The sequence below is a fragment of the Mesoplodon bidens genome, assembly GCF_964165515.1.
Source record: "Mesoplodon bidens genome assembly, chromosome: 3".
NCBI classification, from domain to species: domain Eukaryota; kingdom Metazoa; phylum Chordata; class Mammalia; order Artiodactyla; family Ziphiidae; genus Mesoplodon; species Mesoplodon bidens.
In genome coordinates this window covers 10,031,245-10,092,192 of record NC_138178.1, presented here as the reverse complement: position 1 = coordinate 10,092,192, position 60,948 = coordinate 10,031,245, and the positions used below count along the sequence as shown (strand labels likewise).

Here is a 60,948-nt window from a genome sequence, read left to right as displayed (position 1 = left end):
GAAACAAAGGAGAGAGAGGAAGAGAGACAGAATGGGGACCAGGTAGACTTAGAGGAGGAAGGGCAAAGTGATGAAGGAGGGGGAGGGGACAGGCAGCCAGAAGATGCTGTGGGAGCAAAAGGAAAGGCTGAGGGCGGGAACCCAGAGGAGCAGACCCTGAGATGCACCACCAGCCACTCCCATGCGGAATTCTTTATATTTTTAAACCATTTTCATGCCTATGATCTCACTTTGCATGTCACAGCCACTCTGTCTAGGTAAAAGGCACATTTTTTTTTTCTACTTCACTGATGAGAAAACTGAGGCATGAAAAGCCCTAGTGATTTGCTCAAGGTCTCAACATTCTAATTCAATCCCCATGCAGAATAGGCTATTTATATCATACAGCAAAATTCAGTCATTGCTTTCCTGGTCTTTCCATTTTTAAGCCAATAACCTGAACGGTCTATCAGGAAGTGAAGATATTTTCCTTTATTTTATACTTGAACCCTTGAAACAAGTACTTCAAAATTTTAATGTGACTACAGTCTCTCTAAATTTCACTGTTCGTGTCAAAGCGTTTGACTAAAATATAGCAAAACTACTTTTCCTTTCAAGGGGGTCAAAATGTTTTCTGTGGGTGGAAACGTGTCCTGTGCACGAAGATGAAAGCATCTTTGTTGTACTCTTCCTTGGGGACTCTTTCTAGGGTTATTACTAAAGTCAAGAATAGATCAGAAATGGAGAAAAGGTAGGATATCAAGAATAGCTTTCATGGAAAATTGAAATCATTCCTTTTAAAGTTCACAAATTCCAGTCTGAGGATAGACCCCCAGCCTTGCAGGATGGGCTCTTCCCAGATAGAAAGGTGGCAGCCACGAGAGGATTTTGATACAACTGTGATTGATGTCAGCAGGTCCAGATGGTGATATTTTATGACAAATTTAATGGACATTTGTTAAGCTGATTCAATGGCACCAGCCCTGGGCTCAGTGGGGCCGGGAGATACAAAAGGAGGACATCATCTATGAAGGTCTTTGGGGCCAGCTAGGGATGGAAATGCCACTGATTCGAGTTTTGCACACCCTCTGCATGCTAGGTGCTCTTAACACCATCATTTCATGTCTGTCTCCCACAAACCCCACTGCAAGGCAAGGCTGTCGGGAGATTCAGTGACTCCTGGTGACCGGGTGGCTGCCCCCAGTTTTGCATCCAGGTCCTTTGTCTCTGAGTGAAGGGCTCTCGTCACTAAGCCAGACAGGAGGCAGCTACGGAATGACTGTGTCACAGCCTAACGCTGGGGCACGCATCCCAGGTGGAGATTCCTGCTGGCGCCCGTGGTATAGGAATTCAGAGTTGAGGACAAGATCCTCTGGGGCTCGAGTTATAGGGGGTTACGCTTCATAGAAGAGATGAAATATGGACATTTTAGTGCTTCTTTCAGCAGTGAAGAAGTGGGTGTGGAAATGTTTTCAAGGAGGAAACGCCTTTTCAATAGAGACTTGGCTGGTTAACAGAACTTTTCTTTCTTGGGATGAACGTCATTGCTTCTCTTATATCCTGAAGCATCAGCTCTCCTGGTGGAGACACGTGAGCACTGCCTAGGGCCTGGAATGTCCCAAGAGGGTAAGAATAGCCACGATGAGAGACGGCTGCTTCTGGCGTCTGGTCACTGCAGTTGTCAGGAAGGCTTTGCCTCACACAGCTCGGGACCGTCTCCACTGGAGACAGAAGAACGACGTTGTGCTCCTGGGCTTGAATCTTCCCTTTTGTATCTCCAGCTCTCACCTGGGAGTCTTTTGTAGCTAAGATACATTTTTTCCTGCAAAGATTTCCCACCTCCTTGGAGAACACAGGCTCTGGAAGTCTCTAGCCACCTTGAGTCTGTGACCCCCTGAAAGCATGGGCCAGCTGGACCTGCTGGGGTTCCTTGTCATCACCCTAAACTGCAACGTGACCATGGTGGGTGAGTAGCGCCAAGCCCTGCAGAACACTGGTTCTGCCTTGGGTCACTTTTCCTGGCCCTCCCCCATGAGTAAGGCCTGCATATCCCTGGAGGACAGGGAGCCAGGGCTCAAGCTTTCCTCTAATTCTCCATTATTTAAGGAGGCTCCCCCATCCTTTAAGGATGTCTTGGGAGTGAGCGATGTTTCTCTCAAGGGGAGTCTTTTTGTTGACATTCGGGGGCTGAGCAGATGGGAGGGGTATTTTTGTGTAACTCTTCTCTGGCTACGTTACCAGGAAAAGGAACAATACAGTCAAAGTTAGAGAAACTCATGCCTTGAGTAAGCTTTCTTGTTCATCTTTTTAGGGTTTATCCTTGAAGCTCCATTTGTAAAGATTAGTAAGTTCTCTGTGCACTTTAAACCAAATCCCAATTTTAGTTAATTTTTATTTTTTTGACAAAGAAAGTAATACATTTTCTGATTTTGGTGCAGCCAAGTTAACTTTTCAGAGAGGTATGGGTATCCTAGTAAAGGGGGTTGAGAAAAGGATTAAAATATGTCTGTGAAGTGGTTGATATTTTTCTTCCTCATTGCTTTTTAGACGAAGCCAACTTGGTTTTAAAAGTTTGAGTTAGTGACTTTATCACGTAATGGTCACACAGTCCTTGAGTTGAACTGCCTTCATTTATATGAGAGTTTAGTTTTTCTGATGTCAGGTGATGATTTCTGTATCTCATCACAAAACAGAATATTCACAAATTATTTTGACTGGGTCTTCAACACACTCCAAAATAGTTGACTCATGAAATGAAAATAGGACTTGGAAGTTTATTTTGATTTCTATGTTAGCCTCATTCATTCATGATAAATTGAAGAAAGACAAACTTCAATTCATAATAGCTGGAATAGGGGGGAAGGAGTTCTGAATTATTGAAGAGTCTAAAAAACTGAATGTTCTTCAAGCAATTCGATTTCAAGGGCTACAGAGCAACATGAAAGGGCTACAGAGCCCACAATTACATTAAGATCGTGTGGACTCTTACCACAGAGAAAACTCACTGAAATTAGTAGCTTGTATTTGCTATACACAGTTATAGGAATGCACTAACATCCTTGAAAAAGTTCACTCTTTTTACGAGGAAGACTTTATTTACATCCACCCAATTTTCTTTCTAGAACTTTCAGCCCAAACTCTGAACTAGCCGACCTAGATTAAACATTTTAGTATCCATGCTTCTTTAAATCTGCCGATTTCAAAGCATTTTACAAACACGTACAGGCATACCTCGTTTTATGGTGCTTCTCAGATACTGCATTTTTTTTTTTTTAACAGTTGAAGGTTTGTGGCAACCCTGCCTCAAGCAAGTGTATTGGCGCCATTTTTCCTACAGCATTGGCTCACTTCATGTCTGTGTGTCACATTTTGGTAATTCTCACAATATTTCCAACTTTTTCATTGTTATTACGTTTATTCTGATGAGCTGTGATCGGTGATTTTTGATGTTACTACCACCAGTGGCTGAAGGCTCAGAGGATGGTTAGCAATTTTTAGCAGCGAAGTATTTTTTACTTAAGGTATGTGCATTGTTTTTTATCATGCTATTGCACGCTTAATAGACCAAGGTATAGTGGACACATAGCTTTTATATGCACTGGGAAACCAAAAGATCCGTGTGACTCGCTTTTTGGGGGGTGGTCTGGACCTGAACCCGCCGTATCTCCGAGGTGTGCCTCGTTGAACACACTGTCCGACACCTTGTAAGTGCTCATTAGACATTCGTCCAATGAGCTAACAGGCTGATACTGTTGCTGTGACTAAAACACATGCGTACACACTTCGTTCTCCAGGCTCAGCACCAGTAAAGGTTTAAAACTGTTGCTGGGAGGAGATGTGTTTGTATGGCTGTGATGGTGCCCTTCCGGTTTCCTCTTTCCAGGGAAGATCTGGCTTATCTTCATGGTGCTGCTGAGGATGGGGGTGCTCATCCTGGCCGGGTCGCCGGTCTACCAGGATGAGCAGGAGAGGTTCGTGTGCAATACTCTGCAGCCCGGATGCGCCAACGTTTGCTACGACATCTTCGCCCCCGTGTCCCACCTGCGGTTCTGGCTGATCCAGAGTGTGTCTGTTCTCCTTCCATCCGCGGTCTTCAGTGTCTACGTGCTGCACAAAGGAGCCGAGCTGGCGGCACGTGGATCCCGCTGGCTGGATGATGACTCGGAGGACCACGACGGCCCTGAACGGACCCCGGGGGCCAGGCGCTGCCTGCCGGTGCCAGACTTCTCCTCAGGCTACGTGGTCCACCTCTGCCTCCGGACCCTGACGGAGGCAGCTTTCGGTGCCCTGCATTACCTCCTCTTCGGATTCTTGGTCCCCAAGAGATTCTCGTGCACGCACCCTCCTTGCACCAGTGTGGTGGACTGTTACGTCTCTCGGCCCACGGAGAAGTCCATCCTGATGCTTTTCGTCTGGGCGGTCTGCGCGCTGTCCTTGTTGCTCAGTGTCGCCGACCTGGTCTGCAGCGTGCGCTGGGAGACGCGCAGGCGACACGGCGGGGCCCGGAGGAGGCCATGTCAAGGGGCGGGGAGTGCGGCGCGGGAGGGACACGGGGCGCACGAGGGACGTGGGGCGCGCGCTCGCCGGGGCCTGCGGACTGGAGGGCAGGGCGCGTACAGCCCCGCAGCGGAGCCCACCGAGCCGGGGCACCCGGACGAGAGCGACGCGCTGTCCTCAGCCAGCGACCAGCCGCGCGGGGCTGGGCCGGGAGCAGCGGCCCCGGGGTGGGAGGAGCGCCCCTGCGCGTCAAGCGCCGCGCTCCCGGGCCCCAGCAAGTCCGAGTGGGTGTGAGCGGCCGGCGTCCCGCCCCGGGAGCGCGGCGACCAGGACCGAGAACATCGACCCACAGAAAGGTGAGCTGGCGGGACAGACCGACTTCCCGAGAGGCTCCGGTGCAGCGCAGCAGGGATTTAATGTAGATGAAGCCTTCTGGGGAACCCTGCACTTGGCGTTCAAATGCGGATGGAAGCTCCAAGGATTAACCGGCGAGCCTCAGGTCCATGAGTTTGTCGCACTCTAGTTCTATTGTCTTATTTTACCGCAGTATGGGCTTGAAAAGCACGTTGTTCGGATTTACAGAGCTCATGAATATTTTAATGTTTTCGGGTGAATTATTTTGACGGTTTGTTGTTGTTTGTTTTGGTTTGTTTTTCTGCTTATTCAAAAAGGGCATCTGTTACGCACGTCATCCATAGAGGGATATTAGTTTAACTTCTCCAAACCCCTTTAATAAAATTAATGCTGATTGCGTTGCCATATCACACTTCCTACTTTACTGTGTTAAAGGAGAAACCACAAATGCAGGAAATATGACTAAACACTTTGGGGTCTTTTGGGGGGCATCTTGGGTTGTTATTGCATGTGGGTGTGAGGTGCACAGGATGAAGGGTGGCCGCTGGCTTGCTTTACTGTCGCTGGGCTGTTGGCTGGGTGGCTGTCCTCACTGAGCAGAGCGGGGCACTCTGGCTGCTGCTGACAGGCCTAGAGTTGCCACATGGGTTCCAGTCCCGGCTCTGTGTCCTTGAGACAGTCATACAGTGCGGGCTGCCCTGAGGGGGGAGCTTCATGTCCCAGGGGAGCAGATGTGGAATGCTGCGGGTGTTCCAGCCTTGTGGTCTGTGCTGATGCTGGGGGGGGCACCCTAGAGACACAACAGTCTCACCTCTCAGGGGAGCCCCTCTGATCTCCTCCGCTCGCCCTGGTTTCGGTCCGGGTGCTGTCCAGTTGGAGCGTGAGTCTGTTAGAGCTTCCGTGCTGCCTTCAGCTGCCATGCGGAAGACACAGTGCAGCAGAAAGACGGGGTAAGCCTGCTCCTCTTCCGGCGAGGAAGAGCCACTGGGTGTCCCCCCAGAACGGATGGAGAACCTCTGGTCCCCAAACCCCCAGCGCCGAGGAAGAGGAACTGCCCTCCATGCCAGCAAGTAGTAAAAAAAAAAAAAGTGAACCAAGGCACCCAGGGAACCAGTGGGCACTTTTAACTGTTCTAAAGATGACTTTGACAGTGAAATATCAGCTGGGATGGGGAATGACATCCTCCTTGATCTATCTACAGAGTGTCAAAGCATTGGTTAAAACTTTAAAAAAAATCATCCAAAATTGGTTTTGGCATAAAGCTCTTTGAATGAATGATCTTCCAGGACCAGGGAACGAACCCGTGTCCCCTGCATTGGCAGGCTCTCAACCACTGCGCCACCAGGGAAGCCCAAATGTACCTGCTTTTAACCCCTGCAGTAAATCTCTCTCCCACTCTCTGTCTCTGTCTCTCTCTCAGTTGCTCCTTGATCCATCGATAACTGCGAACCATGACTCAGACCCCTTCCTTCAGTATTTGGGTTGACGTCTGGCCCATAGCAAGTGCTCAGTAAGTGTGATTTTTGTGCCTGATATTCCTGAAGTATTCAGGGCCAAATCTGGTTCTTGTCCCTTGCAGCATGCAGTTCTGGTGGACTTCCAAGGTTGGCCACAGTCTTAAAGACATAAGAATTCTCTAGGGGCTTCATTGCTATTTTAAAAATAAGTTCCATAGGCCCCTCAATACCCCGATGTGAGCCTTGATAATGTTGAGTGAAGAAAGGAAATGAAATTAACAAATATTGGTAGGTGTGCCCACGCAGGGCTCCCAGATGACAGCTAGGAAAGGAAGGTGATGAGGCCTGAGCGGCGACTCCCTCCCAGCCATGGCCCCAGAGAAAACTGGGCCCTGTTCTCCTATGAGTCTTATGAGTCCATGATTGGGTTTGGGTTTACAGATGGTGCCTGTGTTTGGGTGGCACTGGGAAGGGCTGCTTTGGCCTCTCTGCTGATGTCCCAAATCCCACTCTCAGAGAATCAGAGCCTTGAAGTTTTTTCCATGGAAAACTGTAAAATCCATTCAGAGTGATGGAGGCCAAGAGAGGGGGAGAGGTGTGGAGTCAAGGATAAGACACGTGGGTTCTGCCCCCATGTGCATCATTTCTTGGCAGGTCACTCCCTTCCTTTGGGCCTCAGTTTCCTTCTCTAAGGGATGAGGGCCCGGACTAGATGATTCCTTAGTGTTCTTACATGGATAGGAATCCACCAGTGATGGGTGTCCTTTTAACCTCAGTAGGGGCTGGTTTATCAGGCCTGTCCATCCTCTACCTGCCTGAGCACAGGTTTCCATAAATGAAAATGGTCAGAGCCGGAGAGACCTGCTTGTCCCGGGGAGAGCTGCCATGGAAGAGAGATGCGGACCTCATGAAAGGGGGCGATGAGGATGACTCACCAGCTCCCCACTCTGCTGAGAGATGGCAGAGGCTGCGTGGACAGACGTGGGGTCATCTGCTGTGACCCCTCGCTGTGAGAGCAAGGTTGCAGAAGAGGCTTCAAGCATTCTGGAGCGTGGTTGGCTGTGTCAGCATGACGGTGGCCACCTTGTCAGAACACGCACAGGGGGTGACCCTCCTCTTCTCTTTGCTCTCACGGGCCACTGTACTTCTCCCCTGGTTCAGAACTTAGGTTTTGAAGCCTTTGAAGATCTTTTCTTTCTTTTTTCAAAAAAATCATTTATTTATTCATTTTTGGCTGCGTTGGGTCTTTCTTGCCGCGCATGGGACTTTGTCTAGTTGTGGAGAGTGGGGGCTACTCTTCGTTGCGGTGCGTGGGCTTCTCACTGTGGTGGCTTCTCTTGTTGCGGAGCACGGGCTCTAGGTGTGGGAGCTTCAGTAGTTGTGGCGCATGGGCTTAGTTGCTCCGTGGCATGTGGGATCTTCCCAGCCCAGGGCTCGAACCCGTGTCCCCTGCATTGGCGGGCAGGTTCTTAACCACTGCGCCACCGGGGAAGTCCTGACGATCTTTTCTGGTCATCTAAGGGGAGGGGAAAAAAATCTCAGACTGTATCCAAAAGGTAAAAAACGGTGAAAATCGTGTGGCTATCATCCTCCTTTCCAAGATTTTGGTCTGCCTCTCTGCACCTTTGGCACGCTGGGTGAATGCAGGATGGCTCACGGGCTTGTGTTCCTCCCACAGAGTGTTTCTGAGTCACCCAGTGCCCAAGGTAGAGGCAGCAGGAGGTAAGGTAATTGTAGCTGCTGCAACAGGTCACCCCAATCTTAAACATTTAACACAGAAGTTTCATAAAGTACGGAGCCAAGTTATCTGATTGATGGGCAGCTTTCCTCTGTGTGGTGACTCAGGGATCCTTCCATCCCAGGCTCTACCATCTTCCATCTGCTGTGGAAGAGACCAGACTGGTTCCAAGGCCAGGTCTGGAGAGGGCACAGGGCACACTTGGCTAGAACTCGGTCCTGACTGCTTGGAAGGCTGTGAAGGGTGGCCTAGGTATACGGCTGGTCCTCTGCATCCGTGGATGGATTGAATTCAACCAACCATGGATCTAAGAATTAAAGAAAAAAAATTCCAGAAAGTTCCAAAAAGCAACACTTGAATTTGCTGCATGCGGACAACTATTTACATAGCATTTACATTGTATTTACAATTATTTACATAGCACTTATATCGTATTAGGAGTTATAAGTCACCTAGAGATGGTTTAAAGCGTAAGGGAGGATGTGCTTAGGTTACATGCGAATACTAGGCCATTTCATATATGAGACTGGAGCACCTTCGGATTTTGGAACCAGTTCCCAGCGGATAGTGAGAGATGACTGTCAGGGAAGAAGGAGGAAAAGTTGGGGCCAACAGCTGTCCAGTATTTGCCTCAGGCGGCACCCATGCCCTGGGTACCTGCCCCGTGGGAGGGATTTAATGCATTCTCAGTGGCCAGCGAACCAGTCTCAGGAGGGGAGCTAAGCGAGGTTGTTGGCTCCGGTCCCTGCACAGGATGCACTGGGCCCGCAGAGAGGAGAAAGCAGGTGACGAGGATGACAAGAGCTCTTGGAAAAGGGCCTGGAACCCAAGTCTCTTGTACTGGGAACGGCCGTCTCAGATATGTGCGTTTCAGACGAGAAAGGATCTTAGTGGGTGTAAGTGCACATCGATGGTCTTTGCTCAGTATGAATGGCTCCTTAGATGCTGTCTAAGCCTAGCTTTCTAGGTTAGCTTTCCAGAGATCTTCCCGGTTGGTGTCCTGGCCGTGGTGGGCACCAGCTGGTGGAGGCCAGGTCTGAACCACCACGCCCGACCCTGGCTGCCCCTGAGACAGATGCGCAAGAGAGAGTGTGAGGGTCAGTGAGATGATGCTCGCCCTCGGCCGAGAGAGGGATTATTTACGGAATGAGTCAACACGGCTCTTTTTTCGTAGGATGCTAAAATCCACTGAGAGGACCACTGCGAATTTTCTGAGTGTGAATCTGGTTTCTGGCAGGAAGTGAGGAGGAGGCCGGTGTTTTGCAGTGAAGGCTTGTCCGGGGTCGCCCCCTGCTGTGGAGATGCCGCCACCACTAATTCGGCATCCCAACTTCAGGACCCGGCTGGCAGCCGAGCCCCTGAGCCCTGCCAGCTGTGTTTTGGTTGTTCTGTGGGAGAAATGTTTCCTAGAAAGGAAACAGATGTCTCTCCCCCACCCCCACCCCGCACATTGGAAATAGATGAATGTATATTTTTCCTCCCTCTTGTCCATCATAGGGTGATGGACGGCTTTCCTCAGGCAGCTTTCTCCTCTGCGCTGTGACCCAAGAGAGAGGTGAGTGGCAGAAAATCGAGCCGAAAGAAGTGACTAAGTTTTCTCAGAAGCTAACTCGGATGAAATGCATTTCATGGAGAATTCAGGAAATTCAAAATCAAATGCAAAAACTAGATTTTAGTGAGTCTCCTCCTTCCCCAGACAGGTGGAGCACAGAAGTACGTGACCCGTGTAAAGGATGCAGTGATTGTGTAGCATGTGCCTCTGGCCGACTGGCGTCCACATCCCAGGCTCCCAGCCAATCGCCCTGCCCAGAGGTTGCTGGGGAGGCTTCTTCTCCCTACAGCCCTCCCTCCCTCCTCTGGCAGGTGCTTCCTGCTTTCCACAGAGCACCTGTGTGTGCTTTATCAATAGGCTGAGAAATGAGATTTCAAATCAATGGAGCTACGTTGATTAACCAGTATTTATTGAGCATCAGCTCTGCACCCAGCATTTAATCTCTTGGTTTCGTTTCTTTCTATGAGGCTAAGAGAAAAAAGAAAATCAGCTTATCACCTGAGAGGCCAGGAAACCGATGGGAAGAGTTCTAGCTAAAGGCCATTGTTCCAGTTCAAATAACTCCTCCAATTCCTGTGAACTTTGATTTTCTCCTCCCTGAAAGGAGCATGTAAGGACTGCCTTTGTGGGCTTGTTGGGAAGTTCAGATGAGATCGTGGAAGTGTATGCCCCCCGGCAAGAGAACAGAGCCGTGTGTGAGGTGTGTCCGGGGCGGTGGGTTCACCCGTGCTTGACAGATGACTCTAAACAGGTCTCTCCAGGAATTTGTGCTGATATGACATTTGCATGAGGAGGAAGATGTCCGCAGACTCAGGGATGCTCCCAACCTCCTCCCCACATCCTTTCTGACCAGCAGAGGCCTCTCTTGGACCATATTTAGGATGTAATATTTCTAAGCACCAAAATGGTAATTTATTTCTGGTGGTGGTCTCTTGACCATTTTCACTCTGTTCTGTTCTTGCTTATCCCCGCCCAGAAAGAGCAGGATTTCAGAAATCTCAGCAGCAGATCTGGGAATTGTATTAGGTTAACTTTGGAAAACAGGGGGTGAGAAATTGGGGCTAATGGAGAAATTGTGGGCACTCTGGCTTCCTGGGAAAGAGAGAATTTAACAAGACAATGATTCATCCTCTTGGGGTTGAGAGGCAGCCCTTTATTTCTAATTTACTTTATTTTTGCCTATGGTGTCTGATTGCCCACTTCCCTGGGTTTCACGTGATCAGGCTGCAAACTGCAAACGTTTGGCCTGAGATGTGGATTTGTAATAAAAGATGACAGCTGAGACCCTCAGAGGTGGAGTTCAGAGTGGATCCTGCAAACCTTGCAGTGTGACTACCCAGGAAGCTGTGTAGTGGACGTGCCAACAGATGCAAATATCTCTCTTCATTTACTATTCTTCCTTCCAGCTGCTTGCTAAACAGCCACAAAAATTCCCTTGCGGCTGTAACTTGTCAAATAAGGTATCTGCAAAGGTGCCTGAGGTTTTTTTCCCCCTGGGTTTATGAAATGATGTGTTATTTTGTGTTTAAGAATTTGTTTTCCTTTTCTTGTGCTTTAGAAGGTTAAAGTGTTTTTGACCTCAGAAATAGTATTTGAGAGGCAATTAAATGTCTATAAATTGGTCTTCTTCACCTGGGATATTTGATCCGAAAAAAGCCTCACGCATTATTAAAGTTTACACTGAGCACATCTAGGGCCATTTCCTTCAGAAATAAAAATTCAGTCATTTCATAGACGTGGTTTGCGGGACTGGCCATTAGAGGGAAATAAAGTCTTATGCTAAAGCAGGTTCATCAGATTTTGTTCTGTGCCTGGAGTCGTTTTTCAGAGAGCAGTTGAGAACATCGTGAAGCCTGTACTCCAGGGACAAGGAAATGTTTCCATTCTCCCACCAGCTGAGGGCTCTGGGAACAGTAGCTTTTTTTGTTTGTCTTTGTTTCCTCATCTATTAAAAAAAAGTGTCACCTTTCAGAAGAAAGATAAATGTAAATATGGAAGATGACTTGTTATGTCCATGTATTTATCGAGCATCTTTAATATGTCTGGTACTTGTACAAGGCAAGAGATGAGTTACAAGAGAAAGATAAGGAAAGACCATCCTTGATTTGGAGGATGTCTTTTGATGAGACAATTGGGGAATAAATGCAGGCAACATATGCTTAAAAATTACATGTCATGGTTCAGACTTGGATATTTCATTATAAAATTTCTGTTGTTTATAAATAAACCACCATTGAGCTGAATAGCAAAACTTCTCAAAGTAGAGGAATTGGGCCACCTCCGTTACGCACGTGGTGGCTGAGCCTCGGGTGCCAAGCTACCGCACCTTCCTGGGCCCTTCGGGTGCCCCTCCCTCAGGTGCTTACCTGCTCACTGCCCTGCTGGCCGCGGCTCCTCCCCTAGACTGCACCCGCAGGAGGCCTCCCAAGCCCATTCCCTCCAACACCTATCTCATCATCTTGGAATCTTCCATCTGCCAGGGGCCTTAGTGACTCAAACTTAATGAGCTAATTTTACACCTGGGTAAATGAAGGTCCAGGAAGGTGAGGTCACTTATCTAATAAAATCTGGCCAGCTGGTGGCCAAGCCTTCCCACTCCCAGCTGGTTTGGGTCCTTCCATCTCTCCGGGATGCCTTCCTGAAGGCAGTCAGACAGAAGGGGTTGTTGTTCACAAAGCTGAACGTTGACAATAGTGTAGGCTTTCTAGGAGGTTAACAAATGAACAGAGGGTGCACGGTCCCCATAGAGTGAGTCCTACATATATATATTCACACACACATACGTATATACATATTCTTTTTCATATTTTCCATTATAGTTTATTACAAGATGTTGAATATAGTTCCCTGTGCTCCCCAGTAAGACCTTGTTGGTTTTGAATAAGTCTTGAATAGTGGTATTTGAGGCCGTATGAGAGGTCTACAGTAGAAGAATGCAATTGTTCTCTTATTACAAGTTAGAGCGGCAGACATTTCTTGAAGTTAAAACAGTTATAATGGAAATATAAGAACATAGAAGTTTTGTAATAATGCCCCTAGCCTCCCTCTATAACACAACATCATCATCTTTTTGTAGTCTTAGCTTCTTAGGTGTTAAAATTTATAACTGCACTTGTAATACTTTTATTCTGCTTTCCCCCTTGCTCACCAATCATACACATTGTTTATGATTCTCTGATCTTTATCAGCCGTTTGAATGGATGCGGAATAATCCACCAAGTGACGATGCTGGTCATCAACCCCAGCCTCTGCTATGGAATATTCCGATTGCTGTTGAATAAAGTGCTTCTAGGTTTTTGATATTAGACAATAAAATAGCATGGGCACACAGCCCTTTTCTCTTATTAGATTATTTCTTTACGATAAATTTCCAGGAAACTTACTAAAGTTTGCATACATTCTCAACTATTAAACCACTTTTGACTCCAGGCAGACCATTTGTGATGCTTCCATAATTTCGTGGGTTGAATTTAAAATGCTAACCCTGAAGATGCCATTTCTCTGTCATGCTTTGTCTAGAACTTGGGGGAGTTCCCTCCAGGTAGATGGCATATCTGAGTTCCCCACTAAGTCTGTCAGTGAAGTTGACCTTGGGCATGGAACTGAGTCACAGTGACACATGTTAGTTACATTTTAGTAATTAACCAGTTAGTAAAATAGTCATCCTTACCTATTAGAGAATTTAAATCCAGTAAGATTTATAAGTTGGGCCAACTTTTCAAAGAACTTGATCAGCTAGGTGTGTTTCCGTGCATTCCAGGTTGTAATTATTTAAATCACGATTTTCCCTCATGCTTGAGGAAATTGCCTCTCCAGAATAAATTTCAGTCCACGTTAAACTCAAAAACACAATTCTGTGTTTTTCAGCTTGTGGCTCCCAGCTGTCCTGATTAAGAGCTAGTCTTGCCCTGTTCCTGGGCTCTTCTGCCACTCTACTTTATTTCAACTTGGCAGCCCCCAGGCCCAGGTACACCTGGAAGTAAGGATGCTGCCGAGCTGTCGAGCTGTCGAGAGGCAGTGGAATCTGCACCGCTCCGATTGGTGGGGTTGGGGAATGAGGATGAGGGGTGAGATCCTGGGTACTTGGTAACTCTCGCCAAAGAGGAAACCCTGGTGGAAGATGGATGCTGATGGTTTCTGGTTTGGAAGTGCCGAGGTTGCGTTGTCTGTGGAGCGTTCAGGAGGTGCCCAGCTGGAACTCGGTCTTACTGCACCAGAGCTCAGAGGTGTTTGGCGGGAGACAGATTTGGGAGTAATCAATGTAGACCCCCTATCAGATCCTCGGGCACGCGTGCCCACGCTCTGTCCTCTGCTTCTGGCAACCCCTAAGGGACAGGAAGAGAGCCAACGGTGTCAGCGAGACCACCAGGATCCCTGTGGTCACTTCTGAGGGAGTGAGTCCCTTGTGTCCTCATAACAACCAGACCTCCTAGCAAAGCAGCCCCGATTATTCACCCTGAGCAGAGACTGAGTCGGTGGGACAAACAGCGGATCCGCAGTATTCCAGAAGTTGTCAGATATCCGTTATATATTCCTTTAAAACTCTAAACTCGTTCCTTCTGTGTCCTCCTTTCTGACACCACCTGGGTCTCCACCCAAAGCCTCTGATGGGATGTATCATATTTACTACACCCCAGGGGGGCCCAATGTGCGCCGTGTCCCCCATTCCTTATATTTCTGTGTCGTTGGCAGGGGGAAGGGTCTGGCATCCTGCACCTGATTTGGTGGATAGAGCAGAATTACTTATTTACTGAACATTATTTCTATAGGCATGAGTTGATACCAAACCTGGTCTTTCGTTCAAGTGTCCTTATGCTGTTGCTTCCATTGTTTGTTCTCGTTGCCAGATTGTCTTTTTCTCAGATGAAATTTATCTTTTTTTTTGGGGGGGGGAAATATTATTTAAATGGCATCATGCTGCTATCTTTTATTGCCACTTTTACTTTCCAGACACACATGGACATGATGCCCCAGCAGTAGTGGGTAGAGTGCTGGGGAGAGAAGAGGGCCAGGGCGGTGGCCTAAAGGGGCTGCCCAGCGGCTGGCCTTTCTGGAGAGCTTGGTCCAAGCACCCAAACTGGTGCCACTATAAGTCACAGTCTCCAGTAGGGTCCCCACCACTGTCCCCCCAACTCCATGTTTTCTTAGTTAGCTTCCCATCAACCATTTTAAACTCTTCTTCCCCACTCCCACCTTAGCTGGTGACCTTGCTTACTACCTGCCCTGCCTGGATTTTCTTCTTTTGGCTGCTCCATGTGGCTTGCAGGATCTTCGTTCCCTGACCAGGGATTGAACCCAGGCCCTGGCAGTGAAAATGATGAATCCTAACCACTGGACTGCCAGGGAATTCCCCTGTCTGGATTTTCTGATTGAATCTGTCATAGCCCCCCTACAGGATAGATAGTGGGGCTCAGTGTACAAATGAAAAGTTAGGGAAGGTACGATAAACTCCAAGTTCCCCACTGTAGCCCCAATATAGGGCATAGTGTCTGGCGCCAGGTAGGTGTTCAATAGGCAGTTTTTCAAGTTAATTTTAACACAGGAGAAACTTAAAACTATGGGGAGATGGCAGCACAGAAGGAAGGTTTGAAGACATGAGATAAAGAGGAATCAGTAACAGAACAGCTATTCGACCTGATGGACGATCAGACAAAGAATGCAGGTGAGGGGATCGGCCCTGAGTGGAGGGGAGATGTCTCCTTGGAGACCAGAGGCAAGGGGGTCAGGGCGGAGCAGACGGGATGCTCACGGGAGTGTGGGGAGTGTCTGTGGGCAAGTGTGTTTGGAGAAAGTCTGGAACAGCTGCCATAGGGAACGGAGAAGGAAGCTGACCAAGGACCCGCACAAGAGATCAGCCTGTGTCCCTCTGGCTGGAGGAGAAGGGCATTAACTGAGTGTCTACTGCATGCCAAGAGCACAGGTCTGGTCACTTGATCCTCTCAGTAGCCCTGAGGGTACCATCTGACAGATAAGGAAACCAAGGCTCACTGGTAACTTTCTCAAGGCCACACAGTGAAGGAAACTGCAGCAGGAATTTATTAATAGATCTGACTCCCAAAACCTGTGTTCTTTCCCCACACCCCACCGCCTCTTGCAAAGTTTTGGCTGATTATGGACAAAAGCCCTCTCTAAGCCGCAATCAACTCTTGGCCGGCTCGAGGCTTCTTAATCAGTCCTTTTCTGGGCCAGGAACAGAGAGGACGCTTACGGTCATGGAGGTACTACCTTTGCCAGCTACTGATTTTTCCATGAGGAGAGGATTTCTCAGCTGCTCGATGAACTCACTCTGTGTTCCTCTCCCACTGGGTATGTAGCAGTCTGTTTGCACTTGACCCTTTGATCAGATGCCGGGCTGCTCTGCTCGGGGCATAACGAACCTCAACCATGTCTTCTTACACAACTTAAAGTTCAATAGTGATATAAAACTTTTAAAATTCACTTTTTATAAACTGAATCCAACAAGTCTTTAAAACAGAGGTGTGCACACTACTATGTATAAAATTGATAAACAGCAAGGACCAACTGTATAGCACAGGGCACTATATTCAATATCTTGTAATAACCTACAAGAAAAGAATCTGAAAAGTTATATATATATATATAAAAGTTGTATATACATATATACACATATATATGTATATACGTGCATGTGTGTGTGTGTGTGTGTGTGTATATATATATATATAAATAAATAAATAAAACTGAGTCACTTTGCTATACAGCTGAAACATTATAAATTAACTATACTTCAATAAAGTAAAAGCCCCAGAGGCGTGACATGATATTTCTATAACTCTTGGAAATTTTTTCTAGTTGGGTGGGGCCCATCCATGGCTGATGTTTGATATTACTCATCAAGATTCAGCCCTTGAATTAAATATTCAAGCTTGGATACCTTTTAAAGTCCCAAGGCTTTGGGAGAAACTGCTCCCTGTATCACCTGGTATCAGCAATCACTTTGTTGATCATGACAGATCAATGATTGTGATAAGAGGAGGAGGAGGAAGATGATAAGTTCAGGGAAGGGGGTGGACTTCTTGGGGATGGAGGGGAGAAGAGGTTGGTACCCAAGTGGGAAGAGGGAGAAAAGGAGGAGAGACTAGAGTCACAAAGACCAACTTTGTGTGAGAGACGCCAAGGGACAGAGAAGGGAGCCCAGGCAGGGAGCTGGTGCTTGAGGAGATCAGGGCAAACACCAAGATGAAGGACCAGAGGCAGAGTTTAAGGCCCCATCATTGTGAGGCTGGGTAACAGCATGTGGGGACAGGGTGCAGAGGGAACCTAGTGGCCTTGGACATTTGGGAAAGTGGAGGAATGGTGACTTGCCTTTGTGTGTGGGGGTCAAAGAGGTCTAAGGGCCTAGCTGATCTGTTGGTAACTCCACATCTCTAAATAGGGCCAACAGAAGCCCAAAAAGACTCCCTTTAGAGAAATGGAAATAAAAACAAAAATAAATAAATGGGACCTAGTGAAACTTAAAAGCTTTTGCACAGCAAAGGGAACCATAAACAAGATGAAAAGACAACCCTCAGAATGGGAGAAAATATTTGCAAATGAAGCAACTGATGTGGATTAATCTCCAAAATATACAAGCAGCTCATGCAGCTCAATATAAGAAAAAACAAACAACCCAATCCCAAAATGGGCAGAAGACCTAAATAGACATTTCTCCAAAGAAGATATACATATTGCCAACAAACCCATGAAAGGATACTCAACATCACTAATCATTAGAGAAATGCAAATCAAAACTACAATGAGGTATCACCTCACACCAGTCAGAATGGCCATCATCAAAAAATCTAGAAACAATAAATGCTGGAGAGGGTGTAGAGAAAAGGGAACACTCTTGCACTGTTGGTGGGAACGTAAAGTGATACAGCCACTATGGAGAACAGTATGGAGGTTCCTTGAAAAACTAAAAATACGACTACCATATGACCCAGCAATCCCACTACTGGGCATATACCCTGAGAAAGCCACAATTCAAAAAGAGTCATGTACCACACTGTTCACTGCAGCACTATTTACAATAGCCAGGACATGGAAGCAACCTAAGTGTCCATCGACAGATGAATGGATCAAGAAGATGTGGCACATATATACAATGGAATATTACTCAGCCATAAAAAGAAATGAAATTGAGTTATTTGTAGGGAGGTGGATGGACCTAGAGTTTGTCATACAGAGTGAAGTAAGTCAGAAAGAGAAAAACAAATACCATATGCTAACACATATATATGGAATCTAAGAAAAAAAAATGGTTCTGATGAACCTAGGGGAGGGACATAGAGAATGGACTTGAGGACACGGGGAGGGGGAAGGGTAACCTGGGACGAAGTGAGAGAGTGGCATGGACTAATATATACTACCACATGTAAAACAGATAGCGAGTGGGAAGCTGCCGCATAGCACAGGGAGATCAGCTCGGTGCTTTGTGACCACCTAGAGGGGTGGGATAGGGAGGGTGGGAAGGAGACACAAGAGGGAGGGGATATGGGAATATATGTATATGTATAGCTGATTCACTTTGTTATACAGCAGAAACTAACACAACATTGTATAGCAATTATACTCCAGTAAAGATCAAAACAAAACAAAACAAAACAAAACAAGACTCCCTTGAGTCACCCCAAGATGAGGGAGTGCATGTGGTCTCCTTGGGGGTACTGGGAGACTCTGTCCAGGTATATCTCCCCAGGGGACCTTGCCAATAACCCTGCATGTGTTTCTAACACCAATGTTTCCTAATAAATTGTTATTCATTAGTTGGGTCAGAAAGCATGCTTTCTATATTACATTTTATTTTTGGCTTTGTTGGGTCTTTGTTGCTGCACGCGGGCTTTCTGTAGTTGTGGCGAGGGGGGGCTACTCTTCGTTGCAGTGCATGGGCTTCTCATTGCGGTGGCTTCTCTTGTTGCAGAGCACAGGCTCTAGGTCATGGGCTTCAGTAGTTGTGGCATGCAGGCTCAGTAGTTGTGGCACACGGGCTTAGCTGTTCTGCGGCATGTGGGATCTTCCCAGACCAGGGCTCGAACCTGTGTCCCTGCATTGGCAGGCAGATTCTTAACCACTGCACCACCAGGGAAGTCCCATAAATTACTTTTTTTTTTTTAATACCTCCCAGAAATTCTGGTTTGGATGGGGCATGTACTCTGTTTTGTATTCTTTTCCTTGGAGGCTTGTTGGATTTGATTGGTGAAGAGACTATAATGAAGTTCATTGTAAATAAAAGGAAGCAGGATGGAACGTCGTACCAGAGAAGGAAATATGGAGGACACAGAACAAGGGTGGAGGGACCCCAGAGACACACTTCCTCTACTTCTCAAATGGGTGCTTGCCCCCAGCCCAGCAGGGTGCCTCTGGATGGAGGCTGGTCCAATGGGGGTGTTGTGGGAGATTTGGAGGCAAAATATAGGCCCAGAGACTCACATAGAACTGGGCGTAGAGTGGCATCCAGGTTGTGTCAGTAGAGTTTTGATTGTGCTGGGAAATCACACTGCTGATAATCCAAGTGGAATTGACACCTTTTTTTGTTAACTTGACACTTCTCACCCAAGCTAATGAACAGCTTACTGTAAAACTAAATTGGTAACTTTAGGGGCCTGGAAAAGAGTTCCCGACTTTCCGCAGACCCACCCTCGCTTTATTGAACTTGGAAACTTCTGTGTTAGTCTTGCATTAATCCTTCTTGAGCTGGCACAACACGATTGTGCTGGAAAGTCATGGAATTCACCGCATTCATCCTTTAATTAGAATAAACTTGGATTTAAAAGCTTCCGTGTGATTTGGAAAAATCCAATCTTTGGTCTCAGACTGCTAAATCCTCTGAGAATTTTGAAATGCAAATACACAAAGCATAATACAGTGTTAGGTTCTATTAATCTGAAGAGTATGTGAGTCATTTTAAACCTACAGTATTTCAGACTTAGTCATTTCCTTCATATGAAATCCAACTTTCCAGCATAAAAGTTATGAAGGGCAAGGTTTTCCAGCAAGTAGAACTACACATCTTCACTGTGGGAACTGGGTATGGAGGTAGGATTGCTAATGGGCTTTGCAGCATTTTGTTGCAACTCTGGTTAAACTTTTTTTTTTTTTTGGCTTCATCCAAACTTTGCTTCTCGTAAACTTTCTTCTCTATTTTTCTCTCCTCTTTATTCTTCTTGCTGTTTAGCTCTACTGGGTGTTCATTTTCTCCAGTGAGTTTCACATGAAGAAAGTGTCTGCAGCTGTGAACACAGTGCCTTGAATCCCCTCTCATATCATGGCGGTTCACGGAGATGCTGAAGTGTAATTCCCAGTTCCCTGCACAGTAGGTGCTCGACAGACATGTGCTGAATGAATGGATTTTTAGAACAGCATAAAATTTTAAAAAATAATAGAAATTCTCTCTTCTGAGTGGGTTAAAGCACTAACATTTAACCATTATAAGGACAGTGGAAGTCACAAGCATCTCATTGAGTTTATACATATATATATATATATATATATATATATATTTTTTTTTTTTTTTTTTTTTTTTTTTTTGCGGTACGCAGTCGTCTCACTGTTGTGGCCTCTCCCGTTGCGGAGCACAGGCTCCGGATGCGCAGGCTCAGCGGCCATGGCTTACGGGCCCAGCCGCTCTGCGGCATGTGGGATCTTCCCGGACCGGGGCACGAACCCGTGTCCCCTGCATCGGCAGGCGGACTCTCAACCGCTGCGCCACCAGGGAAGCCCTATACTTATATCTTGATTTTTCTTCTTTTTCTTGTAAATAGGGATTTAAAATATACTATTTTTCTCTCGATCATGTCATTTGTTTCTCAGAAGAATTGTGTGAGAAGGGCAGAGTGATAGTACGTCAATTATACCTCAACTTAAAAAAGAGAGAGAGAAAAAAAAAAAGGAAGAGCCACGCAATAATTATTACCCTCATTTCATGGATGAGGAAAATGGAGTCCAGAAACATTGATAATAAAAACTAGGTCAAGAACACAGAAATTCTTAGTCCAGTTCTTTTTGTATTTTACTTCCCTCCTTTCAGGAGAAGGCAGACTTAATTGTGGTGAATAGTCTGTGGGGAGCTGTGGTGGTCGTTACTGCTATTCAATAAATATTTCCAGGCACATGGTTACTTCCCTGCACCCTTTGGGGTGTAATATGGCCATATGATTTGCTTTGGTTAATGACACATGTAGATATGACACTGCCATTTCCAGGCAGAAACTTTAAGGATCAGTGGCTGTATCCCTTCCAACCTATGCAGGGAAAATGGAAGCACATGCCAAGATAAAGCTTTCAGCAACCTGGCATCTAAGGTGGAAAGAATCCCTCTACTGACACGTACTGGACAATGGGTGCAAGTGATAAAGTATTATCATTACTTTATTGAAGTATAATTGACATACAATATAATATTAGTTTCAGGTGTACAACATAGTGATTTGACATTTGTATACACTGGGAAATGATGCCCACAAAAAGTCTAGTTACCATCTGTCACCCTACAAAGTTCCAAGTTTTCTTTTCTTCTTGTCATGAGATCTTTTAAGATTTACTTTCTTAGTAACTTCCAAATTTGTACTACAATATTATTGACTATGTCCTCATGCTTGTACATTACATCCCTATGATTTATTTTTATTTATTTATTTTGTTTTGCGGTACGCGGGCCTCTCACTGTTGTGGCGTCTCCCGCTGCGGAGCACAGGCTCCGGACGCGCAGGCTCAGCAGCCATGGCTCACGGGCCCAGCCGCTCCGCGGCACGTGGGATCCTCCCAGACCGGGGCACGAACCCGTGTCCCCTGCATCGGCAGGCGGACTCTCAACCACTGCGCCACCAGGGAAGCCCTGATTTATTTATTTTATAACTGAAGTTTGTACCTCTTGACCTCTTCACCCATTTCACCCACCCCTCATCTCCCTTCCCTCTAGCAACCACCCATCTGTTCTCTGTATCTTTGAGTGTTGTTTTGTTTTTCAGATTCCACATATAAGTAAAATCATATGATATTTGTCTTTCTCTGATAAATTATTTTTTGTTGCATTAAGCCATTGAGATTTTGGAGTTGTCTGTTATTGTAGCAAAACTTAGCCTTATTTTGATTGATCCGGAAACGAAGGAGCATACATGGGTAAAGAATGCATGGGTCACTGGGTGGCTGGGTGAAGAGATGAGTGAATAATCACTTGTGACTGGATAAGGTCCAAGGGATAAATCTCTTCTCTTTGTACCAATGTCCTAAGTGCATAGATTCAAATAAAGTGTAAACCACAAGGATCGAGGAGGGTATTTTTAATGAGGGCACACATATGTTCATTTTCACAAGCTAAATGTCTACAGCTACATCCTGTATTTCTAATCCCAGTGATGCTATGAAATGATACCTTTTGTTTGGCTCTAACAGGTCCTTTTAATAACAACTTCCATTTTAGCAACTTCCACTTTTTTGGCCCCCCAAAATTGTCTGTGTCCTGATTCCTGGAATTGACTTCTTTTTGGTTCCTATTAAGTATAGCCAAGCATGCTCTTTAATGGTATTACACAAAATTTGTATCCTGTCTATGGGTTTGACCTATGACCCTCTGCTTAGACTCTTTCTTACAGAAATTGGATGAGGTGTGACAGTTAAGATCTAAGATCATACTTGTTAGGTAGACTCAGGAAAACCTCAGAGTTTACTTGCGGAATGAATCTCACTTTCTGGGCCTTTGGTCAAGGACTCGTCCCTTCTTTCAGGGTACCTGGAGAAAGAGTAGATTTCTGCACTGAATAAACGTTATCTGAAAAATTCTAAAACTTGAGCAAAGTTCCAGCATCAGGTAAGATAGTATGAGTTTACTTTTTTTTTTTTTTTTTACATTCAGAGAATGTTTTACTGCTTGATTACATTTCTTGGTTTCACATTCAAGACTTTAATTTTTAAGAAGTGAATTATGTGGTCTTCAATTTAAGAATAGATGAATGCAGGAACATCATGTTGGGGAAAATAAAGGGACCCCAAACTAAAAACCAAAACAAATTAAAAACAACTAGTTGCGCAGCTCTAGAGAACTTAATAAAAAGTAAATCAACTTTTAAATCAATTAACTTTGGTGTCTGAATATAAAATGTTTATCAGTATTACCTATGTAGATACTGTTTACTTTTAAAGATTCACATGGTGACATACATTCAGGATCACAGCCTACCTGCCTCTAGGACTACAGGGTGACAGATCACCTGGTCTTGGAAAGTCACACCCAGGTCAGGTCACCACAGGATGAACCTTCATATCTAGCTGAGTTGGTTTTACTAAATAAACATTTACTGAAGAAAAAGAGTATCTTTAATTTTAATAGCTTCTACTAAGAATATATCAACATGATTGGGTCCTTCTAGGTTTACCGTTTGGGTTTAATTTCCAGGTTAAAAGAATCATTCCCTATGTACCCAGTTTTTGGTTGTTTCATTACAAGTGAAAGAAAAAGCATGGTTATCCAAAACAGCCCTGTGTAGCGAGCGCTTCCGTTCAAAACAACATGGCATGAAGTTCTCCCTTTGGACCAGGTGAGGGCACCCTTGTCCTCTCCCAAATATTTACTTAAGGTGAAAAAAAATAACCACTTCCATTTAAATTAGTTAAATTGGATGACAAAAGCAGTTTGCCTAGTTAACTTCTAGTTGTATTTTGTTGTTTCACTTTAGATCATAACGTCACCTTCAATTGCAGTTTGCTGGCTTTCAACTCTGCCTACACATGAGAATCATTCACCTGGGGTAGTCTGAGAAAACTTTGAATTCCCAGATTCCATGCCCAGAAGTTCTGGGTCAGCTGGTCTGGGGTGCTTCCGGGACATGGTGTTTTTAAGAAACACCCCGAGTGCTTCTAGCACGTAGGCAGGGGTGAGAGCTACTGCCAGGGTGTTAGTTAATTAGAAACAGGTTTGTTAGAGATGAACGTTGGAAATAGTTTTTCTAATTTATATTAGTGTACGGTTCACCTGAGCATTAAATAAGGCGCTCTAAATAGGTACCTTTGTCCTTGGTGAATAATGGTTCTCCCCAAGGCTTGGAAAGCCATTAAAACGTGGTCATTTAGTTAAAATTTATCCTGACTTTGCTCTTGCCTGGCCGGTCCTCCTTCACTCCATCCTTGTCTGGCCGCCCCGTTCCGGGTACCACCATCCTCTTGGGGCATCTCCTGGAGCCTGTGGTTTAAATCAGCTGAGTTCATCTCCCTTCCCGTTGGTCCTCTCCCTCCAGAGATTTCCGCGGGGCTCAGCCACACTGTTTGCTGCTCCGGCCCGGCTCTGCAGCACCCAGCACTTCGCTTTCTTCCTGGAGGCTCCACGCCTCTGCTGACCAGGGCGTGGTGCTCCCACTTTGGGGCCCTCTCCCCGGTGTGACTCCATCAGCCGCTGACCCCTTCCTTCCTCCCAGTCACTGCAGCTCCTAAGGAGCAGACAGACTGTGTCCTTGGGCCTTTGTATCAACTAGGAAAACGTGAACTTGGCCAATTATCGTGTTACCGTGAATGTGGGCAGTGCAGAGCAGGTGAGCTGGCCCGTGGCGGCCAGGGGCCGGAGAGGCAAACGTTCCCGGAGCTCTCCGGAAAGCCTCTCAGGCTGTGTGTTCGAATGTTCCTCTGTAGGTCAGCACCAGACCATGGAAAACCTGGACTCTGGTAGGATTCTGGGACTGGCTGAACACGGCCAGGAGAGCTGATGTCAGGGATGGAGGCACATGGTGGTTGGTGGCCTTAGGGACGTACGCAGACACCAGGGCAGCGGGAAAGGCCTAGGGAAATAGGAGTGACACGTAGGATCTGTGGCTTCTAAGCCCAGCTCTGCTCGTGGCTGTATGACCTTGGGCAAGTCCAGTCCGCTTCAGGCATCAGTTTCCTGGCCTGAAAATGAGGCACCTTCGTGTGCGTGCTGAACGGCTGTGGATCTGGATACAGCACAACTTCTGATTCCACATTCCATCACATCTTCTTAGGTCACGCTGCTTTTCCTTGTTCACAGAGCAGCAAGGTTCTCAATAACCCCTTGAAAACTCCAGGATCGCACAGGTGACCTCTAAGATCTTCTTTGGTCCCCTTCCCCTTGACCAGTGCCGCCCCCTCCCACCTGGCCCTACCGGTCATTCTGATCCTCAGCAGCAAGAAGCCTTCAGACATCGGCTTCGTGAAGCTGTCCCTTTCTATACGCCCTCCTCGCAGGCCTGGTCTCCCCACACTGCTGTGCTCAACTATTCCAGAACTGACGCCTCCCCCTCTCTTCCCTTTGGCTGACCTGTATCCTGGCACGGTTTCTATTCTGTGGTGTGCTTCCACGAACACCTGGCTAGACGATGGGGGACAGCCTGCGTCCCTCTCAAGCCAGCAGCGTTCGTGCGCGGCATTGGCGAGCATCCACCGGACTCCACAGATGGACTTCATGGTGGGAGACGGTAAGGCGTGTACTGAAATGAACAAGCCGACTGCATGGCCCCCCTCCAGATGGTCTTCACGATTTATTCTTTCTCCCACTAAGTTTTGGTGTGGTGAATCTTTGGTGAGCTGCTCATTCTTGAAATAAAAGTAACTCAGAAGACAATTTTTTAAAAGACCTATCTATCATTGGATTTCAACCCAGCTTAGATTTTTCGCATAACTGTTGTATCGAGGGTTTAACTCAACTGAGGTCTTTTGGGGCCTTAAACGGATGCAGTTTGGGGAATCTTTTTCTTGAGAGAAGGAGTTCAAAATTATGAATACAAAATAGATGCAGGCCCTCTGTTCAGGGGTCAGGCTTGCACTGCGGGGGGCTCAGTAGTTGAAAGAATTGAAATGAGGGAGCCCGCCCATCCTCCGGTTCTGGAACTTTGCAGCATCGCCAGGTGGCAGTATTGTATCAAGTGTGGAAGTTGATCACCGCGGGCACTGTGTGCTGCATCTCAAGGGACTATTTTGTAACTATGCTTTCAATTGCATCCTGTGCTCCCAACTGTGTGAGGCTCCATGTGTGACTTTTCTTTTGGCAAAACAATCCGACTTCCTTCCCTCAAGCTTTGAAGACTTACAGAAACCTTTAAGGTCATCAGTGCAGGTGACATCAATACAGGTGTCACTGTAATGGTGACAAAGTTTGCTCCTTAAACTTCTAATACACTTTCCCCTCTGTTTTGTGGTACTTTCAAATTGCGTTCATTATAAAGCAAAAAGAAAGTTTCACATAACTTCTGCCACAAGTACTTTTAATGAGCTTTGGCTTTTCTAATGCTTTTAACCATATTAGAATTTATTTACATTGATCTTCTAGCCACACAGTAACCTTGTCCCCTCCTCGTCCCCCCATATTTGACAAGGTTTTCAGAAACTCATACTGGCTCCACGGTCTGGTGAGGGATCCATCTATATTCATCTAACGCAGATGGCCAAATACTCTTCCTCCCTTTTCCCACCCCTCAAACCAATTTGGAGTTTTTAATCCCATTAACAGATACCTTTTGGGTACTGGCAACTTTGCAATTCAAGTTTTAGGTTTAAAGGCAAGGAACTAGCGCTCTGTTTTAATTTTCAGTCTCTAAAATCAGCCCCTGCGATGACAGGTGCAGCTTTCTCCTAAGAGCTGTCCTCAGAATTGTAGCCATTTTGTAAAAGTGATCAAATGTGGCATTTTACAAGGCTATACTGAAGAATTAACAAAGGAAAAAACTTCAAAGTTGACCATTTCCCACCGTCACATAGTTGAAAATATGTCAATAGTGAGACTCTTGCTAAACTTGGAAACCAATATGCTAACTAGTCTTTTAACTGTCCCTCCTTCTCACATACGTGACAAAGACTATGGGAACTGCCTTTAAAACTTTATAACTGAAAGTGTAAGTTTATGGTTGGTTTATGTACACAGAGTACATGAGAGTCACCCCATGGGTTAGATGCAGGCCACTCACTGGTACCCAAGTTACAAAATAGTAATTCTTTAATATAAGCTGCCAGGAGGTGAAGATTTTACAGTGGTTCTGACTTTAAAAAAATATAATCGGCATGATAGCTAAAGTAGGTGTTCTTCCCGTATATCTAATTTTAAAAATCCAATTAACACCAATGACTCTGGAAAGGATTTGCAAAATGTTTCTACCAAGAAACCCTCCTTAAAAGCCTCTTACATGACAAAGATCAGTCAAAGAAGTAGTTTCCATCCTATTCATTAAAAGAAAAAAATTTTTGAACCACTAAATATTCCTATTAGGATAAGTAAAGAGAACAAACTTCTTAGCAGGATGCAGCGAACAAGTCCCCACCCAGCCCCCCAATGTTTGATGCCCCCCATCATTAGGGTAGCTGCCCATTTCTTATCTTGATTGACAGGTTAATAAGGGACCTGGGGCTATCTTTTCAGTCTGAACACACAACCTTACCAATTACTTTTAAATTATTGCTAATCTGTCCGAAAATAACAAGCAAGAGGAATAAAAATATCTGAAAAAGAGAAATGTCTGCTGAAGAAGCTTTTACTTCCGGTGCTTTAAAAGGTTCGGTTCAGAAAACTTGCCAGAATTTAGTCAATAGAATTTAGGCACTGAAGGTTTTTTCTTTTTTTTTTTTTTTTTACGAAAAACTTGTAGTTTATAATAGTTCATTGGTTCAATTAGGAGCGAAAAAGAAGGGAGTTTTGTAATGCAATTGTCCAGCAAAGGAAAACGCTTTAAATTGGGGGATTATGTGCACAGACCACCTGTAGGGCATTCAGAGCCCTTTTCTATAATGCTTCAACCCATGCCTAGCTGCCTGCAGGCTGGCTAACAATGCCGGGGAAAGCTGTTTAAAAGGCTGCGCGCACTTGTGCCTCTGGTCTGCACTAACTGTTACAAGTCTTCCTCTCCCTCGCTCTCTCTCCTTTTTAAAGTAAAAGTCCCACATCCCTTTAATGGAAGAACTTTAAGGCTCCGCGGTGGCCAATTGGTCTGCACCAAGAGGAGCCGGGCCGCAGGGAAAGAAACTTCAGACTATACAGCACATTTGGAGAGGAGAAAAGATCAAAGTTTTTCAAACTCAAAAGACCAAGTTCCCTACAGATTAACCCTATTCATTTGGTTCCTCTTAAAGGAATGATGTGCTGAGCCACTAGGCAGACAGGTAAAAAGTTCAACAATTGCCAAAGCATTCTTCTGCTAATTCAACAGCCTTCTGCTCAAATCAATTAGCTTAGTCTTGACAGAGGAACAATAGCTTTTTCTCTAGGAAAAGGAGCACATGTGATATACACAAGCCTGGAAGGTTATTAAGATGTTAACCCGTTAGTTTAATCCAGTAAAGAGCGCCTGCTCTACCACCAAATTGTCGAGTGACTTAACACTGTAAAGTGTGATGGATGGTTTAAAACATTAACCTCTACCCTACCCTTCAGCAGTGTGTTCAGTCCCGCAAGAGCAGGTGCTTTCAGAATCACAGACGTGAGAAACGAACGTGGAGTTTGAAGCCTTTAGTGATATCATACAAGATAAATAACAAGGCGGAGTGGAATTAGTGCCTTGCAAAAGTTCCGTTTACATACACTAAGGTGAGTGTTGTTACCCATGGATCAGAAAAGAGCTGCCATTCAAAAAACACCACCTTCTCGGGAAAGATGCAAAATCTTAATCGTGATTCCAGTTCAATAGTGATATTTCAACTTTGCTAACAACTTAGGAACTAGAGTTTAACAGGTCATTTTCTCCATGCCTAAGGGCAGCACACATAATGAGAAACTAGCAAATGTCCGTGTTTCCAACGGGCCCTCAGCAAAAAGCACTTTCAAGGTTTAACAGTTTAGGAGAGGCAGGGGGAGAGGGCAATGTTTAAATCATTTATCAAAAGTCATTTTATTGCCAAAATAGAATACTTATATTTGTTCTTACAGGGGTGGCCTCTAAACTTTTTACAGAAAATGTACAGACTGTATATCTTTGGATATGTACATATTTTACACATTTTTACAATTTAACAAATAATTATATAAATACATCCTCTAATGTAAGAAACCCGTATTTACTTGGGGTGTATAATTAAGACATTTCTTGTTTGTTTACTTAAGGCATCTGCCTGGTCATTAAGAATACCCAAACCGTGCAATCCCATTAGGTCGCGGTCATCCCTCCTCTAGGACGTGTTAGGGGTGAGGGTTTACGCAGGAGAGTCGAGGGCGGAAACTAGGTCCCTCAGGTGAAATCTGTAGGTCTGGCTTCAAGCTCAGCAAATGGCAACCAGCGAGGGCTCCAAACCTTGGGTCCTGGAAACGCGGCAGCAGAGCTCACGCTCCTCTGCCAAGACAAATTAACGCCTGGCGGGAGGAATTCCTCGCCCGTCGGTGGAGGAACGGGGGCTGGGTCTGGGAGCCTTCAATGCCAGGTACTTTGTTCTAAGCGAGTCCCAGCTAATGGATACCATTAAGAGTTCATTATCATGCTAATAGCAATCAACACGGTGAAGGGGGGGACCCTCTGCCTCCGAGTGTCCCCCCCACCCGCAACACTCGGTCTCCTCGCCCCCTCTCCAGCCCTCCCGGGCGCCCCCTCCCCTCCGCTCAGACCTGGGACAATGGCATCTGCTTTGGATAAGACACGGAGCTGGCCGTGCCAGACCGCCACGTCAGGCCGGTGCTGACGTCGCTGTACAGGGAGCCCGCCCCGCCGCCCGGCCCCACGCCCCCGCCGGCCCCCGGGCCCCCGCCCCCGGGGCCGCCCCCCGCCGCGCCCGCGCCGGCCGCGCCCGCGCCCTTGCTGGCCCAGCAGCAGCGGGTGCACAGCGCGCGCCACGACTCGAGCGTCTTGCCGGACCAGACCCACACGCCCGACGTGATGCCCACCACCAGGCACATGAAGTACTTGAGCATGAAGACGGCGTAGTCGGGCCGGCGCGCCTGGTCCGGCTGCAGGTCCCGCAGGCACGGGCAGTTGTGCGTGGCCTCCCAGCGCGGGCGGTTGTGCTGCTCGTAGAAGAGGCAGGCGACCACGACGGCGGCGGGCACGGTGTAGAGCACGGTGAAGAGGCCCAGGCGGATCATGAGCTTCTCCAGCTTGTGTGTCTTGGTGGGGCCGCCCTGCTGCTTGATGACCGAGCGGATGCGGAAGAGCGACACGAAGCCGGCCAGCAGGAACATGGTGCCGATGAAGAGGTAGATGACGAGCGGCGCCAGCACGAAGCCGCGCAGGTTGTCCAGGCTCTGGTTGCCCACGTAGCAGATGCCCGCCACCGGGTCGCCGTCCACCGAGCTGAGCGCCAGCACGGCGATAGACTTGACGCTGGGCACGAGCCACGCGGCCAGGTGGAAGTACTGCGAGTAGCCGGCGATGGCCTCATTGCCCCATTTCATGCCCGCCGCCAGGAACCACGTGAGCGACAGGATCACCCACCAGATGGAGCTGGCCATGCCGAAGAAGTAGACGAGCAGGAAGACTACGGTGCACAGCGCCGGGCCCGTGGTCTCGTAGCGCACGTGCTGCTCCACGGCACCCAGCTCCTCGTACTCGCCGCGCCCGCCCGGGCCGCCCGCGCCCGCGCCCGCCGCCCCCGCGCCCGCCGCCGCGCCCCCGGCGCCCCCCGCCCCGCCTGCGGCCCCGGCGCCGCCGCTGCACGCCACCTTCTCGTGGCCGGCCACCAGGCGCACCAGGTAGCCAACGGACACGAAGAGGTAGCAGGCCGAGAGGAAAATGATGGGCCGCTCGGGGTACTTGAAGCGCTCCATGTCAATGAGGAAGGTGGAGACGGTAGCGAAGGTGGACACGAAGCAGAGCACCGACCACAGACCTATCCAGAAGACGGTGAAGGCGCGCTCGTCCTGGCTGAAGAACGGGTTGTGGCAGGGCAGCGCGCAGTTGGCGATCTGGCCCGTCTTGACGCGATTATAGAGAGGGTGCCGCTCGCTGGACACGCTCACCATGGGCGCGCGGCACTGGCAGCCCGGCTCGCAGGGCGCCGCGCCTCCGCCAGGGGGCCGCGCCTTCCCGCCTCCGCCGCCACTGCCGCCGCCGCGCGCGGGGGGCGCAGCCGCGTCCCCGCCGCCGCCCCTGCCGCGCGACGGGGGCCGGGCCCCAGGCGGGCGGCCGTGGCCGCTGCCGGAGGGCGGCTGCTCACCGGGCGGCGGCGGCGGCGGCGGGCGCCGCGGTGGGCTGGGCGCGGCCGTGGTGAGGTCGGTGCGGTTGTAGTCCATGCACAGCGTGTCAGGGTTGCCCTGCTCGGGCAGCCTGTCGCAGCGCATGCGGTCGGGCCAGGCGAAGCCGTACTGGCGCATGAGGGGCGCGCAGCCGGCCTTGGCACGCTCGCATACCGAGCGGCAGGGAGGCAGGGGCTTCTTGTAGTCCTCCAGGCAGATGGGCGTGTACATGCTGCACAGGAAGAACTTGAGGTCGGGCGAGCACTGGATCTCCACCAGCGGCCAAAATTGGTGCACCTCCAGGCCCGCCTCGTCCTGCGTGTCGTGGTTGAACTGGTTGGGCATATAGGTGTAGTTGTAGCCGATGCCCTTGCATAGCGGCACGGTGATCTCCTGGCACGCCAGCTCCTTGGCCGAGGCGGCCGCAGCGCCGCTGGAGCGCTGCAGTAGCGCCAAGGCTGCCAGCAACGAGGTCACTTCCAACAGGTAACCCCACTCCATGCTGCGCGCCTCGGCCACGCGCCTTCGCCCTCCGGGCGGCGCGCGGAGTGGCGCTGGGAGATCCTGCAAGAGCGCCGGAGGAGGGGAGAGAGGGCGCCCTGCCGGGCTCTCTCCTGCCTCTCCCGGGAGCGGGGGGAGGTCTGCCGATAGCCTGGTCCCTTCGCGGGACGCGTCCTCACAGCGCTGCGGGAGACGAGGGTGGCTGCCGGAGGGCACCCCGGTCCCCGGGTCTGCCCCGCTCACTCCGGCCGGGCTCAGCCCTCGCAGGGCACAGTGGCCGGCCCCCGGCTCATCGTCCCTCTCTCGCTCGCTTTCTCCGCGCGCGCCGGTGACTTTGCCGGGCACCTAGGGCGGCGGCGCAGCAAGTTTCCTCTCGGGCGGGCCGCTGTGCGCAGTCAAGATGGCTGGGCCAGGCCGCTCCGCGCCCGGTTCAGCCCCTGCGGCCCCCTTTCGGCGTCCCGGGGCTCATGCTCGCCCCTAAGGCCGCGCGGCTGCCGCCGGGGTTCGGGGCCCGCCTCCGCCGAGGCCACCGCCCTCTGTCCCCGGCGTCGGTCCGTCGGTCCGCCGCCGGGATGACGGGCCCCGCCTCCGGTGGAAGTCCGCGTCGCGCTCGGGCCGGCAGTAGGGCGAGGTGTCGGCGGTCCCCTTCTCGCTGGACTCACGGAGCTAAATTCAGGCCGGAAGGCGGAGCGGACACCTGAGCGGCGCGCCAGCGCCCCGCCGCCGCCTCCTCCTCGGCGGGAGCAGCGCCCCTCGCCAACTTCCCGCTCCGGCCCTGCTGTGCCCCGGCCGGCTCATGAATATTTATACGGCGCGGACTCGGTCTCCGCCCGCGACCGGCGCGCCAATCCCGGGCGGGGGGCGGAGTCTGCGCGCTCCCCAGGCCCAGCCTTCCTGGGGCGGGCCCGGCTATCCGCGCGGCCGTGAGCGCTGTCTGCGGCCGGAGTTTGGATAACCTTGGGATTGACCGCAGAGACAGAGGCTTTGCCACGACCGTCCCCACGGCGCTCAGTGGGGCTGAGGTCGGGGTTCCATTTCCCCGACCCTGCGCTTGGGGACTGGGGACAAGGTTTTATGCAGTGCGCGTTTCGGAGGCCCGTTTCTAACTAGTCAAGCCCCTGTTTCCTACGCTCCCAAACGTCGGCGACCTGCTGGCGAGGGGACCGCCCGCCCCTCCGCGAGCCAGCGAGGGCGCGGGGACGTTGCGGGGACCCGGGAAGGGGTGCCCTTCTTGGGGTTCTCAGGACGATGGTCTTGGAGGCTTAGCAGTGCGGGAGGAGTGGAACGACTGCAGTTCGTTCTGCCTGGTGGGGCTGGACCGGGGACGAACCTGGAGGAGGTGCCCGGGAGCCTGGCCGCGGGCGCGCGAGGGGCGCGGGCCCGGGGGCGGGCCCGGGGGGGGATCTCCTCCCGCCTCCGCTGAGGGACGTGGGGGAACCTCAGTTTCCTTACCTGGAGAATGGGGTCACAGTACAGATCTCAAAGGGGGTTCTGCTAATTAGGTGAGGTAAAGTATCTATAAAGCATCCGGACACAGTGAGGAAGAAGAAAGAAAGAAAATGAGAAAGGGAGAAAGAAAAACTTGTAAATAGGACAGACTGGAAACTCTGCGGCTGGATTCTCCCTCTTCGCCTCGTGCTTTTGGAACATATATACAGCTCTGCAAAGTTGACATGTTTTTGCCCGAGCCTCCTCCTCCGCCGTGGGAGGCGGCGCCGGGACCTGGCGCGGACGCGCGGACACGTCTCCGCGGTGCGCCCGGGGCCGAGCGTCTGGGGACGCGGCCAGCGAGCGCGGCCCCCGCCAGCTCGCAGCCACCTTAGACGGGGAGGGGCCCGAGGGGCGGGCGGCCTGGCAGGTTCATTTACGCTTGTTAGGACGTCCCAGGGGGTTGTCTTTCTCCTAGAATGGAGTGTTTATTTTTTAATTGATGTGCTGTTTCATTTAGCGCTTGTATGGAACTCACGCTGGGGCTGTAATTACTGTAATCTCGGGAACAAGCATTTCAGTTAGCCAGGAGGGTGGCAACAGACGTCTCTCTCTCTCTCTCTCTCTCTCTCTCTCTCTCTCTCTCTCTCTCTTTCTTTTCCTCTTCCCCCTCCCTTCTCCCTCTCGCTCCTACCTCTCCTTAGTTTTTCCTCCTGTTTCTTTCTGTTTCCAGATTTTTGCTATTTGTCAGGTTTCATAGCAGGAACGAGTACAGCTAGAAAACTAAAGTTATTGAGGATGTGGGGACGAAGGAGGAGCAGAACTAAAGGCACGTTTGAGGCCTGGTCATATTTTTGGGGGTGTGCGGGACGGTGGTGGTGGTAGTTTGTGGTTATCCGTTTACAAACAACTCGTCATGAAACAAAAATAACTAGCAGCATCTGTATAGTATAGTCGCTGCTCTGCAGATACAGCGTGGCAGAAACCTGTGTCTTCCTCCTACTGTTCTCTCTGGCTTAGTTTAGCAACCGTATTCTAAATAGAAAGGCAGACTCTCCCCCCCACCCCTGATTTTTGGCAAGTTCTGTATTTTCACCAAGAATTCTAGACATATCCACCAGGCGGTGGTTATACCCCACTCACTGTCTTTCTCTTTTTTCTTTTAAATTGAAGTCTAGTTAGAACCTCTTTATACTAAAACAAAACAAAACACTTCCCATTTTTGTTTTAGAAAAACTAAACTCCGTAGGAATCAGAAATTCTAAGGCTTCAGAAATATTAGCTGTTCAGTGATTCAGCAGAAAATGATCTCGAGTTTTCAAACATGCAAAGGCTCAACTGTTAGTTGGTCTTTTTATGGATTTCTTTCCCTTCTCCTCCTAATCAGAATTCCCTTTATGGTTTGTTGAATGTAGAAAGTCACCTCTCTCCTGTTGGTACCCTGTTCATAGATGGCCATCCTCCAGAACATTCAACTGCAGAGAAACAGGAGGTCATACGTGGAGATAGGATTGTAAGCACAGTAGTGAAGGCAAACCCCCCCATATTAAGGACCAGCCTGGGTTCTGCCTCACGGTGACCACAGACAGGAGGGGCTTGGTTCCAAGAGCAACATAGAGGGTGAAAAGTTTCTTTTGATTTTCTTCAGCAGAAAGTGTCAAATAGTGGAGTTTAGGATTACACTATATAAATTAACTAGAATTGGGTAAAAACCAACTGACATTTGAAAATTGAGGCTGAAAATAGTTGATTTTGGCTTTTAATTGGCATTTACATTTTTTTTCTTTTGAGACAAGATGAAAGCTTTGATGATGTGGAATGTGGAAATTTGGGGGAAATATATTAAGCTTGCAGGAGAAAAGCAGACAAAAAGTTCAGAGCTTTCAAAAATCATGTTATAAGCTATTGGGGGTGAGATTAAAACCATTTACCTAAAATCGTTAAACATTTACTTTTAATTGAGAGAATGGAAGAATAGCATTTAAATTTTACTATTAAATTAAATGGCTGCTTGGCAATCTTTGAGAGCAGAAGAGGCTTAGGAAGCCAATTAGTGTATAAAAGGCAATGATGGGTCAGCGAAAAGAAACTAGAACCATTTATCAACATTCTGGCTAAATAATGATTTTTCTTTTGTATATAAAGCAGCTGTTTTTTAAGGGAGGGGAAATAGCTTTAGCAGTGACATAAATAATGTAGGAAACTTTCTAGAGGGATTTCTGAACAGATGTCTGGTTACTGAATAGCCCAAACAAGTTGAAGGCATGAATCTAGCTCAGAGGAGGGGATTTTACAAAACATCAGCTACCTGGTGAGATAGAAGACTGTCAATATACTGTAAGTCGTGAACTTAAGAAACTTTGGCAAAATTATGTTTCAGTGGATTTTAATTTAAAAGTCCAACCTAAAACTCTTGATCCAAGAGTGAGCCTAACATATACCAAAAAAATGATACCTTCCAGAGGTTAAACAGAGGACTCTTTAGTAACTAATAAAATGTCTCAGGCATTATATAAAAGCATCTTTCAGGGAAACAATCCAAGTCTATATTATTAGAGAATATTAAACTCGATCCAGTAATATTGGGGTTTCTTGCTATTTTAGAATCTTTCAAAGGATTATGTCTTGAGTCGCCCAACCATAGACGGACGGAAAGGTAGAGGTTAACCGGTCTTGCTTCAATCTCTGTTAGAATTAAAATGGGTGAGATTACTTTTATATCCTTCCATAATAATAATAAACTCCATTAAAGAGCTTCCATTGTCTCCACCAGCAGGAAAAGGACTTTGTCAGGAGGAAGTACTCCTTTCTGTGTCTGCTGTAACGAGGCGAAGTTGTAAATGGATGGAGGTGACTGAGGCAAACAGGTGCCACTAGCCAGGAATCAGATTCCCACTTGACGTGCAGCTGCCATTTTGGAAAATGGCAGCTGCACTGTCATTTAATTTGATAATTATTGTAAAATATGTTTTAAAAATCAATCACTGATTTTTTTTTCTTTTCCTCATTCACACTGAAATATTGGCCAGATGCTGAAACTCTTATGAGATAGGATGCATTGTGCGTGAGTTTGGGAACTTTCAGGTGAATAAGGACTGCCTAAGTAAAACTCGCAGAGCCAAGAAGGACACAGCTTATCTCACATATCAGTACACCTAGAAGCAGGGAGTTCCATCATTGGTTCACACTGGGACAGTGATGTTAGGCCTGCAGGTCTGCTCTGGTCTCTTGGCTTCCCCTTGGGTGGCGTGGGGCCTCCCACTGCTGAATCATCACCTTTCACAGGACAGCAGCCAAGGCAGGAAGAGTGGCAGGACCTCCCACTATTAGAGAAGAAAATCCTTCCCCTTAGGTCACACTGGTCTGAACCTGTCACACCGCTCTCGTAGCTGCAAGGAAGGCTCTGCAGGGGAGGGTCTGGTGGGCAGCCCATGGTGGACAGGCTCTCGTGGCACAAGCCACAGAGGGGAGAAGTGCCATTGAGCAGACACAGCAGTCAGCCACATGTTACTATTTGAAATGAACTTTCAAGCAATATCATTTATCAACACACCTAGTGTTCCAGAGTATTTGGTTCAGAGCTATGAATTAAGTATGATCTAGATCCAAGAAAACCTTGCTATCTGTGTCTTTTTTTCCTTTTGAAGTACTCTGTACAGTGGTGTGAATTAAATGTCAAACAGTTTACTACTTGTTTTATTTATAACGTGTGTAAACTGTGTAGGGTAACTCCCTAGTTCCTTTTTGTTAAGCCCCTCCCCTCCCTTTTGGAGACTTCCTTAAAAACATGAATACAATTTTGGAACTTTAGTGTTTTTTTTTTCTTTTGAGTCTTATATCATGTAACTTTTCTGATATTGGCAAACTTAAATAATATAGGAGAAACTGTGTTGAATCCCATCTCTGAAGGGCTTATGAATGTGAAAGAACCTTTATATAAAAAACATTTTGTTGCAGGAGTTTACTTCTGGTAACACTGATCCATTTAAAATGGCGGTCTGAAACGATAATAAACTTTACATTAGTGGTACAGATGATGATTATCCGGACCCTGAGGGCATGGAGGTGGTGGAGAAAACAATGACATTTCTTTCTGTTTTATCTTGGACCTGATCCAGGTAAACAGATGTAATTTTTATCCAAGAGGTAGCAGCACTTGATTTTCCTTTTATTTCTGGTATGTGTCTTGCTTGCTCTGAGAAGCACATGTTCTTATATAGCTTTAACCGTACAGTGTATAATAAGTGTAACAACTTAGAAAGATAACATAAGAAAAAAGTGATACATCAGTGTGCTGTCCATTGAAATAATATCACATCATTAAGATGAACCCCTGGTGTGCTTTTTCAAAACAGAATCCAGTAGGGTTCAGTTTGAAAAATCCTAGTCTAGAACGTGTTCATAATACACCGTTAAGTGAAATAAAGCAGGATATAGAACTATATGGTATGAGTCCAATTATATTGTTATATATGAATAGAAAAAAGGCTAGAAGGAAGTTCATCAAAATGTTGCCTATAGTTGTGTTTGAATTGGGTTAACTAGGAGTAATTTTTGTTTTCTTTTTTTATAATGATCTGAATTTTATGCTGAGAAAAAAATTATCTTGACTTAGCACTTAGCACTTATTACATATTCTTTTCTGCTGTTCTTTATTTTCTGTATTTTGTTTTTCCTCCTTCTACGGCTCAAAATGACCAAAGAGCAAGGACCAGATCTTTGTTATCTCTTTTTTCTCACACAGATGCTGTACCATTAGGAGCATATGCTGTCAAAATATGTTGTAGCTGATTCACAGATTGACTTATTGTCCTTACCTTTGGTTGGATGCTCTAATCTCAGTGCCCCAGAGCTGTCCTTCTGATTGAGAATTGTGGTTTTGAATGGGCTGAGAGGGAGGAAAGAGGAAGGGAGTTTGTCATTGGAGAGCCACAAAATTGGCATTAGCTGTAGAATTCTAGATGATGCCAGCTTTGCCTGTCTTTGGAACAATGTCCATTTTTGCCGTAGGCTGATCCAGCCTGTCGTCCATGACATGAGGTCATCTCCGTGGTATTTACTTATTGAGATGCCAAACTATCTGAGCATTTCTTTTTACTGGTTATGGGTAAAGTAAGTTACTGTAGAAGAGCGTGTGCAACAGTGGAGAAGATGAACTTTGGATCAGGCAGCCCTGGGGAATTACAGCTCAGTTATTCCCTACCTGTGTGGACAGGTAACCTACAGCCTCTTTGAGCTTCACTTCCTTGTGCATAAAGTATGGAATGACAAATACAAGAGTCCTCACAGGTCATGAGGGTTAGATGAGCTAAAAGCTAAAAGCTAAAAGCTTGGTGCAGCACAATGTCTGGACTTTGATGCATGAATTGAGCTTTGAAAGAGTTTACTTTGAATGTGCAGAGTGATAGGAAATGTATCTATGACCACAGAATGAAATTATTCTCATCTTTTTCCAGAAAATTTTTTTCATTCATAAATTCGATAAATATTTATTTAGTACCAATTGTTCTGGTTTCTACTTTTTTCTTTATTTTTAATTTAATTTAATTTTTTTATTGACGTATAGTTGATTTACGGTGTTGTATTTCAGGTATACGGTAAAGTGATTCAGTTATACATATATCCACTCTTTTTTAGCTTCTTTTCCCATATAGGTTATCACAGATTATTGAGTAAAGCTCCCTGTGCCGTACAGTAGGTCCTTGTTGTTTATCTATTTTATATATAGTAATGTGTGTATGTTAATCCCAACCTCCTAATTTAATCCCTGTTCTGGTTACTATTGATGCATAACAGTGACCCCAAAACTTGGTGGCTTAAAACAACCATTTTATTTTGCTCACAATTTGGAGGGTCAGGGATTTAGCTTGTCTAGGCAGATGCTCGGCTTCTCTCCTGTGGTTGCAGGCAAATATCCGCAGGACAGAAGGCTCAGCAGGGTTAGGACCACACTGGCCAACTCACGTGGCTGCCGGTTGAAGCTGCCAACCGGAGCGCCCCCTGGTGGCAGCTTCCCAGTAGATGGACTCCATATGTGATGGGCCATTTCCCAGCGTGAGCATCTTAAGAGAACCAGGTGGAAACAGCACAACTTTTTTTGTGACTTAGCTGCAGCACGTCTGCTGTACTCTGAAGGTTGGATCTGTAAAGCCAGCTCAGCTTCCAGGCCTTCCTCAAAATGGAAGGAGTGGCAAACATTTTAGGGGCCGTATTTTAAAAGTGTCACAGCAACTAAGAGTCAGGTCCTATATGAAGTGTCAGGGCTGTAAGGATGGATACGGCGTTGTATTGGTGGAAGTTCTCCAGAGAAACAGAACCAGTGGAATATATATGGCTTATTATGAGGAATTGGCTCCTGTGATTATGGAAGCTGAGAAGTTCCACGATTTGTCATCTGCAAGCTGGAGACCCAGCAGGCCAGTGATCTAGTTCAGTCCAAGTCTGAAGGCCTGAGAACCAGGGGAGCCAATGGTGTGAGTCCCAGTCTGAGGGCAGAAGATCAATGTCTCAGCTCAAACAATCAGGCAGAGAAGGCGAATTCTCCCTTCCTCTGACTTTTGTTCTATTCGTGCCCTCAATGGATTGGATGGGACCCACTCACATCGGGGAGGGCACTCTGCTTTCCTGAGTCCACTGATTCAAATGCTAATCTCATCCAGAGACACCCTCACAGACACAGCCATAAATAATGTTGAGGCAAAAATCTGAGCACCCCAGGACCTTGTCAAGTCCGCACAGAAACTTAACCATCACAGCCATTCTCCTTCACAGGCAACACACACGGGTCAGCTACAGATACACAACCACAATGCCTTTAGGTGAAAGTATTTACAAAATACACAGAAATAATATTGCTAATTTGAGGGGATGCAGAAAGTTCGAAGCAGGTGACAAAGCACTTACAGATCTCAGCGATGATAATCGCCTTTGCATTGCTTACATTTGTTCGTGGAACAGCAAGAACCATCCTTGAACAGAAACATATTTTGTATTCAGTCAGTTATGACTGACGTAATGTACACCTGTGGTGAGGTTACATCTGGGCCTAGAGTTCAGTGTGTTTTACTAATTTTTCAGCTTCTAGTAACAGGATGCTTGCCAAAGTGGCCCAGAAGGCACGCTGTCTCACATCACAAGGATCTGGAAAGGGGGTGGCTGCCGAACTGATTGATGCTGTGACTCCGTGAGGCCATCAAAATCCGGGTCCTTTCCACCTCCTTGCTCTGTCAGCCTCTGTGGTGGTTAGTCCCCCTCCTGGTTCCAAAGTAGTTACAGATCAAAGCTCATGCTTTCATATACCAATATCGAGAGGCAGAAAGAGGGACATTCCTCTCCCTGTGTCTCTTTGCAAGAGCCAAGAAGGCTTTCCTGGAAGGCACTTCCTCCTACTCCTCATGGGTCAGAACTGGGTGACAGGCCATGTCAAGTGAGCCCTGGCCTGGCCAAGGAGGGACATTTGAGCAAAACTGGGGCTTTGCCAGCGAGGGAAGGGGTAGGGGAGTACGCTTGGGTAGGTGACCGGGGGTGTCTGCTGGAACCTGAGGCCAGCGTCTCTTTACGACTAAGGCCTGCTGCCCAAGGTCAGATACTGATAGCCTGGTCATCTCGGGAGAAGATGCTTATGCCCTTTGTGTGTTAATTATCAGCAAAGCTGGAGCCCTCTCTCCTCCTTCTCCCAAAGCCTCAGGCAGGTGGGATCTGTCAATAAGGTTCCCGTTGTTTATTTCACGAACAGTGTATTTTGCTTGAGCATATAGTGTGTTCTGCATTCAGAAATCCGGTTGCCTTCAGGGCCCGTCGTCCAGGCTGGGGGACCATTCAGTCTGGCAGGGCGAGCTGGGTGGTTTGTACTGTTTGCGCACGTCCTGGTCTCACCACAAACTCCCTCCAGGGTAATTACTTAGAGGAACACCTTACTAAACAGCTGGGAAGCATGACTATTAAGGAACTGCCAGAGATGAAAATTTATTTCTCACCTGTGTGGTTTCCAGAGCCTCGTGGGACTGAGGCATGAGTGGCTTCCAGTAACCCGTGGAGAGCACAGAATGCAGGGGGCCAGATGGTGTTCCGGGCTGTGGTAGTGCTGACTCCCCCGCCTCTAGGGCTCCAGAGAACCAGCTTCTAGAGAATTACACCCCCATCAAAGTACTAGTTTACTTGTTCTTTATCTTTTCTATAGCGTTGTGTGTCTTTACTCACTTTCGGTACATTATTCTTCTCTTGACATCACCCCCAGTTCTCAGGAAGACCCTTGTGGCATAATGATGGAGCGCACCTCTGGTAACGATCTGGGTAGTTGCCTTTCTGCTGTAGATGCTGGTTCAAGAGGTTCCTTACTCACCAAATCCTGGCCACAAGGCTTTGTGTGGGAAGTGGTTCCTGACCTGCTGGGACAGGCTTCTCTATGGGAAGAAGTGGCCCAGATTCACCGAGGTGACTTTTTACATCACACTTTAGCCCTCACCCCCATTCACAAGTCTCTGCCTCGGCAACTGTCACTCTTGGGAAAGAGTCTTTTCTTCAGATATGTTGGCTTTGTCATGTTCTGCTCCTTTGGGGGCTAAAAAGGAAAGATTCCTATTTTTACCTGTTAGTCTATTATGCTGTTGATTATTAAATCATTATGTTTCCAGTGGGATCCATGTGGTCTCTGAATTCCTATTTCAAAAAAATGTCTGTCTCCACTGTGGCACTTCATTTTGTGATGTCTTGTCCTCCAGTCTTAAAATAAATAGAACAGAAAGACTCACTTTATGTTGTATCTGTCAAAACTCTGAAAGGACTCATTTTCTATTAGGATTCTATTGGAGTTCGGTTGCCTTTGCTAATAAAAGACCAAGGTTTCTGCTGGAAGGTAGTTCATTGAGATTACACATCCTAATTTTTTTGATTAGAGTAAAAAAATGTAGGTATCACTAAGCAGAGTGAATCCCAACCTATAAAATTCATAATTGTAGAATGATGAATGTGAGTCTTGTTCCTAGATCCCCCAAGTGAGCCATAAAAACTGTGCTTAGAAAACAAAGTTTGAATTCTATGCTAATAGTTACTATAGGGAATAGTCCCTTTACTTAAGAATAGAAGTGACCAGAATAAGGATGGAAAGTAGTTTGATCTATGTTACATTGGTGATGTATCGGAGGCTAGTGAGAAGAGCCTGGATGGGCAAGGTCAGAGGAGAATAATAATGTTAATTACTATTTTTAGCATGCCTTTGATGTGGGAGGCTCTGGGCTTGACCTTTTTCATCATTTGGGACGTTTTGGCAACCAGCAGCAGTTAACCCGACAAAAACTGGCTTGTGCCAGATGGCGATTTGTTATCTCCTGCAGCAAGAAGTACTGAAGTAGGGTAGATTCCCAGGTTGGTTGGTACAGATTGTCAAAAACATTATCAAGGGTTCCGGTGCTTTCTGTTTCTTGGTCCTGCCTTCCTGAGGGTGTTGGCCGTGGTGACCTCAGAGTGAGAAGATGCCTTCATATCCAGAGACGACATCCCAATGAGGTACAACAAACAAACAAACAGCGGGGCTATTTCATTCCTTTTCTCTTTCTTAGGAGAAGGACCCACTTCCAGAAGTCTCCTGGAAGACTTCACTGGTTGTATTGGGTTGAATCCCCACTCTTTAACCATTGATAAAAGGAATGGGATTATCACACTTGGCTTAAAGAAATCAGGATACCCTGTCTCCTGGAGCTCAGAAGGTACCTGGCTGGGTGGAGGAGGGTGAAAGCTGAATACAATTAGGGTTTATTGTAAGAAGGAAAATGGAGATGGATGTTGGCACGGCAACCAAAACTCTGCTACATGACTGTATCCATCTCTATCTTTTTCATGTCTAAGCCTCATGGAAAATCTGCAGGATAGATATTAATACTAAAAGTCATGTTTTCCAGACGGGACTCATTTCAGTATCATGTATTCTATTACAGAGTTTTTAAACAGTGGCATTCTTTCTTCCAAGTGAATCTTGCACCAAACTACAACATATAAACAGATAAAAAAATATATATATATATATATATATATATATATATATATATATATGTGTGTGTGTGTGTGTGTTCAAATGATGAAATGGACAAGAAACTCAATTTTAAAACTCCAATAAAGCTTCTGAACACAAAAATTTGAAAGTATCAGTTATGGATGATATTTGTGGCATCGTGTGCACACCTAAGTTAGAAAAAGACCAGTGCTGACCTACACCTTTCCTAATCAATGTCTCAGAAGAAGGTTAGATGCACGCACAGAAATGAGAAAAGCAGCTTCCTTCAGCACGCTGCACGTAAATGCTGATCTCACAGCACAATTGCTGTGTTGAAGGCTTTCATTGAATTACAATTGTATAATATCATAATTTGGGGGACTGTCTTTTCTGATATTTCCTTCTTTGTGAAGCATCTCCAGCTCCCCACCTGCGCGCTTCCTCCTACTTACTTAGCTGTGATTTCGGAGGCCGTGGGTGTGCACTGCCCAGCCATCCCTCTCTCCTCTGCTCTGTTACCCCTCTGGCCAGAGCTCTGTGCCTGCAGAGAGAACCCTGCTTCTCCCTGGGACAGCCAGTGACCCCCCGGATGAGTCTGCTCGGTGCCAGCATTCAGTATTAGGAAACAGCCCGTAAATAAAAGCATTTTCTAATATCACCTTTATTGGTTATAAAGATGTATTTTATCCTCCATTGGCTGCCTCATATCTTAGTTTTCAATTTTTTTGTAATCCAGGGAGTAATACAGTTTCTGTTTATCCCCCCACCTACAACCCTTGTCATAATACTTTGATTTGCTTTCTTTTTTAAAAATTTGTTTTTACTTTTTAGATTCTTAAATTTTATTTATTTTTTAAATTGAAGTATGGGTGATTTACAATGTTGTGTTGGTTTTTGGTATACAGCAAAGTGATTCACTTATCCATATATATATTCTTTTCCATTATAGGTTATTACAAGATATTGCATAGAGCTCCCTGTGCCCTACAGTAGGGCCTAGTTGTTTATCTATTTTACATTTAATAAAACTCCAAGCTCCTAATTTATCCCTCCCCTCTTTCCCCTGTATTTTGATATGCTTTCTTTTATAAAACAAAAACATTGTGTTATGCAATATTTCAAACATATAGAAAATACAGAAAATGCAGCAAATATACAAGCCATATTTAATGTGTTATATATATATATTTTTTGCGGTACGCGGGCCTCTCACTGTTGTGATCTCTCCCGTTGCGGAGCACAGGCTCCGGACGCGCAGGCTCAGCGGCCATGGCTCACAGGCCCAGCCGCTCCGCGGCATGTGGGATCTTCCCGGACCGGGGCACGAACCCGCGTCCCCTGCATCGGCAGGCGGACTCTACCACTGCGCCACCAGGGAAGCCCTAATGTGTTATATTTTGATGTGATTGTTTCAGATCTCTTTTCTTTAAATAAATAAAACTTTATGAATATGGCTAAAATTCCACACCTCATCCCTCTTTCTTCCTAGAAGTAAACACTGTCCTAAAGAAGCTGTGACTTGAGCCCTTGCATGGTTTTGCACCAATAGTATATATAGTAGTATTGTTTTGAATGATTTTTAAATATTTTACAAACGGTATTGTATCTGTCCTTTTATAAGTAGCTTTATAAACTCAACATTATATTGCTAACTATGATCTGCTTAGTGTTTGAGCTGATCATGTATCCATTGTATGAATGAGCCACTTTATTATTTACTGCACTAGAGATCAGGGTTTGGTGATTTTCACTAGCGTACTTAATGCTGTAGTGAACATCTTTGTGTATGTCCCCTTGTGCACGTGTCCAGGAGTTTCTCTAAAGAAGATACCTAAAGTTGTAAAGTATAAATGGAATGGCTGAAGGGTAGATTCTGCTTAATTTCAGATTGATGAGGAATTGCCAGTGCTCTTCATGGTGGGTGAGCCAACTCACATGCCACAGAAAGCATACAGGAGTTTCTGACCCTCACAGCCTCACCAACCCCTGGGAGATGAGTCTCTACCAGTCTCATGAGTTTACAAAGTGAGCTCATTGTTTTAATCTGCATTTCTGATTACTAATGGGATTAAATGCATTTTTACTTTTTTTTTTTTTTTTTTACCATTTGGACTACCATTTCTGCAAGTTACCTCTTCTTATTCTTTGTCCAATTTTTGTTTTCTCCTGCACTGATTTGTCTTTTTGTTTTGAATTGGGCACTCCTAAAAATATCTTGGATATTCATTTTCTGTGCTTTCAAGAGGTTTTCTCTGCTGAGTGTGTGGTTTATCTTTTTGTTTTGTTTACTGTATCTTTGGTAATAGATGGTGTGGTCATAATGTATAGCTATATATAATAGATATAATAGAGTCTTAAAGCTTTTAATCTGTTCAGATTTATCCATTTTTTTATGTTTGTTTACATCTTGTTTCAGAATTCCTCCTTTAGCATGTTATAAAGTTATTATGCTATATTTTCTGAGGCTTTTCTTGTCATATTTAAGTTTTAATCCATATAGTATTTTTTTGTGTGTGATTTGTGTGAAGTAGGTTTCTAATTTTATTTCTTCACATATGCACTGCCAGTTAAGATGGTAGAGTGATTGAACAGTCCATTCTTTCTCTTCATTTTAATGTTCATAGGTTTGTTACTAGTTCTATCCAGCTACACTGATCTACACTTTCTATCTCTGCATTAATAATGCCTATTTTAATATTTAATTGCTATGGTTTTATAAGCCTTAATTTGTTGTAGGTGAAGACAGCTTGATATTCCTTTTCAAAATTGTCTTTCATATCCATTTCCCTCCAAGAAGTTCAGGACCACTTTGTTGAAAGTTCTGTGAAAACTCTGTTGCATCTATGGTTTTTTTCTTCATCATTCCTAATTTGTACCATTTGAATAGTTTCTTTAAATAATTTTGCCAGAAGTTTGTCCGTTTTTTAGTCTTTTCAAAAATTTGTTTATGGTTTTGTTGAATCTTTCTAATTTGTATTATAATTTCTTTTTTGAACCAGGAAGTATTCAGAATTGGTTTTTTAATTCTCATTTTTATTGCCTTTTGGTCAGAAAACATGTTCTGTAATATGTAGTTTTTTTTTTTTTTTTGAGACTTGTTTAGTGACTCATTCTACTGTCAATTTTTGTAAATGTGCCATGCGTGCTTGGAAAGAATATGGTTTCTTTGTTGTCTTCAGGGTTCTATAAATGACCATTTAATCAGTTACTGAGAAATCTAAGTTAAAATCCCCTACTAAAATTGTGAATTTCTAGGTTCTTTCCAGTAAATCCATTTTGTTTGTTTCTCTGTTTGTTTGTTTTGAGACTATGTTCCTAGGGGCATAAAGGTTCAAAATTGTTATATTTTTTCTGGAAAAGATTGTTCCTTTCATTATTAGACAATAAGCCTTTGTGTCCCTAATTCTCTCTCCCTCCCTCTTAAAGTTGATTTTACTGATGATTATATGTTTATATGAGGCTTTGCTGCTGTTATTGTTAGTGTTTTTCAGATATTTCCTCCCCCTCAATTCTTTTACTTTCAATTTGTGTGTGTCACTATGCTTTAGGTGAGTCTCTCGTTAACAACATATAACTAGAAATTCAATATACAATCTGTAAGTCTCTGTATTTTATTTGGGAAGTCTAGTTTCTTTACATTTTTTATGATTACCATTATACTGTATTCCATCAAATCTAAGTTGCCATTTATTATAAGGTGCAACACCATTTTAGTTATCATTAAGAAACAGAAAAAATGTTGCAATTAAACAGTGACACAATGCTTATTTGGAACTTATTAAAGAGGTAATTTAGAATTAATTATAAATACTTAAAAATCATGTATTAATCTTATGCATAAATATAAATGAAATAAATCAATTGTTATTTCTAAAAGTTGTCACATTCCTTGTCTAACTCTTCTCAATTAGTTTTTGACTCAGAGTCACCAATGTTTGTGCTTTTCCAGACCCTATCACCCTCCAGGCTATCAAAAGCAGCAATTCTCAAAAGAACTAAAAGCCATTCGAATTGGCTGTTAAGCTGGCTTTGCAATTATGTAGAACAAACCTCTTTTGGAGTCTAGCTTTGGGAATGTTGTTAAACCTGTTTTATTCGTCACCTTCTCACTCCTTCCTCACAACTGTTTGGATCTTAAGAGTTAAAGTACTGCTCCACCATTGTTTTTAGGATTTTCTTCTGAGATGCTGACATCCATTCTGCAAGTTTTGCTGCTGGCTCTTTTGATGTTCATGTGTGTAGTCATTGGCGTCCACATCACGGGTCCTGCATGGCCAACAGGGATTTAAAAACACCATCAGTTGAAATATGCATTCTGATTTCAAAGATGTTAAAATGTGAACACATGTGCACCTTAGAAATGATGAAACAGTTTATAGTTTATTTACATAAAGATATAAAAGTTATTTTTATGCTTTATTCTGCTTTCTCTTCGACATACCTTTTTTTTCTGGAGTATTTTTACCTCCTTTCCTGCCTTCTGTTGGATCAAGTTTTCTTTAGTTTTCTTCTTTTTTTAATTAAAAAAAATTTTTTTATTGGAGTATAGTTGATTTACAATGTTGTGTTAGCTTCTGCTGTACAGCAAAGTGAATCAACTATACGTATACATATATCCCCTCATTTTGGGATTTCCTTCCCACTTAGGTCACCACAGAGCATTGAGTAGAGTTCCTTATGCTATACAGTATACATTAGTTATCTATTTTATACATAGTAGTGTGTATATGTCAGTTCCAATCTCCCAATTCATCCCACCCCACCTTTTCCCCCTTGTTGTCCATACATTTGTTCTCTACATCTGTGTCTCTGTATCTGCTTTGCAGATAGGTTCATCTGTACCATTTTTCTAGATTCCACATATATGTGTTAATATATGATATTTGTTTTTCTGATTTGTTTCACTCTGTGTGACAGTCTCTAGTTCCATCCATGTCTGGAAGTTACACATTGGTTTTTTCTTTTAAGTAAACTTTACATTTTTAGCATTGATATTTGCCTTGGTAAAGTTAATCAATATCTCTATTCAGCTCTTTAATAATTCACTAAATTGATTGCTTTGTCTCTACTTCCTCCTCATCTAATGTGTTATAGTTCTCTAGTATTATAGTTCCAACTTGTTTTGAACTGGCCAAGTTGGTGGCATTCATTACTAGTGTTGTGATTTTTATGATCAATACTCACTCAGATTTACACCTTGAAGAGTGTTCTTCCTTACCTTTGCTCTTTATATCTGCTTCTTCAAGATGTATTGCTTCTTCCTTGTGAATACAGTTTCCTTCTTCCTGAGATACATTTTTTAGTTTGAAAATGTCTGTATTCTGCCTTCGCTCTTAAATGATAGCTTAAATGAATGCAGAATTTTGGGGGGAGAGGGATATGTGATTTCTGGCACCAGGTGTGTAGTGTAAATGGGGTTCTAATCCCTCCCATGCCCTCAGTTTGCAAAACAAGCTCATTATTGCTGTCTCCTGTTCAGGTCAGCAGGCAGGGCTTTCTCAGTACCTTTCACTGAGATGGAAGCCTTTCCATGGCTCTGGCTTAATTCCACATGTCAGTCCCACTAGACACGTGGAGAGTCAACCCACTTCCTGGCCTTCCAGCCTGCTCACCCCTCCAGCTTTCAGGCCCCTCTTTATTGCTTGCTGTTGTGAATTTCTCTTTCAATCTTCTGAGTTCAGGTCTGCATTACGTTTGGGTTTTTTTTTTTTTTTTTTTTTTTTTTTGCGGTACGGGGGCCTCTCACTGTTGTGGCCTCTCCTGTTGCGGAGCACAGGCTCCGGACACACAGGTTCAGTGGCCATGGCTCACGGGCCCAGCCGCTCTGCAGTATGTGGGATCCTCCCGGACTGGGGCACGAACCCGTGTCCCCTGCATCGGCAGGCGGACTCTCAACCACTGCACCACCAGGGAAGCCCCTGCATTACATTTTTATTTTGCATTTCTAGGTGTACTGTGGCAGGAATGTTTTACATTGACCCTATCTGACTTTCCATGGACCCTATGAGAATACTGCATTTTTCTTTATACAATGTATTTTTTAAATATTAAAAATAGTTAAGATTATATTAAAAGGGAAATTCAAGTGTTTAGTTCAACTTCTGGTTCCATGGAACCTTGGCTTTCTACAAAATATGGTCTTTTAATGACTGCTGTATTGTATGATTTTGAAATCCATAGTTAAGTGACTGTTTGGGCATGAGATCCCAGATCTGGAGTGGAGAAAACAGACTTCAGGCAGGACGTCTCCCCTTAGGGTTTACCAGCCTACGGCAGACACACACCTGAGGTATCAGAAATTTGCTCCCCATGCAGGCTCTGAGTTGTCACTCCCAGAGCAGCCAATGCACTTCTCCAGGCTATGATTTGTAGCTTCAGAGAGGCCAGATTAGAAAAAAAGTGGTCTAAAGGACAGAGCAGTTAATTATTATGCAGGAAAAAAAAATCTTTTTGTATGCTTATTAGCTAGTTGACTTTCTTTCTCTTTCATGTAAAAGGAAATGACCTCCTTATTTTTCTATGATGTGGTATCAAGGAAATGTAAACTGTCCTAGCCCACTGGAGGAGTAAGAAATGGTGAAGCCAATTGGATACCATCTCCTTCAGTCAGTTAGCTTTTGGTGTGTAACAAACAGGTGCAAAACTTAGTGCTTTAGAAACAACACACATGCTCCACGTGAGCTCTCATCCTCCATGAGGCTTGCCCAGGCTTCTTCCAACAGTGATGTCAGCCATCCAAAGAGCAACAGAAAAAAAGGGAAGCTCACGGCACAAGCCCTTGTCAAGGCCCTGCTTGCATTATGTTGGTTAATGTCCCGTGGCCCAAAGCAAATCATATGATTTTCTTTGAGGAGATGAAAATCCCATTGCAAAGAGTGTATGTGTAGGGATGGAGATAACCCTTAGGCCATTGTTGTAAACTGCCATTCTATAAAATAAATACACTCTTTCTGGTGTCTATATGTTAGACATCTACAAGGATGTTTATCTCACTGTCTCTTTATATGATAGAAAAACACTGGGAAATACTGAAATGCTCATTGGCTGGGGAGTGCTAACAAAAACATCTGTGCTATTGAATACCATAACGCAGTTGAAGAGCATGTGATAGATTCGGGAGTACTGTCCTAAAAAGACATATCTTTCAATGAAAAAAGCCAGTGGCTGAACCATACAGACTTCACACCTCCCACCATATGCAAAAACTAAATTCCTGCAGATACATTACATCACGTCATGCATGCGCATGACAAAATGTCAAGAAGTATACCCTCTAGATGGAGAATAGCAGTTACTGCTATGGAGGGAGTGAGCTTGAGTGGCGGTCAGGGGGAATTTTATTTATTTTGGACGGGTATCACTTGAATTTTTTACCAAATGAATGCCTTCACATGCTGTTTATTTAACAATGAATAAAATTTGAATTTGAACCTAAAGAAAGGAAGAGCAGTGTGATTCTCACCAGCTGGGCTTCAGTCTCATCATTCAAGGAACTGTGGACATGGTGGTGCTCCTGGGCCCTGAGACTCTCTTCTCCTTTCCTCCTTCCCTCAGTCATACTTGCTGCTTGGTGGGAGTGTTTCAAGCTTAGCAAACCAGATCCAAGTCAGGGCAAGATTCTGGAACTTACCCCCTTCAAAATACACCATTCAGCCTAGTCATCATGGTGCCCAAAGCGACAGCCAGCATAACTCCTATTGTGTAGTTTTGGGGTCCGGGCTTCAAATGCCAGGCAAAATGTTATAGTATCATTTTTTCCTAAATGATTTCAACATCATCTGAAATAAGTTGATCACTAATTTTTTGTGAAACATTAGTGTTTAGTGAATTATAATTTTGAGGCTGACACAATTGTTGACATATCCTGTTCATTCCAGTCAAAATCTTTATCTTCTAGAATTTCTGATGTTTCCACAGTGTAGTGTATAGTTAGTCCGCTGTCCGCAGGGACTGACTGACTATTTATTATTCTCTATCTGTCTCCACCACCCCTTTGGGCTCCTGTGGGAAACGAGTAATGCCAGACAAAATACCAAAGTTATCTCTTTGGCATGCCCATATAACTTACACAACGCAGGGCGAGGGATGCTCCATCTTACTGACCAGTTAGAATAGAAACAAATAGAAAATAAGAGTAAAAACTCATAACAGTTATAACTATTAGTTTCAGATACCACTGCATGTTGGTGACGATCATTATGTAGTTGTTTTTTTTTTTTTCCTTTTTGCTATACGCGGGCCTCTCACTGTTGTGGCCTCTCCCGTTGCAGAGCCTGTGCTCCGGACGCGCAGGCCCAGCGGCCATGGCTCACGGGCCCAGCCGCTCCGCGGCATGTGGGATCTTCCCGGACCGGGGCGCGAACCGGTGTCCCCTGCATCGGCAGGCGGACTCTCAACCACTGCGCCACCAGGGAAGCCCTGTAGTGTTTTTTAAATTGATTCTTTGTATCTGTGCCTAATGATATGTTTATGTTATTGATTTATTATCTTGAAGAGAAAATTTAAAACTACTGCAACAAAACAAAGTTTTTAAGAAAATGCGTGTCAACTTTCAGGTTTTAAACTTCTGTGCTCCTTTCCTGTCCTACTCTTTCTCTTGTGTCTAGGTATGTACCGTTTTACTGTAGAACTCACACACACACACACACACACACACACACACACACCATTATTCACTAGAGCTCTAGAGAAGAGCTGTTTCCCATAAGGATAAAGCAGGTGTGCCCTGCTCATTGACAATTATGACTCATGTCATTATTCTACATTTGCAGGGACTGTCTAATCCCTGAGGAAATGTTAACCTCTTAGATTTTTTGGTTTGACATCACAGAACCAGTGATACTAATTGGGTGTGGACACACCTATGAATTATGAGACATAGCATGTAGGTGATTTCCATAAATCTTCTTGAGTGAGGGGTGTGCGTGGGGTTCCTATTTCAATGATAACTCTTAGAGCATCGTGTGTCATTTGTAAGTACTGGAGTTCTTATTTGGTGAAATACTATTGCAGCCAATGCCATTGGTATTTTGCTGTCAATATTTAAAAATTTCTTCCACACTAGATAAAATAATTGGTTAAAAATCAGAAGACTATTAAAACTGTTAAAACATTTCACAGATTATAAGATGACTAGTATTTATTGGCAGCAACAGAAAGCAAAGCAACTGGTCTGACAAAGAACATTCTGGACAAGCAAAGTCAGGAAAGTGTAATTGGTCAAAATGTTTCTTGTATGTCAATGAAATACTAATATATACATAAAACTTTCCTTATTAGTAAATTCATTTATTGTTAAATATTTGGATGTTATAGTGAGAGTTCTGTAAATATTTAACTTTGAAGTCTACTCAATTTGCCTAAAAGTGAATGAGATTATTTTATAGCCACATTTTTGGTCCAAATAAATGAATGCAGTTTAATGTTTATGTCAACTCCATCACTAAAAGTTTCAGTTAATACTGACATGTTAGTTTCTGGGAGGGTGTTTATTCTAAAGGTCCAAATTTTCATTCAGCAAAGATGATCCATCTGGTAGAGTTTGGTTGACACTGGTTTCATGTTTAAAGTGTATTTCATCCAATAATATGACATTAAGAGAGTATAGAGTTGCGCATGTAGGAAATACTGGCCCTGAGGTTCTTCTCCGAACTCCGTTCATTATCTTATATACTGTATTACTGACACGCAGCTATGTGTGTGTGATAACTTCCAGCTCTGGACTTCCCCCTCACTTCTGTTTACCTCCTCCTGGGTTTATTTACATGTGGGCATTGCTGCTAATTAGCTTTGGGAGGGAGGAGGGAGATTTCTATACATCCTCTTGGTGTGGCCCCACGAAGAGATGGTCTTCATACCTGGAAGAGCTTCATCTTTCACTCATTACCTTCAGTAAACACAGCCTGTCCCTTTAGTGACCAACTGCTGCTTTCACAACTTCTAGTGAAGAGCTGAGCAATTTGCCAAATTAATTTTCTCCCCTTCAAGGTAGTTCTTGGTGGGTAATGCCTATGTATATACCCTCTTAACTGGATGATTTCTTAAAAGTATGCTTTACAAGATGGAAAAGTTAACGATGAAAAAGGGCCATCTTTCCTTCCCCTTCGTGACTGCTTTTTATAGTTTATTGAAAATTGAGTTCTTGGGGTTACATTGTGGGCATGTTTTCTAAGACCTTTGGCCAGTTTTGAATTCACTGAAAGGCAGATATATTGACTTGTTTACACCTGAGAGTTTTTTTTCTGGTCACCTGACTGTAAGGAGGAAGACATTAGGTTCTGAAAACATTCTTTCTAGGCGTTTCCAGAGAGAACAGTCCTGCCACCATGTTCTCACTCACAGTGTTTGGGTTCCTTTCTGTCTAGACAGGGTTCTCATGGATGTAACGTTGTAACATCTAGGCGTTCCTATTTAATTCTCCTCTCCCCCCAACCCCGGCAAAAGCTGTGATGAATTTCTAAGTCAGCACTGACTAGGTGAGATTCTGTGTCTACATGAGCTTCCTGGGAAGGTTAACACACACTGGCTCTTGAAGTCTCTTTAGGGCAGTCACAGGAATTTGACTCAGATTTCCTTCCACATACGACATCAATAAATATGGAAACGAAGGCTGCAAATCTCACTTCTGATGAAACAATATGCTGCTTCAATTCAGTTAATTGTAAGGTACTTAGTGTTGAAAGACAAAGATATGCTAATCTTATTAAAATATGCCTGGTTAAATTTAGCTATAAATTCCATTCAGGGTCTCCTGCTTTATACATTGTTCCAAGTCAGAATGTCTGGAAAGAAACCACCCACTCTGCAGGATACAGAATTAGTAATTTGGAAAGGTGAAAAGTTTAATTATGAGTCTGTCTTCTGGGGAAAAAGGGAAACAAGGCTGAAATCTTAAAAAAATTTTTTTGTTTGTTTAGATTAAACCAACTGAAGGGCACTCTTACATTGTTTACATTTATATTACTCTGACAGTCAAAAAGCTTTTAACATTTTTTCTGTTTCATTTAAATTGAAGTTGTTTTAATATATACAAATGAGGGAAAGAGCCTTAACTAGAGTTCAACACCGTTTAGACAGACTTGATCAATTTTTAATTTTCCAGATAATTAAAGAGGAGAGCATATTGAATTGTGGCTAAAGGCTTGGCCACGGATTTAGAGACCAAGGATTTCAATCCTGACTTCTTTGCTCATCGTGTAACTTTGTAGGCATTACGGAGCCTCTCAATACCCCAGTTTCTTTGTATGTAACCTGGGGTAAAATAAGTTAATAGCAAGTTTCCTCGCTATCAGAAAGAAGAGTGTTCCCATGAAAGCTTTCCTAAGCTGAAATGACATAAATTGAGAAGCAATTACCCCAGGATACATCTTGCTAACAAATGTACAAAACAAATGGAGATCAGGCACAGATGCTCACAGACCCAGATCAGAGCTCTGGCGGCTTAATGCTGAGTGTGATTCCCTGGAAGGAGCTTGGCGGTGCTGCTCTTAGCGCCTCTGTAACAGCTCGCTGCAAAACACGTGCCGAACCGTATTTTTACTTTTTGCTTTTTTTCCTAAAAGTAAAAATCCTCCTAGAATTTCTTTCAGTTATCAAAAACCAGTGCTAGTGAAGTTTCTTTTATAAAAGCAAAGTGGCATAAAGTGAACTTCCGAAATGCAAGGGATACCTGTATTTAAAAAGGGCTTTTATTTTAATTTATTCTTGTAAAATAAATATATACTCATATATAGAGTAAAAATATAGAGTATTTACAAACATTCACATATAACATTTATAAAATTTGGATAAACATAAGTATATATTTTTACACAAACACAGACACAGACACAGACACACACACACACACACACACACACACACACGCACCACTACCATCCATAATCCAACCACTCAGATATAACCTCTCTTCCATTTTGGCTATATTCCAGCCTCTTAGCCAGCCATCCTATGCATGAATTAACAAATATTAGATTTTTTTTTAGATTTTTTTATAACCTATTTTTTATAACCTTCTGTATCCAATTACTATGTAATTAAAGAGAAATCGGTATTTCCAAGGATGGTAAGCAGTGGAGGGCAATCAGGATGAGCAACATTGTAAACAAAGCCCAGAAATGGAGCTGCCTTGATGACCAGGCACAATGTCAGAGAGATGGTGGACCATGATTTTATAGGCAGACCTCAGAGATATTTGGGGGTCACTTCCTGTCCACCGCAATAAAGCGAATATCTCAATAAAGATAGTCACACGAAATTTTTGGTTTCCTAGTGTATATAAAAGTTATGTTTACACTATACCATGGTCTGCTAAGGGTGAAAGAGCATTATATCTAAAAGAACAATGTACTTACCTTAATTAAAAATACTTTATTGCTAAAAAATGCTATCCCTCATCTGTGCCTTCAGTGAGTCCTAATCTTTTTGTTGGTGGAGGGTCTTGCCTGGACGTTGACGGGTGCTGACTGATCAAGGTGGTGGATGCTGAAGGCTGGGGTGGCTGTGACACTTTCTTAAAATAAGACATCATTGAAGATTGCTGCATTGATTGATTCTTCCTTTCATGAATGGTTTCACTGGAGCATGCAATGCTGCTTGATAGCATTTTACCCACAGTAGAACTTCTTTCAAAATCCTCTCAAAACCTGTCACTGCTTTATCACCTAAGTTTATGTCATATTCTAAATCCTTTGCTGTCATTTCAACCATCTTCACAGCATCTTCACCAGGAGTAGATTCCATCTCAAGAAACCACTTTCTTTGCTCATCCATAAGAAGCAACTCCTCATTCATTAAACTTTTATCATGAGATTGCAACAATCAGTCACATCTTCAGGCTCCACTTCTAATTCTAGTTCTCTTGCTGTTTCCATCACATCTGCGGTTACTTTTTCTGCAGAAGTTTTGAACCCCTCAAAGTCATCCATGAAGTTTGGAAACTTCTTCCAAACTCCTGTTAATGTTGCTATTTCGACCCTTTCCCATGAATCATGAATGTTCTTAATGACATCTAGAATGGTCAATCCTTTCCAGAAGGTTTTCAATTTACTTTGCCCAGATCCAGCAGAAGAATCAGTATCTCTGGAAGCTATAGTCTTATGAAATGTATTTTTTAAATAAAAGACTTGAAAGTAGAAATTACTCCTTGATCCATGGGCTACAGAACGAATGTTGTGTTAGCAGCTATGAAAACAACATTGATCTCATTGTACATCTCCATCAGAGCTCTTGGGTGACCAGGTACATTGTCAATGAACAATAATATTTTGAAAGGAATCTTTTTTTATGAGCAGTAGGTCTCAACAGTGGGCTAAAAATATTCGGTAAACCATGTTGTAAACGGACGTGCTGTCATTCAAGCTTTTTTTTTTTTTTTTTTTTGCTGTATGCGGGCCTCTCACTGTTGTGGCCTCTCCCGTTGCGGAGCACAGGCTCTAGACGCGCAGGCTCAACGGCCATGGCTCATGGGCCCAACCGCTCCACGGCATGTGGGATCTTCCCGGACCGGGGCACGAACCCGTGTCCCCTGCACCGGCAGGCGGACTCTCAACCGCTGCGCCACCAGGGAAGCCCTGATTCAAGCTTTGTTGTTCCATTTATACAGCACAGCAGAGTAGAGTTAGCCTAATTCTTAAGGGCCCTAGGAATGTTGGAATGGTAAGTGAGCATTGGCTTCAATTTCAAATCACTTGCTGCATTAGTGGCCAACAAGAGAGTCAGTCTGTCCTTTGAAGCTTTGAAGCCAGGCATTGACTTCTCCTCTCTTAACTATCAAAGTCCTAGATGACATCTTCTTCTAATAAAAGACTGTTTCATCCACATTGAAAATTTGTTGTTTAGTGTAGCCACCTTCATTTGGATGACAAAGTCTATGTATTAAGTATCTGAAATCACCCACATCCATTTGTTAATAAGCAGATATTAATACTCATTCTGAAGCGTGTTTTCAAATGATACACATAATTTATTTTCTTTTAATTAAGCTATTTGAGTAAAAGTAAAATTAACTGTGTGTTGAGTTTATTGCTATAAATCCAGATGTTAATCAATATATCCTTTTTTTAAAAGAATCTCAACCTTAATGTTTTAAAATTTCATTTTCTCTCAAGCTATAATATTCACTAGTCATCCAACACTTTATAACCTGTAACTTACTTCAGGATGCGTATATGTAATACCTTTTTAGTAGTTTATCTCAAAATTAGGAATAAATTATTGATTTCCACATATAAGGTTGAGGGACTTCTAGGGAAAGATGGCACACTAAAGTCTAATTACATGCTAAATTTTCATCAGTGCCAAATGTTGTGATTAAAAGATGGTGGGCAGGTAGGGAACTGTCAGAATGTTGCTTAGAGCAATTAAATAAGGAAATGCATTTAACCTTATGCCATTAAACTTCAGGGAAGGCAGAAGGGAAGAAACAAGACATGGATGAGGCTGGCAGGGCACAAAACACGACCCTGCCCCGACACAATATAAAATGGGTGGTAGAAGCTGTATAATTTCAGCCCCTCCCCAAAGAAGAAAAGACTGCATTTGACAGCAGATAGATAGTTTCAATAAAAATCTAAGAAATGACCTATGGAAAATTCCATATATACCTCACTTAGACTTCATGAGAGATACCAAAATATTTCATTGGGTTGCTATCTTTTAGAGCATTATACTGAGCAAGAGGACAAGGCTTATCAGAGTTGGATACAAATTCATTCTGGGCTGAAGTACTGAGTGTTTGTGAGATTTCCTTGAAACAAACAACAAAGAAAGATAAACCTAGGTTCCCAGCAAGATTTCCAGTTAGCACAAAATAAATTCTTTTCTTTTTCAAATTAAACAACATAAAAGAGGATAGAAAATAGTTCTCAAATTTTGCTTAAAAAGGAAGACAACCTAGATACAGATAAAATGGTAATGGATTAAGAGAGAATTAAAAACCCCGGGCAGAATTTGCCACATGGAAAATGAGAGAAAAAAAAAAAAAAAAAAAAGCCATGACACTCAGGCATGAACGGGAGAAAAGTAAGGAGAAAGAAAGAAAAAATTAATGAACACTTATGTAAAGGACAGAAAAAAACCTCTTCAAAATAACAGAAGAATGTAGGTTCAAATATCTCACAGTATTGAATTATGTAAAAAAAATGATTCAATAAAACATGTGGTCATAGCAAGATATCTTAAAATTCAGAATAAAATTTCCGAGCTAATTTCTGTAGTTTTCTGAGCTAGAGATATCAATTAAGACTCAAAATATTATATACAATTTAAAAGTTACATAGAATAAAATGGATGTTTTGAATTTCTTTATACACAGCCACAGGATGTAGAGACTAATATTTTAATATGTTAGTACAACAGCCAACAAAAAATAAATTTGACAGAATTCCACTGTCATTCTCATGGATGCCCTAAAACATAGCAATTGAGTAATAGTATCTAACTGGCAGTAGGAAAAAATGTTTTAATTTAAATAGAAACTAGAACTTTTGTTGTTATTATTATAGCTACAGTAAGAGCAAAAATGTAAAAATATTGTTTTATTTCTCTTCTTTCTCAAAATTTAGAGAATGATCATTTTCAAAGTAAGTTAACTCATTATCCCCTGTGATTTCCTTAATCACTGGTATTCACTGTAGCAGAAACAGTTGTTTTAATTTTCTAACAGTAAAGTCATTACTATTTTCAGACACTCATGTCTAACTAAATGATGCAGATCTTTTATTACCAACCCTGTTAAAATCTTAGAATCTTAGAGCAGGCATCACATTTCCAGACCCACAATACTTAGGGTGGGAAAAAGAAGATACAAGGGAAAGTAAATATTAAAAAGGAAACTGAAAAATATTGATCCGAGATACAGGAAGAGAGCCAGAAGAGACAGCCAAAGGTGGAGAAAATGCCTAGAAAAGAGTGGTCAACAGGGTTAAATGCTGTTGAAAGGTTAGGATGATTCTGGAAAATATCAATTCAGTTTGACAGCATGCCATCAGTGATCATAGCCAGAGTAGGTTAACGGTGTGTGAGAAATATCACGTTGCTGTGGGTTGGACAGATAAGTTGCAGGAGATCAATGCATACATGCAGTTGTCCCTTTGAAGAACTTGGCTCTAAGAAATGGTAAGAAAGGGTTATAGCAAGAAGGAGATGCTGAATCAGCTGTGCTTTTTAAAATTTATTTATTTTAAGATGGAAATATCTTCAGAATATTTAAAATTGAAGGAATCAGTAGAGAGACAAGCATAGTAAGAATAAGGAAATAAGCACGTTTAAAGAAAAAGACTGCTGTGGGTAGAGAGTGATTTGTTGGAATTTAAGATTTTAGAAATGATTCAGTTATGGGAGACTGAGATCAGAGTGTGAGCATAGGAGGAGGTTGCTGATAGAGATTTAGGAAATTTGAACGGTGTTGGCTGGGTTTTCCACATGGATATTGCAGAACATTTTCACTGGATGTGTAATTATACGTTGACAATATTTTCTTTAAGTATATTAAAGATGTCTTATATTGTCTTATATATTGTTTTTCTCTGAGTTTCAGCAATTTGATTATGAAGTGCCTATGTGCTTTTTGTTTTCTTCTTCTTTTGTTTAAATCCTGCTTGAGGTTTGCTAATCTTGGATCATGAATTTTGAAAAAAATTTGGAAAATATTTATTCTGTGCCGTTTTCTCACTTTTTCTGGGACTCCAATTACATGTGTTACAGAATCAACCCAGAGGTCTCTTATGCTCTGTTCAGCTTTTTCACTTTTTAATCTGTTTTGAGTATGTTCAATGGATCTGTCTTTGAGTTCACAGATACTTTCTTATGCCATGTCAGTCTGCTGTAAGCTCATCCACTGAATTCTTCATCTCAGATATTACATCTTCAGTGCAGAATTTTTAGTTGATTGTTTTAAAACTTCTAATTCTGCAATAAAATTTCCTATCTGTTCACTCATTTTATCTGTATTTTTCTCTAAGTTCTTGGACATTTATCATAATTATTTTCTAAAATCATTGTTGGCTAATTCCACCAGGAGGGTCAGTTGTGGGTCTGCCTCTATTGACATTATCCTCTTGATTATTGGTCAATTTCCTGATTCTTCCCATGACTTTAATTTTTTTTTTTTTTTTTTTTTTCGGTACGCAGGTCTCCCACCATTGTCGCCTCTCCCGTTGCGGAGCACAGGCTCCGGACGCGCAGGCTCAGCGGCCATGGCTCACGGGCCCAGCTGCTCCACGGCATGTGGGATGTTCCCGGACCGGGGCACGAACCCATGTCCCCTGCATCGGCAGGCGGACTCTCAACCACTGCGCCACCAGGGAAGCCCCCATGACTTTAATTTTTAAATGCTGGACATTTTTTAAAAATCAAAGGACAGTGGAGGCTGAACTAGATATTTTTTGTTTTGCTTTATTTTTCCCAGACAGGGTACTACTTCAGTTCCTCTGTGAGACAGTTAGGATAAGTTATGACCATTCAGATCCCACCCTGGATCTGATGAGCTAGGGATTAGGTACAGCTTTACTCAGTTTCAGTTATCTGTGGCTTCAAATGAGATTATAGAGATTTCTCTTTGCCCTTCAGATTAATTTACAACTTCCCCTGCCACCACAGGGAGACTGACTTACCTTGCTGATATCATCAGGATTGGGGCTGGCAGGGAGTTGGGTTCCAGCTTTAGTTAGGTTCAGTTTACCTCTAAATTCAATACAAGTAGGGACATGGAACTTAAGCAGTGAACATGACTATAAAATCTTTTTCTGCTTTCCAGTTCCACTCCTATGACCACTTATTCAGCAATATGCCTGCTGGGTAGAATAATTAGGCCAATAGACTTATTTTATATTTGGTCTCTTCTGGAATTCATTCTGTCATGCCAGCTCCAGTTGTTCTTAAAAGTTTGGTTTGCTTCCCTTTCTACTTCTGGCAGGTCCTCATCCTTGTCCACTCGTACCGGACAAGGCAAGACCCAGTCCAAAGTATGGGTCCCCTGCTGAGCTTTGCTTATCTATGAAGAGCTTGCTTCTGTCTGAAATTTAGTTCATTTAGTTTGCTTTGGAGTCACTGATCATTAATGACATGCTTCTAGTTCATCAAATGTCTTCTTTTTATAACAGGAATGAAGGTTTTTCATGACATTTCTACATCTTAACTGAAAGTGGAACTCCTCCATTTGGGCACTGATGCCATGCAACCATGATGGTAGATGTTGGGATGGAACAAGAAATTGAACCAATGCCAAAGTCCTTAATAAATGTATGAGTGTATGGGTGTGTGTGTGTGGGGGGGGAGACTGTGATGCTTTTGATGGATCAGTAGATGCCTGTAAAGAAAAGGAATGGTGTGATGTAGCCAGAATCCATCAACTCAGAGGAGAAAGGGAAT

General features: G+C 44.4%; 2 protein-coding genes across 2 annotated transcripts; one reads left to right on the top strand and one right to left on the bottom strand.

The window, feature by feature from the left end:
* Positions 1 to 1,881: 1,881 nt before the first annotated feature.
* GJD4 (gap junction protein delta 4) lies at positions 1,882 to 4,770 on the top strand (the record flags this gene model as incomplete). The annotated part of the gene is made up of 2 exons (XM_081228223.1): positions 1,882 to 1,945; positions 3,863 to 4,770. 2 exons carry the CDS (start codon positions 1,882 to 1,884, stop codon positions 4,768 to 4,770), a joined length of 972 nt encoding a protein of 323 aa, XP_081084349.1.
* Positions 4,771 to 27,998: 23,228 nt separating this feature from the next.
* FZD8 (frizzled class receptor 8) lies at positions 27,999 to 31,937 on the bottom strand. Its single transcript, XM_081228443.1, has one exon. The coding sequence runs from the start codon at positions 31,161 to 31,163 to the stop codon at positions 29,094 to 29,096; it is 2,070 nt and encodes a 689-aa protein (XP_081084569.1). The 5' UTR covers positions 31,164 to 31,937; the 3' UTR covers positions 27,999 to 29,093.
* Positions 31,938 to 60,948: the final 29,011 nt, after the last annotated feature.

Bases quoted from the DNA above. Each gene is read 5' to 3' on its own strand.
- FZD8 (XM_081228443.1), bottom strand. From the start codon at position 31,163: ATGGAGTGGGGTTACCTGTTGGAAGTGACCTCGTTGCTGGCAGCCTTG.